This window comes from Orbicella faveolata, unplaced genomic scaffold (genome assembly GCF_042242905.1).
Source record: "Orbicella faveolata isolate gen_17 unplaced genomic scaffold, um_ofav_v1 contig_15, whole genome shotgun sequence".
Classification (NCBI taxonomy): domain Eukaryota; kingdom Metazoa; phylum Cnidaria; class Anthozoa; order Scleractinia; family Merulinidae; genus Orbicella; species Orbicella faveolata.
In genome coordinates, this window is record NW_028301542.1 from 3,858,732 (window position 1) to 3,929,400 (window position 70,669).

Below are 70,669 nucleotides of genomic sequence, written 5' to 3' on the forward strand. Positions count from 1 at the left end.
CGTTTTTCGCTACCGTCAATCAAATGTTCGGCTCCTCCCGGTTTCCGATTACTTCCGAGAGCGAGGTAATCAAATCGTTGAGCACAGTTCAGACAAAGAAACAGTGTTCGGCAGTAGTCGGAAGATGGGAGGAGCCGCCGAACATTTGATTGACGGTGGCGAAAAACGCATTTATTGGTTGAGCTTTGAATTTTAGAGTCCGCATGTTATTGAAAGGCGCAGTAATTTGGCAGCATTAAATTCGCCGTCTGAATCAAATACCGCATTTAAGTCGATCAAAATAGGAATTATTTAAATTCGACACATGTGGAATGCAACGTTTGAACGTTAACTGGGCCTAAAACAAACCTTCAGTATGTTTCGTTTTCCTATTTTACAGCTCAAAACAACTTTGAAAGAAGCAACGAGTTTTCCAGTAAGCTGAGATCGCAAAGGAAACCAAATTCCTTACTTCACAGGACTACTTCAAAATTCTACTTCCTAAGTTAGAAATCAAAACTGCGCAGCTATCTTTAATTATAGTCCCAAAATATCCTTCTACGTTGTTATTACTTTGAGCAGATAAAAGGTTACAGCTTGTACTGCGTTAGCAACGCTGATATAAATTAACATAAAATTAAAAAAAAAAGGAATTATGAATATCGAGCTGTAACTTTAAATGAATAATAAACGACTCGGGAACAAATGCAAGGAATAATGAATAAGCATGATCCAACTTTTCTACTTCCAATCTCAAAAAACAAGAGGCAGGATTTTATCGAATTTAAAATGATCCTTAAGAATCTAAACGGTAGTTCATGGCCTGTTTTTCTTGCATGCTAAAAAGTCACCTGCAGTGTCTTTATATCTAATAAAACACCGCGTGCTAATAAGGAGGTCTTATCGATATAAAGTCATTGACCGTGATGAATTATCGACCGTTTGAAAGGTAAGCGGGCTTATGAATTATTAATGAGTGTTTGAACAATATCTTTTGAGGCGAATCAAACAGACATATACAGTCGGTTTTCTTAGAATCCTGATTAAATTGTCCCCGTCTCAAAAAACTACTTGGTGTAGGCGCTCACGTAATGGTCCGGGTAGTGAAACTTACATTTAAACTCCAGTACAGTACTATAAATTTATATAGAGTTACCCTAACATACCAGTGAAAGCTAACCGCAAGCAAAATGCAGTGAAGCTAACCTCGAGCAAATTATAGACACTCACGTAATGGTCCGCGCAATTACCAAATATGATAAGTAGTGCCTACACCAAGTAGTGCCTACACCTTGTAGTTTTCCAAACGCGGAAATTCTTATCACACCTATATTTTGAACTGCCTTCCTCGGTAAAAATGTCCAAGTTAGGGCTTTTAAGCGCAGCATTCTCAGCAGTCCTTGGCAAAGAAGTGGTACTACAGGAAGGTGGGGCGACGTCTTCATCAATCCATGATATTTTTAAACAAACATACATGATGAAACCGCCGGGATTCAGACCGCCTTCCCCAAAACCTGTACATGAGACGTTTCCAATTTTTGTGAAAGGCTTCTTTGGATTTGATGATACACTCACTTTACAGGTGACAGAGGGGCATTCTGTGTTACAAATGAAACTTCAAATTCAGGACAAAGTACAGATAGCGCTGGGACAGTTTGACCTACTATTTGATAATAAGCGTCTTGATGACGATCGAACTGTCAAAGACTACGGATTACAGCCCAAAAGCACCATTTACTTGGCGCTTCGCCTTAAAGGGGGTGGAGGTCCGCTCACAGTAAGCACAGACGAGCTTGCTCCTGAGTTCGATTACGACTTCACTTATGTCAGAGATGATGGTAAACGATACGTGAGAGGGGTTTCGAGTACAAGCGACCGTACGGTTGGAAGCGATTTGCGGTCAGGGCTCATGGAAGGTACGAAAACGACGAATGGCTTGGCCCTGATGGCATCCGAACGCGCCAAGCAAGCGGAGAATGGCCTGTGTCTTATCACGGAACGGATATGAAAAGCGCAGAGAAGATCGTGGAGGAGGGCTATAAACCTGGGCCAAGAGCTAAGTTTGGTATTGGCATCTACACAAGTCCAAGCCTTGAAATGGTTGAAAGGTTGTATGCGAAGGAATTCTCTTACCAAGGGAAAACGTACAAAATTGCTTTTCAGAATCGAGTTAATCCTGATCCTAATGGTCACCTTAAAATCATCAGTGCTTCGCAAACTGGAGTAGGAGCTGATTATTGGCTGTCTCCAAAAGATAATGACGATGTGCGCGCATATGGAATTCTTATCCGACAACCAGACGACACATGCACCTTGCTGTGAGTGCACGCATGTAGTGGGAGAGAGAGCCAGGATAAGACTAAAATTTCCGCTTTTCATACAGTTTCAGATTTCAGATTTAGACTTTGCCCCTTCGAGAAACACCATAAAATTCCACCGCCATCTTTTAGCTATTTATGTACCTAAGCGCAATCTTAGTTTCCCAATGGATCAGAAATTGATCATTTCAGTCTATGATCTATATTGTTACGGTTATAGATCTCTCTCGGTATCTGCGCCAACTCTGTGGAACTCCTTAGCTTTCCGAAGAATATACGATTACGTGAGCCCTTAGATTGTTTTACAAATCAGTTGAAGACGCGACTTTTTTTCGAAAGGCGTACATTAATTTTGTATAGCTTTAAGACTTAATGTTGTAGTATTTTATTATGTAGAATTAGAATAGTCCAAATTTCTTCACATACTCCGACATTAGACTATTTTAAGAACAAGACGCTTTAGGAAGCGTAACTGGGTTGCATTTATGATAGTAAATATTTGAAAATTGGATAAAGGAAATGGTGAATTGTATATACTGCATGGAAACCTAGATATTGCAATGGTATATCTTAGGCCCAGTTCAGACGTCGTGCGTTTGCCGTACCGAACTAAATTGCAATTTGGTTCGACTGTAGCACGGCAAAGAAACAATTCTGATTCAGACGTCGTGCCAGAGTCGAACCAAATTCAGCATTTAGTAATGCCTCGTAGCAATTCTCCTCCTAACTCCCCGTGGGAACGCAATCTCGCCAAAATATATTACTATAATTTATGAATTTTGTTTAGCGTGGCAAAAGCACGACGTCTGAATCACTGCCGTGCCAGAGTCGTGTAGCACGGGAGAGCTTGTCGAACTTAATTGCTTGCCAAACTTAATGCAAAAGTTTGATTCAGACATCGTGCTTCTGCCGTGCTTTTGTCGAACTTAAATCCTGAATTTAGTTCGGCACGGCAGAAGCACGGGTCTGAACTGGGCCTTAGGTTCAGTTATATAATGTTATGCACAGTGAAATTCCTTCAAAATAGAAGACAGAAAAAGTATGAAAGAATCAAGGAAAAGCTGAAGGTTTTGTCAATGTTGATGTGTTAAACTCAAGCATCTACATTTCTCATTGATGTACTTGTTTTTTAGGCAAAATGACTGCCTCCATTGTAAATGTGGAATTTTAAGGCATATAACGATTTTACATAAGAGTCTGTATACGAGTCTAGCGGCCCATCAGGATTGTGGTTATATCTGGTTTACTTCTGTGGCATGGAGCAACCAGGAGCATTTCTACTCCCCTGCCGCCCTGGATGGGATGCTAGTCCGCAGTCTAAACTGTGGCTAAGTTGCTTCGCTGTTTAAGGATTAAGCGAAACAGTATTCAGCGTCAAATATTAAGTGTCACTGTCAGTAAGGACCAGGCAGGGTCCACGGATCGAGGTCGGCCGATTCCCTCCAAACTTTCAGCATTTTTCCTCTTTCAGATAAGATAACGACCGGTGGTATTTTTAGTAAAATAAAATAAATTCCGTAGAATTTAGACCACCCCCTAGTTTTTGGTGTTATTTTGGCCACGTGAGACGGGAAATTTGGGTAAACTTCCATGAATGATTTTACGTTTTTCGCATCAGCCTTTTCATTTATACGAACTGTACATACTTCCCAGCCTATAAACAGCTCATGTCTCCAATATAAACGAATTTGGTTAAAAATAACTCACTTTGGAGTGGTTCCAAATATCATCACTTAGAGGCTATAGTAAATAAGAAGAATTTTGGCAATTTTTAAAGCTGGTTTTCTCTAAAGTGCGGCAGTTTATTTCCAGATCAAAACTAGTTTTTATTAGTCTGTCTTTAAGTCTTTAAAAATACGCAAACTCTCATTTGGCAAGTTAAAATCCTGTCGCGTGAGCTTTCTCGCGACTTTAACCTAATTTCCCAATTTGCATAATTGTAGTTTTTCCGGGAAAAATTTCCTCTTAATTTGCGACATGTTAGAGCCGTTTATTGGCTTTTTTACTATGACTAAGAGAAAAATATAACTTTTTGAGATAAGTGGCTATACTTCAACCGCGTATTTTGTCATTTGGTGGGTCAAAATCCCCTCCCGTAAGCTTTCTTCAAATTTGACTAATTTGCATGTTGTCGATTTTTGCCCGGAAAACTTGGCGTATTTGTTGATATTACATACAAGCGATGATGACCCTACACCTAATGAAACAAATTTTCTTTAAGTTCTTGTTTTTGAAACTATTGTTGTTTCGATCTTGCAGACGTTGACAGTCCACAACGAACATGACAGTTCGCGAATCGAATTCTGTCATTTTAATAACCACGGATATGCAAATTAGTATGCCAGACAAACTCAAGATTGTGTTTTGTAAGTTAGTGAACAGTTTTGGAGACTACCAGAGTTATTTTTTTCACCACATGTGATGGAAGGCAAACAAGTTGCCGAAATGACAGTCAATTCGGTGGAAGAGGAAATGTAATTCGAACATTAAGTAACATGGCTGTGCAAATTATTGAGTCGAAACTTAATACACTGTTACGTAATAGATTCCTGGCTGGGAAAGTGACAAAACGTTGCTAAAGCTGATCAATCCGTGCTTATTGCTGCTGAAATCTTCCTCCTATTTCTTTAAGCGCAGCTTTTTCGTCGATGAAGAAACCCCAGATTGGTTTTATCCATGATAGCATTTAAGCATGGCAACGGACAGCTGGCGTTTAGCAATACGTAAAAATCCTTGCAGTTTTCGTTTTACTGTGTTTACCATAGCATTCATTCAGTTTTCAGTCTTATATTGTTTACAATTTTACAAGTATTTATAAACCCTGTAATGTAAGGGTCCCTGCACCTACCTAAAAGGCCCCAATAGAGAAGATGTGGGTAGAAGCAAAGAGATCCTCCCTACTAAAACCATGTGACTTTATTTTTGAAAACATGCGCAACTCTCAGAAAATTTTTCAATGGCCTCGAAGAAAGTCTTTTTCTTGACAGCGGTCCACTTGTCGCCAAGTGTAGCTGATTGCAGATTTCTTTCAGAACTGCCAGTTGACTGAGTGAGTCAAGGTTCTTGTTCTTTACAAGTTCGCAGATATTGCTAACACCCACGATGATTGGATGGCTTGGCTTACCCATATCATCCATCAACAAACTTCTAAGGGTGTCAAGGGCCATTTCCTACTCTGCGGCCTCGATGTCTTCCTCAGGGATTTCCTCCGCATCAATACCCCTATGACGCAGCGCCGCTGTCTGACGTGAAAACAGGCTACTGATTTGCTGCGCAGTCCTCCACTCTTCGGGCTTAAACGTGAGCTCTCCGTCTTCATTTCTGAGGGTCTTCATCTCCCTCGCTACCTGCAGAGGATCGGCCTAGTTTCCAGTTCTTGCACCCTCTTCAAATTTCTTCATCAAGAAGGCCTTGACGTTATCAGTCATTCTGGTGGGTCGTTTTGTTATCTTCAGAGCCCACCCCAATGGTCTAGGGTCATATCCTCTGACAGCGCTGCCACTATCCTCACCTTGCGATGAGGTTGATGGCACATCCGGAGTAAACGTCACCCCTGTCGTAATTCCCGCCCATTTCCTCCTAACGCGGTCATACATGGACTCGCAGTCCACCTCAAGACGGAGCTTGCCCGTATCCATATGGTTGTCTGCCTCTGCTTGGGTCTTGAACGTGAGGACGCATCCAGTCTCTTGGCAAGAGTAGATCTCGGACTGGTGCCTGACGCTCTCACCCACACTTCCCCTGTGTGTAGCTTGACCAAATGGCTTTATCACCCTTAGCCCAGTATCTCCTTGTGGTGTAACTCCAAGACCACTATAGGGGATGAGGCGTCCAGGGCCGATGTCGTACGCTTTCCACAGACGGATGCCACACTCCTCATACTGGAAATTGTTCAACACGCTAATACCTGGTATCTTGCTATCTTTGTTTCTCTCCCTGGTCGTGTGCACCTCGACCACCGCTGCTCTGCACCCTTTGACACCACCATGGGATTCTAGTGCTGTTTTCATATCCTCAGCAGTGACGACGTCGTGCCTCTCGTTAACCCAGCGCTGTATGTGTGCCTTCATAGCAGCAGTCTTCCTATCGCAGATGTCCTTACCAGCCTGCGGCTCTGAGAAATCATATCGCATTGGCCTGACACCGGTTCTCACCCCCACTTCTCTAAGACTTAGCAACAGATGCCCATTGTGGTAACATCCAGCGTTATCTGATCGGAGGTAGGCTGTTGGCACAACTGGATACTCTTGTTTGACTTTGTGCAGCAAGTCCTCTATGATTGAAAGAACGGCAAAGCCATTTTGGGAGCAGTTGTTGAAAATGTGTACAAAACACTCGACTTTATGCTTGCTTTCCACTGTTGCTCTAGTGATTACTGCGCTGATATGCCAGCTTCTTCCCCTCTTGCCAAAAAAATCAGTCAGCACAGGCAGAGACTTCATCGCCCAGTCCATTATGACAAGACACGAGTTCTCGTCTAACTTCTGGAGGATATGTTGCTTGGCTTCGTCCTGGTTACTTGACCGTAGCAAGTGAGCCTTCCAAGCCTGTATGTTGCGCACACACTCTGTGTACTCAAACGTCAGCCTACCCCTCACCTCTTCTGTCATGTCCGCTTTGTCTTGCATCCCTGCCACCTCTCTCAGTACTCCTCCCAGACTCTCACAGCGCTCACATTCGTAGCAGTGTTGGTGATCACATTCGCTCCTAAACTCCCATGCACTACTGTCACTTAGTGCATGGACCGTGCAGTGATCACCGCAATGTTCACCTCGTCCGATATGTGTCTTGAAATCATTCGTCAAGTACCTTTTTCCATCCTTTAGTAATTTCTGAGTGGCAGTCACGCTGATGCCCTGATCTGCTAAGCCCTCCAACATCAAAAATACCTGGTCAAATGCCTCTGTACCCTCTGCAGTGGTGTTGTCAAGTCCCTGAAGGGATTTCTGCATAGAGGCCGAACACACCTCAATCATTCGGTAGAGAGAACGCTGGCTCGCTGGCTCGAACTCTTGTTCTTTACAATAGTCTAAATATTGTCTGATGATGCGTGAAGGGATGACAGTCCTAATGACCGCCTGTATGATAATCTTCTCTCCCGAGTCAAGCTTGAAAGTTTTGGTCCCTAAAGCCACGTCCTGGACAAATTCTGGTCTTGAGATATATTCAATGAAATCATCCACCTTTTCGTGCTCAATTCTTGTACGGAAACTAGGAATCTCGGGGAGTGGTTGGCCTTTTCCGGCTTCTGTTGCATGCTGGTGAGCTTGATCAATGCGCCATTTGGAGAGCCCAGGGATCATCTCTTGAAGCTCAGCTCTTGAAAAGTCGTCTGCATAGAGGGAAAGGATCTGTCGCTTTGTTTGCCAATGACCTGCTTGCCCATAGGCCTTGACTAAAATGTCGACAAGACCAGAGTTGGGATCAAAACGCTTGCGCTTTCCTTGGTTGTCTCTGTTTGGATCCAAAAGTACCTCCGTTTGTAACGCCTTCCAAACCAGTTCTTCTTGGCCGGGAGTGATGACAGACAATGAGGTCGCTATAGTCTCTATAGCTTTGCGGATGTAATATCGCTGCTGGGTGTCAGAGACGTCGTCCCAGGTCGTGCTCAGGGTGGACATTACAGGGCTGTACCGGCCACCTGAGATGCTGTGGACAGCTTCGTTTAATTTCTGCCGTTTGCTGTTTTGTTCCTCCATCTCGTCAACCCATATGCTAATCTCTTCTTCTGGTATCGAGGCTTGGGACAAATGGGACTGCAAAGAGACTGTTTCTGACCCCTCACCAGTACTTGAGACCTCTGCACACACCGTGGCTGGCATTGTGCTCTCCTCACAAACAGTAATGACACAGAAAGTGGCGGAGTCAGACTCCTCGATATCGACTCCAATCCCCAAGGTGTCTGAGTAAGGATCCTGAAGCGTAATCAAATGGATTAGCAAATTATGAGCAAGATTATTAGCAATTCCACAAAGATCTCCAATACATGTAACTGTGGAAGCTCTGTATGTGTTTCCTAGCCGATGCCAAAGGGCGCCCTCGCATTTTTGTTCTTGTTGGTGTCTTCAAGCACTGGTCATTATTTAAGAGCGGTTGAATTTTAGTTAGGGCCGGGACCAAGTTGCCATTCAGAAACCGTTCTCGACGCGTGATCGGAAAACTCGGATAAACCGCTATCTTTATAACTAGGTCCACAGCCTCTCGGAAATCGACCACGCCTAAACGATTCAAAACGGACACCCATTGAAGAAAAGAAAGGAAAACCAACAAAGATACCTTTTATTCATGTTGCCAGTCGTTACAGATATCAGGGCACCTGTGGGGCGCATCAAAAAATCCTCTGAGTACTAAGCTATGAATGGGCAATGTGTAGTAGCTTACCTGCTCTCCAGACATGAAACAGCGAGCCTTACGGGATTTGTAGTGTGCTCCGTGGCAGTTGGAACACACAGCTGTCAATAAAAATGATAATGATAAATAGATTAACAATACTGACCACAATCACCATCACGATCACCATCAACGTGAGTCACCCTTACCGTCACCGTAACCATCGTCATCATGGTCATCGTCATCGTCATCGTACCCAGCTTAACTAAGGATGGCTGCCCAGTCTTATTAGCCCATTAAGGTTATTTCGGGCAGCCATGTACTCTTTTTATTTTAACTTAGTTTTGTTCATTTAATTTCTAGCTGAGTGCAAATAAAGTTGTTGTTGTTGTTGTCAATCTGGTTTGTGCACTTACGTAACACCAAATCAAAGTGCTGTAATTTCCTTTCATGACAGCCAAAGGAAGGAAGGCGCGTGAAATAATGGGCGGTGGGCGTCCCTTGCAGTCCCATCCACCTTCCCATTCCCTCCAGGCCCCCTCCTGGTTCCCCTCCTCCCCATTCTCTCCCATTTGAAGTCATTTTGCAGGCAGGGTGCCTGATTAGCAAATTACCACGTCAGTCCACCTCGAAGTACTACCATAACGCCCCACCCCCTCCCTCCCTTTTTTCCGAAAAAGTTATAAGGATATCAGACAATATAACAGAATCGAGCAATGCCTTTGTTTATTTAAAAGAGTCGACTAAAAGCTAAAAGCTCATTCAAACACAAAAAAACAATGGCATGGGTTACGTCTGGCTTCCTCCTCTTGGCATATTCCAATAAAAATTAAAATTTATGTACTGACCATATGAACAAGCGCAAATTAAAATACGCACCTTCGAAATAAAGTTTTCGTTTGTACTTACCAGTCAAGCCCACCCCGTAATTCTGAGGATTATGGCTGCGGTCTGGCTGCACTCAGTTTGAACTTACCCGAGCCGATGGGAACTGTGGCATGGTGAAATTGATAAATTTCTTCCGACAAGGTGGCGTTTACGCGGCGCGGTTTCATTATAGTTTTCCGCGGTCCTCGATGACTTGGATACGAGCATGTGTTGCTCTTTCTGCCGGCCCAGTCTGTAGTTTTTTTTTTTTTCCCTATGTCTCGGGCATATTGTCATTGATATTTTCTCGTTTTCGGTTGTAACAAAGTATCCAGCTCTATTCAGGATCAGGTCAACCTCATTAACGTTTTCGTCTCCGGTTTGCTGTTGCCTTGAGCTCACTCCCAGGCTTAGTAGATGTGCAGTAATGTCTAGCTTACATGCCAACAGGGGTACAATCTGCGACCCGTGCCCTCCAAACTACAGGCAGAATCAGGAGAACTGAACGAGCAAGTCAAAGTAACATTCATATTGCAAAGAGCAACATCAGCGAATTGGATCAGTGTAAAGAATCGACCACAGCTGTCTGCAGATGATAAGATAAGGAATGGAAAATTATCCTTCCTGACGGTGTACTTCTACCAAAAATCAGAACCGCTCAATATTTCAAAGAGTTTGACAAAATGCTCCGGTGCAGTATACTATGCAAAGCCACTGTACTAATCTGAAAAAGTAATGTGTTGCTCTTAGTCATAAATACGTGAAATGCGTCGCAAATTAGTCAAGCGTGAAATATTTCCGGGAAAAACTACAATTATGCAAATTGGGAAATTAGGTTAAAGTCGTGAGAAAGCTCACGCGACAGGATTTTAATTTGCCAAATGAGAGTTTGCGTATTTTTAAAGACTTTAGGACAGACTAATAAAAAATACTTTTGATCTGGAAATAAACTGCCGCACTTTGGAGAAAACCAGCTTTGAAAATTGCAAAAATTCTTCTTGCTCACGATAGCCACGAATAGATGATATTTGGAAGCGCTCCAAAGTAAGTTATTTTTAGCCAAATTCGTTTATATTGGAGACATGAGCTGTTTATTGGCTGGGAAGTATGTACCGTTCGTATAAATGAATAAGGCTAATGCGAAGTACGTAAAATCATTCATGGAAGCTTACCCAAATTTCCCGTCTCACGTGACCAAAATAGCACCAAAAACTAGGGGGTGGTCTAAATTCTATGAAATTTATTTTATTTTACTAAACATACCACCGGTCGTTATCTTATCTGATAGGGACAAAATGCTGAGAGTTTGGAGGGAATCGGCCGACCTCGATCCGTGGACCCTGCCTGGTCCCTAGTGACAATGACACTTAAAATACTGTTTAATGTTTCAAGCCTAAATGATAAGTTTTAGCTCCCAAAGTTTCATTGAGTCTTACATTAAGTTCCCGAAGTTACGTTCCATTAAGTCCTAAAGTTCTTGACTGAAACACCTGGAGAAAAAATTCTTATAGAGCCGCAGCCTAGAAAGGCCGCCAAGCTGCTCTGCTGCTTCAGGGATCAAGCCAAACAATATTTGTCATCTAAGGTTTAAATGAATGCTAGATCTTTAAGGCCTCAGTTTTAATTTAGTTTTAATTCCCAGTGAAATATCGAAAGAAAGCATATCTTCCATAACTGTCCAAATTATCTGGTCTTCGTTTATTCATGCAGTGATCATTGACCGTAATGATCATAATGATCTCTAATCATTAAGCGAACGTCGACTTCAAGGTGCGATTGCCTCAAGTCCGGTTCAAACTTCGCATTTCACATGTGCCGAATTTAATTCGAGCATCAAATACATGTGAAATACGACGTTTGAATCAGTTAAATTCGGCAGTTTCGAATTTGCCGAATCTGAGACTGAAACAGTCGAAGATTCAACTTAGGCTCCACATTTGATTCAGACGTCGCATTTCACATGTGCCAAATATAATGCTTAAATTATAGTAAATTGTTATGATTCATTTGTTACCCATTATTACACTGGGGATATTCTGGCGGCGAACAGAGTTCAATTTGGCAGCATTATATTCGACGTCTGAATCAAATATCGTATTTAAGTCGATCAAAATAAGAATTAAATTCGGCACATGTGAAATGCGACGTTTGAACTGGGCCTAAAACAAACAGGTGTCGTTTTCCTATTTTACAGCTCAAAACACCTTTGAAAGAAGCAACAAGTTTTCCAGTAAGCCGAGATCGCAAAGGAAACCATATTCCTTAATTCACAGGACTGCTTCACAATTCTACTTCCTAAGTTAAAAATCAAAACTGCGCAACTATCTTTAATTAGTATATACCACACAAGTGAATAGTACTTTTCGCGCACGCTGATTGGCTAGCTCGGGGGTGTGTAGCCAAGTACTACTCACCTCCGAGCAGCCGAAGAAAAACAAAATGGCTTTCCGTTTCAAATAAAGTTACTCTTAAACAAATAAGGTTACTCTTTGGTCCACTAGTTATTCAGCTTGTGTGGTATATACTAAAACAATTATTCACCTGAGTGTCGGTGAAAGTGGTGGATAATTGTTAATTATTTTTTTCTCAAGCATCTGAGCGGGCCGGATTCCTAAATCCTCGAATTTGATTGGCTAATCTTACGCACGTGACCGGTCCAGCTTTTTACGATACGGCCCACGGGCCGGATTTTTTTCCCGCTGCCTAAATTTTGCTTCTAAAAGTTAGCCGTAGTCGTCAATCTTTTGCCCTTTTTACACATCCATCGACGATTAGTCAACGCAAGTTTATCTCTGTTCACTTTAAAATGGCAAGGAAAGTCACTGTAAGAAAATTCAATTGAGTGTTTTGAAGTTGTGAGAGTTTGCTTTATAATTGTTTGTAGCTTGGCGCAGTAATGGCGCGTAATCCTGTGTTTCTCTCGCCGTAAGATTTGAGTCAATTTCAGTCGAGTTTACCTCTCTGATCGTTACTGTATTTAGAAGAATCTCTATGGAATACACTTAACGAATATGTGAATTTCTTCGCTTTCTGCTATTCAATTTACGGTAGAAAAGGGACGATGCGATTTTAAAAGCAACGACTGACAGAAATTGTTTTTGTAGTAACTTCGCACGAAATTTCACACCGCAAAAAAAACTTTGGAGAACTTAACTGGTGAAATAAATGCAACTAACACAAAGTAGTTCGAAAAAAATCTGTTTTTTAATACATCTTTCTTTTTCTACTATCTGAGTTACTCGCTCGTTGCCAAGATCTTTTTCAAATCGTTAGCAGACGGCGCGCAAGCCGATTCAATGACAAGAGTTGCGTAAACAAACCCATTTGTAATCTATAAAACCAATTTACTGCAGGAAAAAAAAATAAACATGTTATTTGCCAGCAAATTCCACAATTCCGTAAATTCCACAAAAATGGTCTAATCTCGTCAAAATTGCCTCATGGCAGCCGTCAATAACTCTTCTTCCCATTCGCTTTCTCCCAAGGTTCCAAAGTTTATCTTAACCGCCTGAGAATCGCTGGTTTTCCAGCTGTTGCTTTCCATTTCTGCTCCATCTCCATCCGTAACCGATTATATTGGGCACAGGATTTGAATTTCTAGCTTAACGACCTCGCCATCGTGACAAAGTTGCCTCCAACCGTCGGGAGGCACGGAGCATTGGTCAGTTACTCGTTGCCATCTCTCGCTGCAGTTAACAGTGCTTTTAGGCGCTAAATTCATCTGAACATTGTTTGCTTCTTGTACTTTTGCAGTTAACAGCAGTGCTTTTAGGCGCTAATTTTAGTTATACACCGCGGCACGGTGCAATTTGCATGATCAAAAAATGTCCCGTGCCTCTCGACGGATAGTAGTAACTTTGTCACGATGGTGCGGTCGCTAAGCTAGAAATTCAAATCCTGTGGCCAAGATAATCGGTTACCGATGGAGATGGAACAGAAATAGAAAACAAGAACTGGAAAACCAGCGATTCTCGGGCGGTTAAGATAAACTTTGGAACCTTGGGAGAAAGCGAATGGGAAGAAGAGTTACCGACGGCTGCCATGAGGCAATTTTGACGAGATTAGACCATTTTTGTGGAATTTACGGAGCTATGAGTGCGGGCCGCCGGGCCAGTGGGTTGCCCAGTGGGTCGCCCGCCTTTCGTTTCTCTTTAGGGGAAGCAAACCGCCAGAAAGTAAAACTCGCTTAAATGGCTCTAAACCACCTTCAGGAGCCTAGAGACATCAAAATAACGCAATGCAAACATAAGGTAAACTATTTTATTCAAATTGGTTTCTACACGTAGCATTTAGAGTAATTTTCGAAGAATTCTCGTACATTGTCTTACAAACGGCTAAAATTGTAACGCAATCGCCGACAGCATAATGTCACATATTAATCGTATTCAACGTCTCGGCCGCCTGTACTATGATATGGGGCAATTTTTCTATTTTAAGAACAAATTGCGCTATCCCGTGCGGCGTACGCGCGTACATGCTGCGAGGATTTTTGCGAATGTAGCGCGAAAAAATGGCGTCCGAAATTCCCGAAACGTTTGATACTTAAGGCCCACAACTCAATACGTTCATGTCTCTTGGAATTTTACTTCAGTATTTTCGTCGCAAGCTGCTCCAGTTTGAGTGAAGTAAGACAGTGTTTAATTTAGTTATGTGCCGCTTTATATCACTGACCAAGTTGTGTTCCGCTGCCTCTTTTAAAAGAGCTCCACATTACTCCACTCTAAGTTTCACCCATGTTGAAGATTAACCGCTTTTCCAAAACACAGCAAAAAACTAGTGGGATATATTTGAATATAGCAGCGTTTCAGGACTTCAAAGTTTCTCTCCTCTTGCCACACTCTTGCGAGGATTTCGCCAAAGTCTCGAAAAGTAAAAAAAATAATTGCAAGTTTTAGTTTCGCCTGAATTGTAAGCAACGCTTGATGTTTTATCAAGGCCCAATAAGTGACAATTAAGTTCCTGTCTGTAGATGCTGCTCAGTTTTGTTTGTGTAAAAATCCAATAAATTGTCTGTTGTCGATGAATATTGCGCCCGCCGATGCGTGTTTTGTACAGTCAGTAAAAAATGACAAATTGGACTTCCCCACTTTCGTGTGAAAACGTACATCGAACTCATTTAATATCTCTAGTTTTATATATGTTTAAGGTTGATAAATGTTTGAGAACATGTCAAAAGCTTAGCTAAAAATATGTGAATACAGCAGAACTAATCCGCAAAATTACGATGACGCTTTCTTTAATCAACTCGAATATCAAAACTTCTTGTCTATTTTATTTTCGCGGTGTAAAATTTCACTATGTTAAAGAAACACTCGTGATGTTAGTAGCCTTTTGGCGTTGGTTAAAATTGTTGCAGCATCTCGGCACCAAAGACAACGAAAGAAATCTTTGTCAAGATTTTTTGACAATTGAAAACACCGACTCGGATTTGAAACTGTACGCGCTGCACTATGCAAATGAGCTACTTAATGTACACGTCAGACTTTCCTCTCAAAAACTTTTGCAAACTCGCCAAACAAACAGAAACAATAAGAAACTATCAAAAACAGGGTTTGGTTAGGATTGTTTGGGAAACTCACAAATTAACCGGATACCAGAGTAAAACGTTTTCTTACATAACTTTTCTTTACAGAACAAACGCCGTAAAAGCTTACGCGTACAACTAGCGCGAGCAGATATTATTCATTCACAGCGCGATATTGAAGTCTTGTTTACGACCCTGAAAAACTCACATTTCCCATTAGCTAAGAGCATAAAACTACATATAAGAGCCCTGGTTCTTATTCCCTGCCTTATTCCCTGCCAGCGCTGCGAAAATCTGCAAGAGAATCTCGGATGGCGAGACATCAGGATGGCGCAATTTGTTCTAAAAATAGAAAAATTGTCCCATATCATAGGTGCGCGCGGATCCCAAGACTTACGGTCTCCGTTCCCGATTATGGCTCCTGATGTTTCCCACTTTTACCTTACCTGGTTTGCACATCGTATAAAAAATAGGTGTAAAAGAATGTGACTCGGCATATTTCAAAGAACTACACCAGAATTGCAAAGATTCATTTAATGAATAACAACATATAATAACACTCAAGATCTGTAGTGTCAACTAGCACTTGTAATAACAATAAAAGCACTCAAGCTCCTCACAGCGGGGAGTTTATTCTTTATAAGCGCGGTGGCCAATCGACTTTTTCACCTGTTTGAACTGAATTTGTTATTATTTAATATTAAGCTGCTGCAAAACTTTTATGTAATGTTTAAAAAACGAGAAGCAGGATTTTATCGGATTTTATCGGATTTTATCGGATTTTTATCTAATAAGGAGGAGGTTTTCTCGATATAAAGCCTTTGACCGTGATGAATTATCGACACTTTGATAAGTCAGAGGGCTTATGAATTATTAATGACTGTTTGAACAATATCTTCTGAGGCGAATAAAACAGACATATATAGTCGGTTTTCTTAGAATCCTAAATAAATTGTCCCCATCCCAAAAAGGTACTTGGTGTAGGCACTTACGTAATGGTCCGGGTAGTAAAAATTATATTTAAGCTACAGTAGAGTAATATAAATTAACATAGAGTTACCTTAACATACCAGGAAAGCTAACCGCAAGCAAAATGCAGTGAAGCTACCCTCAAGCAAAATATAGGCACCCACGTAATTGTCCGGGTAGTTACCAAATATGGTAAGTAGTGCCTACATCAAGAAGTGCCTACACAAAAGGAATTATGAATATCGAGCTGGAATTTTAAATGAATAATGAACGACTCGGAAACAAATGCAAGGAATAACGAATAAGCATGATCCAATTTTTCCACTTAATGTTTTCCACTTTTACCTCACCTGGTTTACACATTGTATAAAAAAATGTGTGAAAAAATGTGACTCGGCGTATTTCAAAGAACTACACCAAAATTGCAAAGATTTATTTTATGAATAACAACATATAATAACACTCAAGATCTGCAGCGTCAACTAGCACTTGCAATAACAATACTGAAAAGCACTCACGCTCCCCACAGCGGGGGAGTTTATTCTTTATGAGCGCGGTGACCCATCGAGTTTTTCACCTTTTTGAATTGAGTTTGTTATTGTTTAATATTCAGCTCTTGCAAAACTTTTATGTAATGTTTAAAAAACGAGGAGGATTTTATCGGATTTAAAACCACGAGGGGCAGCCGAGTGGTTTCAGACCTGATGAAACGTATTCTGCGAGTTTTTTGAACGGCTTCAAAAACACTCCACACAAAGCGTGATCCTTTACGAGTCTAAACGGTGGTTCATGGCCTGTTTTTCTTGCATGTTAATAAGTCACCTGCATGTCTTTATAACTGATAAAACACCGCATGCTAATAAGGAGGTCTTATCGCTATAAAGCCATTGACCATGATGAATTATCGACCGTTTGATAGGTCAGTGGGCTTATGAATTATTGAGTGTTTGAACAATATCTATTGAGGCGAATCAAACTGACATATATAGTCGGTTTTCTTAGAATCCTGAATAAATTGTCCTCATCCCAAAAAAGTACTTGGTGTAGGCGCTCACGTAATGGTCCGGGTAGTGAAACTTACATTTAAACTACAGTACAGTACTATAAATTTATATAGAGTTACCCTAACATACCAATCAAAGCTAACCGCAAGCAAAATGCAGTGAAGCTAACCTCTAGCAAACTATAGGCACTCACGTAATGGTCCGAGTAGTTACCAAATATGGTAAGTAGTGCCTACACCAAGTAGTGTCTACACCTTGTAGTTAACCAAACGCGGAGGTTCTTATCACAGCTTTTTTTTTGTACTGCCTTCCTCGGTGGAAATGTCCAAGTTAGGGCTTTTAAGCGCAGCATTCTCAGCAGTCCTTGGCAAAGAAGTGGTGCTACGGGAAGGTGGAGCGAGGCTTTCAATCCATGATGTTTTTAAACAAACATACGCAATGAAACCGCCGGGATTCAGACCGCCTTCCCCAAAACCTGTACATGAGACGTTTCTAATTTTTGTGAGAGCCTTGTGTAATTGTGAGATTGGCCTCATTGGAGCTGGTAATACCCTCACTTTACAGGTGACAGAGGGGCATTCTGTGTTGCAAATGAAACGTCAAATTCAGAAAAAAGTGGGGATAGCACCGGAACAGTTTGACCTACTATTTGGTAATAAGCGTCTTGATGACGATCGAACTGTCAAAGACTACGGATTACAGCCCGGAAGCACCATTTACCTCCGGTATTGCCTTGAGGGGGGTGGAGGTCCGCTCACAGTAAGCACAGACGAGCTTGCTCCTGAGTTCGATTACGACTTCACTGATGTCAAAGATGATGGTAAACAATACACGAGAGGGGGCTTCGAGTACAAGCGACCGTACGGTTGGAAGCGATTTGCGGTCAGGGCTCTTGGAAGGTACGAAAACGACGATTGGCTTGGCCCTGATGGCATCCGGACGAGCCAAGCAAGTGGAGAATGGCCTGTGTCTTATCACGGAACGGATATGGAAAGCGCAGAGAAGATCGTGGAGGAGGGCTATAAACCTGGGCCAACAGCTAGGTTTGGTATTGGCATCTACACAAGTCCAAGCCTTGAAATGGTTGAAAGGTTGTACGCGCAGGAATTCTCTTACGACGAAAAAAAGTTCAAAATTGCTTTTCAGAATCGAGTTAATCCTGATCCTAATGGTCACCTTAAAATCATCAGTGCTTCGCAAACTGAAGTAGGAGATGATTACTGGCTGTCTCCAAAACACGATGATGTGCGCCCATATGGAATTCTTCTACGTGAAGTCCGACAGACCGAGTCGCAGCTAGGGGTCCAATCCAATCCTATCCCTCCAACCCCAGCAGCCCAATCAGCACAGCCCAGCCCGCCAAAGCAAACAGACTATCCATGCTCCTTGCTGTGAGTGCACGCATGTAGCGGGAGAGAGAGCCAGGATAAGATTCAAATTTCCACTTTGCATACGGTTGCAGATTTCACATTTAGATGTTGCCCCTTCGAGAAACACCATAAAATTCTACCGCCAACTTTTAGCTATTTATGTACCTAAGCGCAATCTTAGTTTCCCAGTGGATCAGAAATTGATCATTTCACTCTATGATCTATGCTGTTGCGGTTATAGATCTCTCTCGGTATCCGCGCCAACTCTTTGGAACTCCTTAGCTTTCCGAAAAATATACGATTACGTAAGCCCTTAGCGACGCGACTTATTTTTAAAGGCGTACATTAATTTTGTATAGCTTTATACGTAATGTTGTAGTATTTTATTATGTACAATTAGAATAGTCAAAATTTCTTCAGAAACTCCGACATTAGACTATTTTAAGAACAAGACGCTTTAGGAAGCGTAATTGGGTTGCATTTATGATAGTGAATATTTCAGAAATGGCAAATTGTATATACTGCATGGAAAGCCAGATATTACAATGGTGTATCTTAATAGGTTCAGTTAAATAATGTTATACACAGTGAAATTTCTGCAAAATAGCAGATAGAAAAAATATGAAAGAATCAAGGAAAAGCTGAAGGTTTTGTCAATGTTGACGTGTTAAACTCAAGCAGTTACCTTTCTCATTGATGTACTTGTTGTTTAAGCAAAATGACTGCCTCCATTGTAAATGAGGAATTTTACGGCATATAATGGTTTTACATAAAAGAGTCTGCATACGAGTCAAGCAGCCCATCAGGACTGTGGTTATATCTGGTTTACTTCTGTAGCATAGAGCAACCAGGAGTATTTGTACTCCCCCCCACCCCTCCTGGATGGGATGCTAGTCCAACGTAGGGTTACTCCCAGCGGTAAATTTTGCACTTAAGCCGGCTAACAGTAACATATTTAGAAGAAATAAACTGATCATATCGAGATCTCAATTGCTTTTCTGATTATTTATTAATGTAACTTTCTTCAGCAAGAGACAACTGTGTACCTTTCCTCGCACTGTCGTCACTACTGACCATACAGTTACTCACTTCGAATGAAAGTTTCATGGGAACAGTTTGTACTGCGTTAGCAACGCTGATGTAAAATAAAATTTTAAAAAAAGGAATTACGAATATCGAGCTGGAATTTTAAATGAATAATGAACGACTCGGGAACAAATGCAAGGAATAATGAATAAGCATGATCCAATTTTTCCATATCCAACCCCGAAAAACCACGAGGCGCAACCGAGTGGTTTCAGACCCGATGAAACACATGCTGCGAGTTTTTTGAACGGCTTCAAAAACATTCCACACAAAGCGTGATCCTTTAGAGTCTAAACGGTGGTTCATGGCCTGTTTTTCTTGCATGCTAATAAGTCACATGCAGTGTCTTTATGTCTGATAAAACACCGCATGCTAATAAGGAGGTCTTATCGCTATAAAGCCATTGACCGTGATGAATTATCGACCGTTTGACAGGTGACCGGGCTTATGAATTATTAATGAGTGTTTGAACAATATCTATTGAGGCGAATCAAACAGACATATACAGTCGGTTTTCTTAGAATCCTGAATAAATTGTCCCCATCCCAAAAAGTACTTGGTGTAGGCGCTCACGTAATGGTCCGGGTAGTGAAACTTAAATTTAAACTACAGTACAGTACTATAAATTTATAAAGAGTTATCCTAACATACCAATAAAAGCTAACCGCAAGCAAAATGCAATGATTCTAACCGCGAACAAAATATAGGCACTCACGTAATGGTCCGGGTAGTTACCAAAAATGGGAAGTAGTGCCTACACCAAGTAGTGCCTACACCTTGTAGTTAACCAAACGCGGAAGTTCTTATCACAGCTCTTTTTTGAACTGCCTTCCTCCGTGGAAATGTCCAAGTTAGGGCTTTTAAGCGCAGCATTCTCAGCAGTCCTTGGCAAAGAAGTGGTACTACAGGAAGGTGGGGCGACGTCTTCATCAATCCATGATGTTTTTAAACAAACATACATGATGAAACCGCCGGGATTCAGACCGCCTTCCCCAAAACCTGTACATGAGACGTTTCCAATTTTTGTGAAAGGCTTCTTTGGATTTGATGATACACTCACTTTACAGGTGACAGAGGGGCATTCTGTGTTACAAATGAAACTTCAAATTCAGGACAAAGTACAGATAGCGCTGGGACAGTTTGACCTACTATTTGATAATAAGCGTCTTGATGACGATCGAACTGTCAAAGACTACGGATTACAGCCCAAAAGCACCATTTACTTGGCGCTTCGCCTTAAAGGGGGTGGAGGTCCGCTCACAGTAAGCACAGACGAGCTTGCTCCTGAGTTCGATTACGACTTCACTTATGTCAGAGATGATGGTAAACGATACGTGAGAGGGGGCTTCGAGTACAAGCGACCGTACGGTTGGAAGCGATTTGCGGTCAGGGCTCATGGAAGGTACGAAAACGACGAATGGCTTGGCCCTGATGGCATCCGAACGCGCCAAGCAAGCGGAGAATGGCCTGTGTCTTATCACGGAACGGATATGGAAAGCGCAGAGAAGATCGTGGAGGAGGGCTATAAACCTGGGCCAAGGGCTAAGTTTGGTATTGGCATCTACACAAGTCCAAGCCTTGAAATGGTTGAAAGGTTGTATGCGAAGGAATTCTCTTACCAAGGGAAAACGTACAAAATTGCTTTTCAGAATCGAGTTAATCCTGATCCTAATGGTCACCTTAAAATCATCAGTGCTTCGCAAACTGGAGTAGGAGCTGATTATTGGCTGTCTCCAAAAGATAATGACGATGTGCGCGCATATGGAATTCTTATCCGACAACCAGACGACACATGCACCTTGCTGTGAGTGCACGCATGTAGTGGGAGAGAGAGCCAGGATAAGACTAAAATTTCCGCTTTTCATACAGTTTCAGATTTCAGATTTAGACTTTGCCCCTTCGAGAAACACCATAAAATTCCACCGCCATCTTTTAGCTATTTATGTACCTAAGCGCAATCTTAGTTTCCCAATGGATCAGAAATTGATCATTTCAGTCTATGATCTATATTGTTACGGTTACAGATCTCTCTCGGTATCTGCGCCAACTCTTTGGAACTCCTTAGCTTTCCGAAGAATATACGATTACGTGAGCCCTTAGATTGTTTTACAAATCAGTTGAAGACGCGACTTTTTTTCGAAAGGCGTACATTAATTTTGTATAGCTTTAAGACTTAATGTTGTAGTATTTTATTATGTAGAATTAGAATAGTCCAAATTTCTTCACATACTCCGACATTAGACTATTTTAAGAACTAGACGCTTTAGGAAGCGTAACTGGGTTGCATTTATGATAGTAAATATTTGAAAATTGGATAAAGGAAATGGTGAATTGTATATACTGCATGGAAACCTAGATATTACAATGGTACATCTTAGGTTCAGTTAAATAATGTTATGCACAGTGAAATTTCTGCAAAATAGAACATAGAAAAACTATAAAAGAATCAAGGAAAAGCTGAAGATTTTGTCAATGTTGATGTGTTAAACTCAAGCATCTACCTTTCTCATTGATGTACTTGTTGTTTAGGCAAAATGACTGCCTCCATTGTAAATGTGGAATTTTAAGGCATATAACGATTTTACATAAGAGTCTGCATACGAGTCAAGCGGCCCATCAGGACTGTGGTTATATCTGGTTTACTTCTGTGGCATGTAACCACCAGGAGCATTTCTACTCCCCTCCCGCCCCTGGATGGAACGCTAGTCCGCAGCCTAAACTGAGCCTTAGTTGCTTCGCTGTTTAAGGATTAAGCGAAACAGTATTTAGCGTCAAACATTAAAATACTGTTTAATGCTTCAAACCTAAATTATAAGTTTTAGTTCCCAAAGTTCCATTAAGTCCTACATTAAGTTACCCAAGTTCCATTAAGTCCTAAAGTTCTTAACTGAAACACCTGGAGAAAAAAATTTTACAGAGCCGCAGCCCAGAAGGGCCGCCAAGCTGCTCTGCTGCTTCAGGGATCAATGCTCGATCTTTAAGGCGTCAGTTTTAATTTAGTTTTAATTCCTAATGAAATATCGAAAGCAAGCATATCTTCCATAACTATCCAAGTTATCTGGTCTTCTTTTACTCACGCAGTAATGATCCCTAATCAATATGCGAACGTCGACTTCAAGGTGCAACTGCGTTAAATCAAACCTTAAATATGATTAGTTTTCCTATTTTACAGCTCAAAACACCTTTGAAAGAAGCAACGAGTTTTCCAGTAAGCCGAGATCGCAAAGCAAACCATACTCCTTAATTCACAGGACTGCTTCAAAATTCGACTTCCTAAGCTAGAAATCAAAACTACGCAACTATCTTTAATTATAGTCCCAAAATATCCTTCTACGTTGTTATTACTTCAGCCAGTTAAAAGATTACAGCTTATACTGCGTTAGCATCGCTGATATAAATTGAGATAAAATTTAAAAAAAAAGGAATTGTGAATATCGAGCTGGAATTTAAAATGCATAATGAACGACTCGGGAACAAATGCAAGGAATAATTGAATAAGCATGATCCAATTTTTCCACTTCCAACCCCGATTTTTGTCAATGTTTTCTACTTTTACCTCACCTGGTTTGCACATTGCATAAAAAAATAGGTGTGAAAAAATGTGACTCGGCATATTTCAAAGAACTACACCAAAATTGCAAAGATTTATTTTATGAATAACAACATATAATAATACTCAAGATCTGCAGCGTCAACCAGCACTTCACTGGCAATAACAATAAAAGCACTCACGTTCCCCACAGCGGGGGAGTTTATTCTACTTTCATGTAATGTTTAAAAAACGAGAAGCAGGATTTTATCGGATTTAAAACCACGAGGCGCAGCCGAGGGGTTTCAGACACGATGAAACGTATGCTGCGAGTTTTTTGAACGGCTTCAAAAACACTCCACACAAAGGGTGATCCTTTAGAGTCTAAACGGTGGTTCAGGGCTTGTTTTTCTTGCATGCTAATAAGTCACCGCATGCCAATAAGGAGGAGGTTTTATCGATGTAAAGCCATTGACCGTGATGAATTATCGACCGTTTGATAGGTCAGTGAGCTTATGAATTATTGAGTGTTTGAACAATACCTACTGAGGCGAATCAAACAGACATATATAGTTGGTTTTCTTAGAATCCTGAATAAATTGTCCTCATCTCAAAAAACTACTTGGTGTAGGCGCTCACGTAATGGTCCGGGTACTGAAACTTACATTTAAACTCCAGTACAGTACTATAAATTTATATAGAGTTACCCTAACATACCAGTGAAAGCTAACCGCAAGCAAAATGCAGTGAAGCTGACCTCTAGCAAAATATAGGCACTCACGTAATGGTCCGCGCAATTACCAAATATGGTAAGTAGTGCCTACACCAAGTAGTGCCTACACCTTGTAGTTTTCCAAACGCGGAAATTCTTATCACACCTATATTTTGAACTGCCTTCCTCGGTGAAAATGTCCAAGTTAGGGCTTTTAAGCGCAGGATTCTCAGCAGCCCTTGGCATAGAAGTGGTACTACAGGAAGGTGGGGCGACGTCTTCATCAATCCATGATGTTTTTAAACAAACATACATGATGAAACCGCCGGGATTCAGACCGCCTTCCCCAAAACCTGTACATGAGACGTTTCCAATTTTTGTGAAAGGCTTCTTTGGATTTGATGATACACTCACTTTACAGGTGACAGAGGGGCATTCTGTGTTACAAATGAAACTTCAAATTCAGGACAAAGTACAGATAGCGCTGGGACAGTTTGACCTACTATTTGATAATAAGCGTCTTGATGACGATCGAACTGTCAAAGACTACGGATTACAGCCCAAAAGCACCATTTACTTGGCGCTTCGCCTTAAAGGGGGTGGAGGTCCGCTCACAGTAAGCACAGACGAGCTTGCTCCCGAGTTCGATTACGACTTTACTTATGTCAGAGATGATGGTAACCGATTCATGAGAGGGGGCTTCGAGTACAAGCGACCGTACGGTTGGAAGCGATTTGCGGTCAGGGCTCATGGACGGTACGAAAACGACGAATGGCTTGGCCCTGATGGCATCCGAACGCGCCAAGCAAGTGGAGAATGGCCTGTGTCTTATCACGGAACGGATATGGAAAGCGCAGAGAAGATCGTGGAGGAGGGCTATAAACCTGGGCCAAGAGAGCGGTTTGGAAAAGGAATCTACACAAGTCCAAGCATTGAAATGGTTGAAAGGTTGTACGCGCAGCCATTCACTTACGACGGAAAAAGGTACAAAATTGCTTTTCAGAATCGAGTTAATCCTGATCCTAATGGTCACCTTATAATCATCAGTGCTTCGCAAACTGGAAAAGGAGCTGATTACTGGCTGTCTCCAAAAGATAATGACGATGTGCGCCCATATGGAATTCTTCTACGTGAAGTCCGACAGACCGAGCCGCAGCTAGGGGTCGGGACCAATCCTATCTCACCAACCCCAGCAGCCCAATCAGCACAGCCCAGCCTGCAAAAGCAAACAGACGACACATGCGCCTTGCAGTGAGTGCACGCATGTAGTGGGAGAGAGAGCCAGGATAAGATTCAAATTTCCACTTTGCATACGGTTCCAGATTTCACATTTGGACTTTGCCCCTTCGAGAAACACCATAAAATTCCACTGCCATCTTTTAGCTAATTATGCACCTACGCGCAATCTTAGTTTCCCAGTGGATCAGAAATTGATCATTTCACTCTATGATCTATGTTGTTACGGTTATCAAGCGTTTTCGGTATCCGCGCCAACTCTTTGGAACTCCTTAGCTTTCCGAAGAATATACGATAACGTTAGCCCTTAGTTTGTTTTAAAAAACAGTCAAAGACGCAACTTTTTTCGAAAGGCGTACACTAATTTTGTATTGCTTTAATACTTATTGTTGTAGTATATTGTTATGTGGAATTAGAATATTCAAAATTTCTTCACATACTCTGACATTAGACTATTTTAAGAATTACCTTGTAAGAAAATTGTCATAGGTTTTACATTTAATTGTTATTAAGTGTACTTTGTAAAGTGCCTTTGGACATTTATGGAAAAGGCGCTATATAAATGAAATTATTATTATTATTATTATTATTATTATTATTATTATTATTTATATATATATAGATTTAGCCAAGCCTAAAAGCAGAGCTCCCGGGTTACTTATTCTTATTGTTTATGGGATAAAACAATTTTCAATTTTTCTTTATTTAACCTCGCTGGAAGTAATCAAATATAAAGAAAACCAAAACAAAACAAACAATTGATCAAAGTGAAACAACTACATTCTCAGTCTCTACTCAGTTCCAACCTCGCTGGAAGTAATCAAATATAAAGAAAACCAAAACAAAACAAACAATTGATCAAAGTGAAACAACTACATTATCAGTCTCTACTCAGTTCCAACAAGAGTTAATGAAAAAAACATTTAAGGTCAAATTATGCTGCAAAAAGGGGAATGCCATGTAGTTCTTGTTGTCTTGGCTACTTGCTGAAAGGTCAATGCCAAGAGAAAAATTTGGCTGGCCTTCTCAGTTACCGGTCTTCTCTAGTTTCTTCCATTTACTGCATCAACTGTGTAAAACTTTAACAAAAGGAACTCACACCTTTACTTAATGGAAATTTGCGCAGCTACATGTAAAATTAAACTGCCCATGTCAAGTTATTTAGGTACATTTTACAGCCATGTGTATATGGAGATTCATCATCGTTATTTCATCATTTTATCTAGTAATGCAGGTTACAAAGATTGGCAGCCAGGGAGGCTGATGTGGACCTACAATTAACTAATAAAATTTGAAATAATAAACTAAATAATTTATAAAATTACCCTATGCTATCTAAATATACAACTGACCATAATCAAATTCAGTATCAAATCAATAAAATGAAGTCCATAGGCTAATAAAAATTTCAAGCTGATCTAGAAACTTAGGTGCAATATAACACTTAAAAATAAACAAAATCTTGGTCTTTCATAGCTATCATGGGTGCTTTGAATGAGAAGCTATTTATGTTTTGTGAGAGCCTATGTAGAATAGTTTTAAAACTGTATATTTGAACGTCTGCATTGAAATTTACCAACCTATTAATAAAGTTCCAGATTATTGGACCTCTGTATTGTGCTGATTCCTTTCCCACTTTGTACTTCACCCTTGGGATTTCAATCTGTAAACCGCCCCTATGCAATGGTCTGTTGTTTAACCTCAAATTAAAAGAGGGATATAAGGCTTTATCATTCAAAACATCATGCATCAGGAGAAGGAGCCTTCTTTTATATATAAGAAATTGGCAGCCAATTTAGATTTGCAAGACTTTCATCCTGGTAGATAACTCATGCAGCTCTCGCTTGAACAGGGTTTAAAGAGTCCATAATAGAAGAACTGCAGTTTCCCCACACCACAATACCATAAGTTACCGCTGGTACAATGGATTTGAAGTAAATTTCCTCCAGCACTTTGGCGGGAAGCTTCTTCATTCTTTTTATTGTGCCCAGTTTCTGTGCAAAAGATTTCTTCTCATGGTCTTCATGCATTGCCCATGTAAGCCTATTGTCAATGACTACTTCCAAACATGTGGTGTGACTCACAACATTAATAAAATTATTTCCAAAGTAGATTGGAGGGACAGGACCAGTGAAGCCTGTTTTGCTAAGGATCATAACTTCAGACTTTATGGGATGAATACAGAGTTTGTTCATTGAACTCCAAAGCAGAAGTTGCTCAAGAACGTTATTACATGTAAATTGTAAGCAGACCTGATCAAAGTTCTTCCCCACACAGTATAATGTGGTATCATCTGCATACATGAGCACATCCCCAAGTGTAATAACATTAGGGAGGTCATTTATAGCATGATGGCTCAATAGGGATAATCTTGGACCAGCATGTGCACTAAGTTACATTGTTTTCTTGAAGGACATAATGTCTGAGAAAATAACAGTTATTGATCATCAACACACAAAAAATGTAGTCACTATATCGAAACTAAACCAGAAGTTTTGGTTGCCATGAAATGTTACATGTAGTCGGATTGGAGACTGTATCAGTCCCAATTTTGAGCCCTCTGAAAGTATTGTATTTGACAGTACATGAATGATTGCAGGAAATATTCTTAATGTAAAGTACAAGAGCGAATAAAGTTGTTGTTGTAATGCTCTATCAATTATCCATGAATCGAGAGTCATGAAAACTAAGGTAAAAAATAATTACCTACAATGTAAATTCAAAGAGCTACAGTAGTTGAGAGTGGTTTTGTTCAACCTGTGAATAATAGTTGCTGTTCTAAATAACCTTTATTTGCATAAAAAAGCCAAATTAAAAATAACCCTTAAAATTCTGCATAATTAAATAGAAATTCAAAAAGCCTAATGAAATAACACAACCAGACTTTTGAAACCTTATTAATTGCTAGTGGCAAATAAAAAGACCTTTATGGTGTAATGTGAACTTCTAATATAGCTCAAGAGCACCACCATGATCCTAAAAATGAAAAACAAGAAGAATATTGCTTTTTGATGTTTTTGTGCCCTGTAAGGCCCGTATTAAACGACGTACTAAAGTCGTGCTGAACGAAATTCAATTTGGCTTGACTGTAGCATGACATTGACCTGACTTGGTTTCAAACATCGAGTTTAATCCACTGGGCTTTTAAAATAGAGATGATTTCTAACCGGTGGTCTTATGGATAAATCCAAAATGGCGGACGGTGTTCCAGATGGTAGAATTTGACTAATGTTTGCGTACATTTATGATTTTTAAACAAGCTCAGGCTGCAAGGAGAATGAAGCGACTATTGCAACAGGCATTTTTAACCCATGCCATTGCTAGAGGAAGAAGATTAGTGATCCTGGTCTGTTGTTTGATCACTATGTTTTTCGTCTCCACCCAACGATTCGCTGTCTTCTTCAACTTCTGATTTTCCACCAAACTCAACAGGCGATGAATGGTTTGAGCCTATGTCTGTTCCTTCATCCAGATCCACTGAGCAAAAATCTTCTTCGGTCTCTGAAACATTCTCTGGCAGAACAGGTGGAAGGGTTCTCCTGAATACCGCCATTTTTTTACACTTGTTCCCAAGAACTTGTTCCCAAGAACCCACTCACAAGAAACCAGTTTGTCCACTTTTATCATGTAGTTATAATTTATTTATTTAGTTCGGCACAGCAATAGCACGCCATTTGAAACCATGCCCTGCTTAAGTCGGGTGGCATGACAGAGCTCGCCGTGCTACACGGCAGAGTCGAACTTAATTCTAAAATGGTTTCAAAAGCCGTGCTACAGCCATGCCAAAGTCGAGCTTAAATAAAGAATTGAGTTCGGCACGACATCAGCACGGTGTTTGAAACGGGCCTTAGCCTACTTGCCCAGTTGGTGTTAGGCAAGATATACTATTACTGCTATTAAGCAAACTAAAAGAGAGAGCTTACAATCATCAATTGTAATTAGTGTTTTTTAAACGAGGATGAACGTTCTTAAAATAACAGTTTTGGTGCACTGCTGTGTCCAATAAAGTTGCTTTCATTGTTCGTTAAAGTAGTGAACATTTGAAATTAGGATCAAGAAATCACATCAGCAAGACTTCGGGGTGCGTGTCAAAGCATCCAAATCTTCTGGAATCTTTGATGATCAAGACGTTTCCAGTATTTCAAATACTTCAACAACTAGTAAAAAAAATTAATTTACCTGTTGGAAAGCTGCAGGAACAAAAGCTTTCCGTAAACCTGCCAGATGTAAAAGAAGCCGCCTTCACAGTACACAGGGTTGTGCCTAAATCCTACCGCTCAGAAGAACAACCGAGGAGTACTAGGAGTGAGTTTCAGAGTCGAGCAGTTTTCGGAAATTGTCGGCTATTCCAATATGGCGGACTATACCAATCACATAAATATGCGAATTGCCAGTGGTAAAACTATGTTGATCAACAAGACAAGTACGTTTTTATTCACCTGACAAGTTAAGAATAATGTGTAGAGAGTAAAGCAGTGAGTTGTTCGGCCAATGCGGTATATTTCTTTAGATCTCTTCCCGTCTAGTTCGTAAACCGTAAATTTGTACGCCGGCTAACACATTACACTGTAGACGTCTTTGACTTATAATAGGCACAAACGTTTTTAAATACGTCGTTCCTTCAGGACTAATTTTTTTATTGATTCGGTGGATCCCCGAATTCAAACTTCCTTTGCCTTGTCCCTCTGGCCGGTAGGATCTTGGAAATACTACCGTCCAGAGGGACAGCTTGTGTATAAGGTAATTGGACTCAAGTCGATGCACAGTTTTATTTGTAGAATAGTTTGATACATTGCTCTTAAGTCTTACACTACACTAGACTATCTCTGTACAGTAATATTTTCAGTTTTCTGTGATCATGTCCCTCTAGCCGCTAGGATCTTGAAAATACTACTGGCCAGAGGGACAGCTGCTTGTGTATAAAGTAATTGGACTCAAGTCCATGCACAGTTTTATTTGTACAATAGCTTGATACACTGCTCTTTAGTCTTACACTACACTAGAATCACTCCAGAGTAATATTTTTAGTTTTCTGGGATCTTGTCCCTCTAGCCGGTAGGATCTTGAAAATACTACCGACCAGAGGGACAGCTTGTGTATAAGGTAATTGGACTTAATCCCATGCTCAGTTTTATTTGTAGAATGGTTTGATTGATTGCTTAGTCTTACACTACACTACAATCACTCTGCAGTAATATTTTCAGTTTTCTGTGATCTTGTTCCTCTGGCTGGTAGGATCTCAAAAATACTACTGACCAGAGGGACAGTTTGTGTATAAGGTAATTGCACTGAAGTTCATGGTGTCTGTAAAAGTCTATTCATGCTTTGTTGCCATTGTAATAATTCTCAATCAATGAACATGACAGTATCAGTATGGAATGTTACGTTGAACGATGGATTTAGAGTTTATTTAGTGAGGGAAACTGTTATATATATGTACAACTGATTAAGGAAATATGGAGATGAATCCTTTTCGGGCAAACTTAATATTTTACTATTGATGAGAACTTTTGAGTTGTTTTGAATGTACATTCCTTCAGTTTGGTAGCATTTGCTGTGAGATCTGCATTTTCATCACTTCATGGAGAGAGGGAATGTCATCCTGGAAAATAAGACAAACATAGTGAATTTCTGCAAGAAAGTGTTATGAATAGGAGATGTGTAGTTGGTATCCATGTTGTTTGGTTTAAATTGATTTTCCATTACTTTGTCATGCGATGAGAAGTGTTGATACTTGCTTTTGATCAAAATACCTGGTTGAAATTAGGTGTTTGTCCCCTGCTGAGATGCTCTAGAAACTAAACATAGATAATACCAATGAATTCAAAATGTATCACTAGCACAAGTGATCAGTTCAGGTAAAGATGAACACTTTGATTTGAATTAATTGAAGCCAAGCTGATTATTTAAAGAGACATGGTAATTGATAGAATATGGTATTTGCACAGCTTACCATACTGACAAAGACACCACAATCATAATCATTCTTTTGCTTAGGTGTATCCTATGTATAGGGATTCAATTAAAATGTGTAAAAAAATGTTCAGTCAAAAGAGCCCAAGCTTGTGTGGACTAAGTGCAGACAAAGAGCCTGGCACATTTATATTACCATAAATCTAACTAACTGGCATATATCTAACTGATGCCATCGCTGCCATGTTGGATGACCATTAACAAAAGAATTAGCTTAGTTTATTGTTCTTGTCATCCAACATGGTTGCCAGAGTCTTTGTCACTTGAGTTTTCTGCCTATTTTGTGCCATTCCATCACGTGCAATTTACATTGTCTGAGACTGGTTACTGGGGGTGGGAGATCATTAACTCTGTTACCTACACCATAAGGACCCCTATTTGTTCTATTTATAATAATTGTTTTGTGTGCTGACTAAAAAATTTAAGCGCATTCAATTAAGCTGTTGTTTAACAATTTTTTTTTTGGGGGGGGGGGGGAGGGGGGCTGAAAGGGGGTCAGAACCTCCCAGTTCTCCTGCTTCCTGTACCTTTATCTCGACTCCTGCCCTCCTCTGTTTTGCCCTGTCCCCTGTAAATAAGGACACTCAAAACACATACTTATCATTTAGCTGCGCAATCCTTTGGCGTTTCTTTTCCTTTGTTTTCAGCCTTGCTCCTCTAGCTCTTCACATCTTTTGACAGTTTAAATGACAACATTTTATGACCTATGATATAACCACTGTAAAAGGGTTTCCAATTTTACCAGAAGTTGGCCTCAGTTTTTCAGTCCAAGGGCAGATTTAATTTTTCCTTCAGTCCAGAAATCTCAAGATAAGCTAAATATAAGTCAAAAAACATTTGGGTTCTTGTTTTTGAAAGTATTTTAATGCTTAATAAATGATTCCCTCCTTCGTAGAACTCCCACTTCCCACCCTTTCCTCTCCTGCCTCCTGCCCCCTATTCTTCTGGGGCTCCCACCCCCCTGCCTCCCCCCCAATTTTACTCATGGGTGCACAAATATGCAAACTCAGCAAACTATTCAATCTGATTAATTTTTAGGGTAACTGGGGTTACACTTATTAACTATTTACACTTATTTACACTTGTTATTTAGAAAGCCTCAATTTAGAAGTGACTTTGTGGGATACAGGCTTAATAAACATGAGGGAAATAGACTAGAAATTTTGCAATGAGAGTGGCTTTCTGAGTATGTCAGGTCAGTGTTCTTTAAGTGATACGTTTTGATTAAATAAAGGATTTCCTTAAACCTATTTTGTTTAAAGGTAAACAACATTCACAAAAAAAAAGACAATAGAAGGCCATTTTCGTTACTTTAATTTGCATTTATTCCATAAACAGATAGTCTTACAATACTAAGGAACAGTATCCAACTCTTTAAGTTTAACAATCCTCCTGAAGAGATTCCTCTATCCTTACACAGAGTATGTAAGTCACAAAATAATATATTAAATATTGACGTGTACAACTTGAGCCCACTGGACATGTCAGAAATGTGTCCTAGTACTGCCTGGCACTCTGTTTCACTTGGAGTGAATGCAAAATAAGTTTTATTAAGGCATTGAAATCAAGTGTCTGATAACCTTCATATAAATGGGAATCCTCAATATTCTAGCCTGCTTTATGACTTAAGCAATAAGAACAATTGTCAAACTATTGTACAAATAAAACTGTGCATGGACTTGAGTCCAATTACCTTACACACAAACTGTCCCTCTGGCTGGTAGTATTTTCAAGATCCTAGCGGCCAGAGGGATAAGATCACAGAAAACTGAAAATATTTAACTGTAGAGTCATTCTAGTGTGGTATAAAACTTAAGAACAATGTTTCAAACTATTCTACAAATAAAAATGTGCATGCACTTAAGTCCAATTACCTTATACACAAGCTGTCCCTCTGGCCGGTAGTATTTTCAAGATCCTACCAGCCAGAGGGACAAGATCACAGAAAACTGAAAAGATTCAACTGTAGAGTGATTCTAGTCTAGTATAAAACTTAAGAGCAATGTATCAAGCTATTGTACAAATAAAACTGTGCATGAACTTAAGTCCAATAATCTTGTACACAAGCTGTCCCTCTGGCTGGTAGTATTTTCAAGATCCTACTGGTCAGAGGGACAAAATCACAGAAATCTGAAATGTTACTGTAGAGTGATAATCTAGTGTAGTGTAAGGCTAAAGAGGAATGTACCAAACTATTCTACAAATAAAAATGTGCATGGACTAAAGTCCAATTACCTTATACACAAGCTGTCCCTCTGGACGGTAGTATTTCCAAGATCCTACTGGCCAGAGGGACAAGGCAAAGGAAGTTTGAATTCGGGGATCCACCGAATCAATAAAAAAATTAGTCCTGAAGGAACAACGTATTTAGAAATGTTTGTGCCTATTATAAGTCAAAGACGTCTACAGTGTAATGTGTTAGCTGGCGTACAAATTTGGGCCATTCCATTTAATATCCGCACCCCCCCCCCCTTTTGAGGTTAGGGGAAATCCGAGGGGGAGGGGGGGGGGCATTGAATAAGGATGCCTGATATTTCATGTCACATTGTACAAAGGATTTTGACACATTCAGGTTAGATAGATTCTCTGAAATTGCTCAATTTCCTCTTACGCCCAAAGGATGTCATTACTCAGTGTTATCCAGTTACAGTTTTACAAGTTATTAGAAAAAGAAATGTTGAGTTTTGACATTTTGTCATGTAGTTCACACTTCTTCCACCTTCTTTGTTTGTATGTCAATGTATACTGTTTTCCTACTCATCATGCAAAATATCACACAGCAATGGGTATTTTCTCTTGTTTCCCCCAGCTCACTCACTCCATGCCATTAATCAATTCTCCCCTACGTTTGCCACATAAAACCCGGCCAGTGTAAATGGGAAGGAAATTATTTCAAATTTTAGAGATAGTAATTGTTATTACATGCATGATTTTCTTCAAGTGATAATAACTATTCTGTTAAGCTATCCTTCTTAGTTTGGGATAACTTGACATACCCTCTCATTACCCCCATTTAGTTCTGAGTAGTCATATTTCCTAGGTTTCTTTGTCTGAAAGTGACTGATTTTAATTAGTGTAGGAAGTAATGTTTTGTAAATAAGTTACGTGCCTTCTGTTTCTTCAGGGTTTCAGTGAAGAGTAGAATTTTGTGAAAAATCAATATGACAATATATATTTATATATAAAGACAGTGCAAAGCGATCCTTCAATGAATGAGTTGCCAGTAATCGGATACCTGTGTTTGCGCGAAGAACTCTGGGATCGTCAGTGGGCAAACATTGCTAGTCGCTAGAAGGAAATGTATGGCGAAAAGTTGTTTCGAGGTATAAGAAAACGATTTTTGAGACAGATCAACGCTTTTTCGCCGTCGTTTTTATCGCGAATGGATTTGGGCAATGTTGATATCTGGAATATGTAAGTTTTTGTTTGAATAACCGTGAAATATATGAGAACATCTACCGATAAACTCCGTTGCTTGCGTGAGATTTGTTGTGAAATTTACATCGCGTAATGGTCTGAAAATATTACAAAATTAATTAGGTATAAATCGAGAGGAAATAACCCAGTAAAGCCTTTTAAGTTGTGTACAGGCTACTTTTGGCTTATTTGAAAGCTGAGTCATACAAATAATACTGGAAATAAGCCCGGTGGCGATCATTGTACTGTCTGGGGTTGATTTAATGACAAACGAGTCCGCGCGACTCATGCTGTGCGGCTACTGTCTTGCTCAAAACCTTTGTTTTGCTTTTACAAGCACGTATTTCAGTGATTTTCCTTTTCTATAACAGATCAAGGGTGGCTCCTTGAATATATCTCTGAGTATTTGTATTTAAAAGCCATTTGTGCGTGATTATGCTTTCCAAAGTATGGTATTGACGGTTGAGTAAAATTGCCCGACACAAAAGGTAATAGTTCTTCTGCAATTTTCGATTTCTGTTTTAGAGCTTCTTTTCTGTCTTTATATTTAACTTCTCGGAGGGTCTTTTCTACCACTTGCTCCGGGTAGCCTCTCGAGATCAGGCGTGTATTGAAATTTTCAATATTCTCTTCAATGTATTTCACAATAAACCTCACGCAAGCAAAAGGGAGTTTATCGGTAAATTTTATCACTTATTTCAAACAAAAACTTACATTTTTCATGTACCAACATTGCCAAAATCCATTTGCGATAAAACAATGGCGAAAAAGCGTTGATCTCTCCCCAAAACCATGTTTTGCGGCGTCGAAACAACACTTCTCCACACAATTTCTTCTAGCGACTTGCAATGTTTGCCCCCTTACGATCCCAGAGTTCTTTGCGCAAACACGGGTATCCGATTACTGGCAACTCATTCATTTTGTATTGGCCATTTTCCCTAAAAAATGATATGCTGAAGACGTCTGAAGAGGTTTGTAAGTACGAAAATTAAAGTCGCAAAATTTCCGGGGGGGGGTGGCCAATTTATCTAAATCCAAAGGGGTACCCTCTCAAAAAATGATATCTGAGGGGGGGTTTCAAGTAATACCTCAATAGGGGGGGGGGGTGCGGATATTAAATGGAATGGCCCTTTACGGTTTACGAACTAGACGGGAAGAGATCTAAAGAAATATACCGCATTGGCCGAACAACTCACTGCTTTACTCTCTACACATTATTCTTAACTTGTCAGGTGAATAAAAACGTACTTGTCTCGTTGATCAACATAGTTTTACCACTGGCAATTCGCATATTTATGTGATTGGTATAGTCCGCCATATTGGAATAGCCGGCAATTTCCGAAAACTGTTCGACTCGGAAACTCGCTCCTAGTACTCCTCGGTTGTCCTTCTGAGCGGTAGGATTTAGGCACAACACAGGCTCTCATGTGGCTTGATTAATACTGTTTTGCCCATGAAAATGACCATAATAGCCGTTCTTTCCCACCTTTACAGGCATTTGACCCAGCTGGAATCACAAAAGACATTTTAAAACGATTTCTGACGACTTTCCAACGTAGAATAAGGCTTAAAAATGAGCAAAGCGCTCTGTTATCGAATCCCTCTTTGACCGATCTCTTTGACCGCCATTTTGATGGTTCCGTCCCATAATCCTTTGGAAAATATGATAAAGAAATACTTGTGACCAGCGGATAAGCACGAGCCGGTTCGTTTCCAGGAACGCAACGCAATGACGTAAATGGCGACAGTTTTATGGCAAGTGGGGTATGCAAGTTCAAATGAGGATCATGATTGTTCAGTGAAAGAAACTCATAGACACTTCCACCTCTCTTCAGGCTACGACGTCGCTCTGAATGATTTCCAACTATGGTACGCGGTAGTTCTGGACCAAAAATCTTTTTCTGGTAGACAACCATGGTAGTGGTATGGGTAGTATTTTTGCCATCTATCATTTCCAGAAATCGTTGTTATCGGCAGCAAATTGCGCAAAAGACCCCGGAGAGATGTTTGATGGGATGACTGTTCCATGTGTTTCTACCTTTGCCAATACTTCCGTTGCAAGACTTGTATCAACTGCTTGCAACTCATCGTATGAGGAACTGTGGCCCATTCGATTCAAAAGGCCAACTAACTGCTTAGATCCAGTCAGGTGACGAACCACCACTGCAAGTCCTATTTGCTTCGGGAGCTTCATGCGGGCTTTTGATGCGCAGTGAATGATATCTTGGGAAATACTAATAATACGCCTATCGTCCTCTATTTTGACACAGGGACACGGTTGGTCAAAGTCGTCAACTCCAGACTCTTCAGATGTAATCATCAAACGAACTAGCCAGTACAGACTAGGAGGAGTTATCCTTCTTGACGACTCGAGGGACACATCGTTCACGTTTGATTCCACTGCACTTGCGTAATTCCTCCTTAACCCGCCGAGCTGTGTTTACAATCTGCTGAGCGGCATTAAACGAAACATTGCTTACGGATCTGGCATTCTGGGCAGCTGAAGCATTTAGCACGTCTTGCAGAGATATGTTTCTCGAATAAATAACCTCATGCTTACTCCTGTCGGGATGCTGGTGGAACACGATCTCTTTTCCGAAGTGCTTTTGGAGTCGAAGTTTCAGGCGGCTGTTTGCTGTAACTTTCGGCCTTGATTCCCTTGTCCTCCAGGAGTTCGCGATATTTCGACAAAAGCGATGACATATGGTATTCCTTGGTAAATACCCTCACTAATTTCGGCCGCAACCTCTTTGAATGCTGTATCATAAGATCCTTCTCCTTCTATTTCTTTAAAGCCCTTAGTAGTAATGGACGCTTAAATGAGCGGTAACCAATCAGGAGCCGAGAAAGGCCATGGGCTATTGTTTGGAGAACAATGGATGCTATTGTCCTCTCGAGATTTCTATGAGACTGATAGTGTTCGATGGCTCAGCCAATCAGATTACAGCATTTGCTTTAGTCAGTACTAATAGAATTCTACTAAAACTCGATAGAAACATGGTACATGTTTTCTACTTCTTAAATAGATATAATAGACACACCTATTCAGTGACGTCATCCATGCATCTGTCCTTCAATTGATCGCAAGTATGAGCCAATCAAAATGCGAGAAGAATTCTACATATTATATAATTAGTCACACTTCACTAGTCACGCACTCCGTGGTGCTTTAAAATCTCTTGAGTAATGTTTGTATTCAGATTGCTTGGAGAGACGTAGAAACAGGGATAGCCGGATTGTAATTTGTCTTCTTTTTGCATGTAAACTAAAATTCCGCGAGTTCTAAGGTTTTTCGTCACTAACAGTTTTATATATGATATATACTTCTTGCATACTAGTGTATTGGGTATTTTCCTGTGATTTGGAATTATGCCGCATCTGCTGCTATTTCAAACGCTTCCTCGTAACTCGGTGGCGGGGTTTCCGGACCATTTTCTGTCCAAACGTCCGCGTCCACAGATAAATACACTTCATCAGGACTTTGAACAACAGTGAAATAATCCGGCAAATCGATCGAAGAAGTTTCAATAAACTGCTGATGATGAGGAACTTGATTATAATGCAGAATAGGGACGGCAGATTTTTCCAAATCTTCTAATGGAATCAAAGAGACGACGACTTGAGGAGTTGAGCTGTTTTTCCATCTCTTGCAGCAAACTATTGTTAATAACATCAGAAGTCCAAAAATACACAGTGCTAAAGAAACAGTCCCCAGAAGTGTAAAATACGAACGGCAGCCTGCGCACTGTTCAATAAACATAACCAAAACCGGCACAAGAATAGCTGCACTCGCTGCAATGCTGAGAAATCCACATGCAATAGCAGATGGATATAGTCTTTTCGTGCACTTTGAGGATGTCCACATATTCTCTGACATAATCATGTAGATTTAAGCTCCGTTTGTACAGATTCAAATGATGATGTTTTCTACCACAGTCCAGTGACTTGATCAGTGTTCCTTTAGTTTTCTGGGTGGTCGAGGCCAAGGCCTCCTTTAAAGAGCGGATATTGATGCAAGCGCTTGATTGTTGAGTGACCGATGACGTGATACCACTCATGCGTGACCCACGTCACATCTCTCCACTCCTTAATGGACACAAATCCCACCAAACAAAATCGTTTTGTAGAGGAAAGTAGTGACTGTGTTAACGTATGTAGTGGCCCCTGAAGAATTTTAACGCAGTGCAAATAACCATGTTTGCCGGCTTTATAGCATTAATAGTATTTTTGTTAGGACTGAGTGAAAGACGCGGAAGTTGAACATTCGGAAACGCCATGTGGCGCGTCACACAAAGAGCTTCCTGTCGTCTTTTGCATCTACGTGGGCAGAATTAAATGAATTCAACAAAATTCAAACTTGTTTCTCTTTCCCATTTTTCTAAGAAACGGTCTGTGCCTCAGTGAACACGCATTCATCAAGCCATATTTCTTTTTAATATACATTCTAGTCTTGCCTCATTAGAATGTCTATTTAACGGCGTAGCACAGATGGCGTGGCCTGTTTGATATCTAGCTGCATGGTAACGAATTATCATTGGCAAAGTTCAAATGAAGAAATAGAGCCGAGAACGTTATTTTGCCGTTTAATTTCAGTTGTTTGTAACTTCGGTATGTTAATTAATTCAAATTCGGAGCACTGAAAAGTTCTTCTGGGTGTCTGTTTGGAAGGGCATCTACGGGTTTTTCATTTAAAAATTCAAGGTTTTGCATATTCTTCTTGATTCTCTAACTAATTCAAATACTGCGTCTTATTCAAGTGCGCGAGTAGTAATACACTTCTGTTAGCCAAGTTATTTCTGGAACAAGTGACGGACGTTTTTCAGCGAAAGTGGCATTAGGAATATCGCCTGTATAACAGTTAAGTTTGGAAAGGATTAGAAGAAAACATTTCTAAACAGCACTATAACACAAGTAATAATATTCCTTAGTTATGCTTTCGCTACAGCATAATTAACAACTAAACACCTAAATTTCTTTTCATTTCAAAGTATTATTCATAGCTCAAGCTAACGAAGCATATAGTTTAAAAACATAACACATATTTCTATGACGTCATACTCCAGCAGTACAGTTCTGAATACATTAAAATTCGCTTGTTTCGGAGCACCAAACAGACTGAGTAAGGTAAGTTCTTCTAATATTTTCCCAAGAAGTGAAGAGACGTCGAACGATCACTGCAATATTTACACGTTTTCACACACAATTGATGAGGATGTCCTGGATGTCTGATATATAGTTTAACACTTAATCACAGTCTCGTGCTATTTGTGTTTCCTTGTTTGGAACTATACAAATCCAGTTCTCTTGTACGTAGTACCAGTTACCGCTGTCATTCAGTTCAAACTTTTGCTCGTAACACGGTAACAGAGTTTTAGGAAGATCTCTTGTCCAAACTCGCGCGTCCACCGGTAAGTTCTCTTCACGGATATTTTGATTAACAGCACAATAATCAGGCAGATTAATCGAAGAAGTTCCAATAGACGGCAGACAAGGAGGAACATGGTTATAAGGAAGTAGAAGAATGGTTGATTTTCCGAAACTTTCGTGGGAATCAAAGAGACGACGACCTGAGAAGTTACGTTGTTTTTTCTCAGTTCGTTTGCAGCAAGGCTATTGTTGATAATAACCGAAGTTCAGCAACAAAAAGTTCTATGGAAAGAATCCCATAAACGTAACGGCAGCTGACGAAGCTTTCAATAAAAGCAAAATAATAATGATAATAATAAAATAAAACGAGCACAAGAATAGCTGTACTCACTGCAATGCAAAGAAATGCCTAATTTTGTACCTGAAGAATATCGCCTTGTTATGCCTAGGTATTTTCTAACAAAGTCGTGATAGTTTTAGCTCCGTGAGTACCGATTCAAGCTGACGATGTTTTAGGCCACAGTTCAGAGATATATTTCGTGTTCCTTTGTGGCTAAGGCTTGTTTACAGAATGGGTGACGTAACCATGGTCAGGCACGCTAAGAGTGTGCATCTCATCCTCGTTCCCAGGTTCCTCTCTCTCCCTCAGAGGACCCTGGGAAGGAGGTTGATCGATCACTTGGATCATGGTGCAACAAAGGAACCGATGAATCCACTCTGGGCAAGGACTGATCGGTTCCTCTTACGCGCCATCATGGATCATGCAGCCTAGTCCAGATCGTCCTAAAGAAATGTATCACGTAAATTGTGTTTGTCTGGTTTCATTTCTCCCTCATTGAAGCCGATATCTCAGTACCAATCCAGTAACGGTGAAATGTCAGAGTCGTTTTGTGGAGAAGAGTGGTGTAAAAAATGATGGTCTCTGACAGGGCTGATAATTGTAATAATCATAATAATACCTTCGGCCACAGTTTTTTTTGACAGGAAGTAAGTTGGTAACTGATGCTTGCTTATAGGTCATCTTTGAGATGCGTTCAAATCAAATATGGAACTGCAATCCTGAGGAAACAAGAAATATCTTGTTTCTTTTGTTTTCATTTATAGAAAGGGGGAAGCCGGAAGTGCGCAATCATTTGGCCAGTTTGACAAAATTTGAACTGGGCTTCAACTTCCCGTTTTAATGAGAAAACGGTTGATGCGTAAAGTTCCTGTTCAATTTACATTCTGATGAACGTATTTTAAAATGTCTTTACACGACGTTTTTCTGATATTCTACTGAGCGTAATCGATAACTATAGTCATAAGAGATCGTATGGAAAACCACCCCGCTCACAAAAAGCCTTAATCTGCCGCTAAGATGCCTTCAACGCTGTAAAATCAATTGTAAGAAACGACAAGAATACAACTAGTACAGGTTAGTTTAAAGGAAAATTTTATTACCAATTTCGCACACTTTTAAGCGACAGCAGCGTTTTCCATATGATTTCTTACGACGAAGGTCATTTAACTACGCTCCGTATTGAACTCTTAAACTGTATGGTCGGGTTTTTACTGCGACGTGCGCACAAGCATAAGCATAACTGTTGCGAGGACGCCCACAAAAAAGGCATACCTCCTCGATACAGTAAAACAAGATGGCTGACTTACGCTTATCCTTATGCTTACGCTTATAGCAGTGCGTTCTCACTTGACATAAACATAAACATAAGCACAAGCACAAGCACAAGAAGATCAAAAACTTATGTCATAGAGAGAGCCAGGCTTGTGTCGCAGTTTCTTGAAGTGATTATAATCACGCACGCTCACATACTGACCTTGGACTACCTGTGATGGGACAATAAATATTTGATAACCAATGACCCAAGTCTAAGCCAACATGACGTCAGTAATATACACATTCCAAGTCGTGTTGACACTGATCCTGTTGAAACGTTAAAAGCATTTATAGCAACTTATGGAGACACAACTTTGAAACGGTATATTACTGATGTTTATCCTTGACTGCATTTTGTAAAAGCATTTTCTGTTTAACGAAAGCACAGTCTAGAAAGTTTCTTCATCTTCGCTTTTCCGTTCAAGAGACTTATCCTTTTAGCGTGACGAGTACGATGACGGAAAAACGTCTTGCTTAGGCTAAATATAAACGGCAAACAAACGAAACCTTAATTAAATGAAATAAAATCCAACTCTAGGATTATCGAACTTGCTGCAATGCTGGGAAATGCATTGCTTTGTCCACCTCGGTTGAGCTGAGTGCAGACCCGCTGACTCACGCGCGCACGCGAAACGAGGAAAAAAGATGTTACTTTGTTTTCTGATTGATGAATTTAGTTTCAAAATCTGATCTCCGTTCTGTTATTTTCCACAAAACTGAATCTTGTAAACTACCTGTCTCTTTTCTGTCGTGGATTGACGAGTGGCAAGGAACGAGAATCTCGCGAGGAACGACAATGGCGCGCGCTAAGTTCTCGAGACCGGAAACTAACGAGCTGACCAGACAGGCGTGTCTCCCGGCTTCGATTAAACAAAACGTGACCCAATTAAAATATGAGTTTTACAGTCTAGCATCTTTGGTATTTCCCTCTGTGGCAGTATCTTCGGTATATCCCTGTCTGGTAGCATCTGTATCCACCTCTAGTTACTTGCTTTATCAAATGATTTCATTTCAATGGCTTTTTCGTAACACGGTGGTGGAGTTTCGGGAACATCCTCTGTCCAAACGTCGTCGTCCGCAGAGGTATAAAATTCATGAACATTTTGAAGCACAGTAAAATAATCTGGCAAATCGATCGAGGAAGTATCATCAAACGGCTTGCCGTGAGGAAATTGATTATAAGACAGGAAAGACACAGGAGATTTTTCCAGATCCTCAGCGGGAATGAAAGAGATGACAACTTGACGAGTCACGTCGTTATGTCTTCTTTTGCCGCAAACTGTTGTTGCTAGGATCAGCAGTCCAGCAATGAACAGCAAAATGGCGAGTGCGCTCAAAATTCCCACCACGAAGGTACGACAGCCAAGGCAATTCTCCGCAAACAAAATAAAAACGAACACCAATAGAACGGCACTCGTTGTAATACAGAGAAATGAAGCGCATAAATAAAGCTTTCTCTGACACTTAAACGATCTGGAGTTGTCCTGTTCCGCAAGTGTAGTATTTTCAGTCATGGTAAAACACGTAGGTACTACAGATTCAAAATGATCTCTTTTCAGGCCACCCTTCTTTGTAGCTCGAGGACCGGTGCACGCTGCTCTCCTAAAAACACGTGTGCATTACAACCGGCTTTCTTGCTCTATTATATAAGACCGTTAAAATAAACGTGGCGAGGACCGGCTGCCGTGTGGCGTCAGCGAAAATCCTTAAAAGCCATAATCTGACCCGATTGTTGTTTTCTTCCGGTGAAATGTATTTCCTTATTTCTACAGTCACGCGATATCTCCAAATGAAGACTAACATTCACTGATGTCACTGGAGACTTATTCCCGGAAGATAGTTCCCTTTCATGAGAAATACGGGTCTGTTCGTCGCTATGCAATACTTTGCATACCACTTTCGTCTGAAATAGAGATTCTGTTCACTCTTACCGCCCCGGGGAGGGGTACTTGACCCATGTTTGGCTATAGGGGTACTGCCGACGGTTTGAAATCCTGACCCTGTTTAGGATAAAAATGCTTTAAAAGCCCTACTCTGTGTAGGACAAAGAAACACAAAGAAACAAGACCTACCAGTACGACCTATTCTGTTAATGCGCAGTTATAATCTGATAAGAGAAAATATTTGTTTTACCGATAACAATGGCATTCTTGTCGAGAAAATGATCTGACGTTGATTGATGACCTTGTAATGGCCGGTGAACGTCTCTCGGCTCGTAATACCATACCCTGTTAAGGACAGGCTCTGACGCTGCTTAGGACAGAGGCGAATTTAATTGTATACCCTGTTCAGGACAACGAGGCCGAAAAAACCATGCCCTGTCCAGCGGCACGTCCCCGTATAGCCCAAATAAGGGAGCACCCCCTCTTCAGTCTTGCCTCCAATGGTTCTTAGTTTGCAAATGCAATTAGATTGGAGAATTTAAACCAATTAGGTATTGATATATAGGTACACGATAAGTTGTTTTAATCTGTCTTGGTTAGCCGAGGTCGTGTATTTATGGAAAAGTATATTAATCTGAGAGTCCAGAGTGCGAGAGGGATCAATTTTGGAACAGAATCGGAAATAGTTTATTGAATAATAAATTATAAATCTGAAATAGGATGAAGGGTCCAAGAAAAATAAACCTTCGCCCCGATTAAAAGATTTCAGGGAGGACTGTTTGAGGGATTCTTTGGAAGAGCAGGTCTATGAATCATTCAACCGCACTAAAAAAATACGCTTGTTTTGGAAAAACAATCAGAAATAAAATATAAGTGATAAGTGGATATCAGACTGGTTCAAACTTACATAATGCTGGCCGCAGCTTTGAGGAAACTTATGCCAGCGTGCCTGCTGAATGACGAAGTCATTGCAATTTTCAAATGCCAAAGAATGAACCCCCTATTTCTGAGAACGTGAGAAACGGATCTTGAAATTCTTGTGGTTAGTTCTCATTTTTCAGAGAAAAACGTGACGCAAAATTCTACAAAAATTTCCGATTCTTAGAGGAAACGGTCAAAACATGTGCTGCGACGATGGCTTGAAAAGCGTACGATAATGCTTAGTACCTACTCCAAATTTATCTCTCTTTTAATTTAAGAGTTAAAAATGAACTTAACGAAGAACCCTCGAAATAAAAAGTTGTACTACTATAAACAATTTCGGCTAGGAAACCATTCTTGACGAACACAAAACCGAAGCATATTTTACCCAGAAAACTCCAGAAGACCTATAGAATCTTTTCATTCTGTTATTTAAATGAGATAGGAAATGAACATCACTCCCCTTTTTTCCATATTCTTCACGAAAAATCACATGAGAGTATCTCAGACTTTATACCTCGGTCAAGGTTAGGTAATGCCACGTCTGTTTTATAAATGGAAATAGTAAGTCATTAAATTATTCCTGTTGCAACACGCACCCTTTAGCTATACGTGCAGTTCTGTATAATGCTTAATCACGCATAAAAATTACATAAGATTATGATTAACAGAAAATTAAATACCATTGCCAAAATATTAGTACATCCTTTGGACAATGAATAAAACTGGACTGCTTTCTTCAATTAATGGATGTCAATATAGCTTTTTAAAATAGACAGTGTCAAAATACTGTTCCGGTGTCCGGTTTTCTTCAGATAGAAAATTCTGTCTGTGAATCTGGTGCGTGATGTCACGCACGTGCAAAGTGCTTAGGAAACCGGTTGAAATAATACATGTAAATTTTCCATCGGATTTCTAGATAACTAGCTACCTGATCCACTTGCCTTGCTAGCAAAATTTACGGATGTGAGCCTCGGTTTTGCATTTGCGTGGAAAAACCGGTGACAATTTCCGTCCAACTGGAATGAGACGGGATCGGATTTGACACACGACATTTGAAAACCTTCCAGTGAAAAGGACTGTTGCATTTTATTTCCCATCGAAACAAGTGCGGATTTCTCGTATTTCATTAAAAGAGCTCGGTCGCAGTATTTTGATGTTATAATGGCCACGTACAAAATTATTAAATTGAAGGAAACCGGAAAATAAAAATTTAACAAGATAGAAAAACACCAAAGAATTATTGATAAACCATAAAGGAACGAGGGTGGTTAAGGATGGAGAAGATTAACACGGATTTCAAACGACCAACTTGAAAAATTTAGGCTAAACTTTTCAAGATGTGTGATATCGATGTGAAAAATTTCCAGTGGAAAGACGCGTTACATTTACTTTCCCACCAAAAAAACCGATTTTACCATACCAAAGGAAAACGCCCCTCGGTTCCCCCCTACACCGCTGGTTTAGACATGATGATGGATGCGAATGCAATCATAACACTACTGGAAAAAAGACCTGAAAAAATTTTCAGGCTTTGAACGGGATTCGAACCCACGACCTTCGCGATACCGGTGGAATTCTCTCCCAACTGAGCTACCTGAAATTTTTTCAGTTCTTTTTACCAGAAGTGTTATGACTGCATTCGCATCTATTATCATGTCTACATTTAATTGCTACTGTTGGACATCTATCACTGCTGGTTCAGTAGTATCCGATTTAACGAACCTCTTTTTAACGGAGTCCCAATCTCGTTCCCAGAGTCTTCGTTCCCCTTGAGCAGCGGTCAGAAAACGAGAGCTCTGGGAGCAACCATTTTAGGGGTGCGCCATAGATGCAGACTGTGCACTGAAACCAGATGGGCAGAATTCGGTTATTTCAAAATGGTTGCTCCGAGAGCTCTCGTTTTCCGACCGCTGGTCAAGGGGAACGAAGACTCTGGGAACGAGATTGACGGAGTCCTCGATATAACGAACAATTTTCTTAACTCCATTAATTGTCAAATATATGGAAAAGAGCTTCGATACAAAGAAACCTCGTTATAGAGAACACATTTTGCAACTCCCTTCATTTGGCCCTTCGTTATATCGAGGTTCCACTGTAATCTGCTTTTCTCTCGAAATCAGGCAAAGGTAAAGCCCTGGGATAGGGGAGACCTTTGGGACTAGAAGAGACTAGGACTAGACATGGGGTTTGCGACATGACAATCACGAAAAATGAAACAGACTGTGGACTCTTCTGATGCGCTGTGAGGACATTTTGAGACACCAACATGGCCGCCGTTTCATTGGTGTGGGACACCAAAATGGCTGCCGTGACGTCACGTGGAAACACTCTGTTTTCATCACTGCGAGCTGTATCTCTTTTGCTCGAAAATCTGCGAGGAAGAATTTAAATGAACAGAGGCGAGCAGCGAAGGTGCACGCTACTGGCGGCTCGCGGTTTCGCCGCTTGCATGTGCTCCTGGTTTGTGTTCTCCCCTCGCCGATCTTCGCTTTACAGAGACATCAAAGTGTGCCACTGTGTGCAAAGTTTAGTTTTATTAGTGAAGTTGCTGCATGGCACGTGTAGCTCGTGCAAAAAAAGGAAAAAGCCTTAACCTGTAGTTTGAAAAGTACAATGGAATTTTTTGGGAAAGGCATATATATATAGAGCGTTTTCACACAACATTACAGCAACCATATTGGTGTTCCAAAGCAATGAAAAGTCGGCCATGTTGGTGAACCAAACCAATCCTGTGGGAGCCGAAGTCTTATGTAAACACTTTCTTTTGTTTCAATAAATTTCCATGTGAGTTGGCCACGTGAGTGAAAACGATTTGTATATTTAGGTTTATGAATTATACCACCGTTTTCTCTCACACGAATCTTCCTGTTTCAACTGTCACTGGTGGCTGCATGTATTATATAACTTCACGGGAAACAAAAATTAATGAGAGTTAAATTTCTTTTTCCCAGTTCACCTAACTAATCGTTTATATTTTTAGGTTTTAAAAAATTATACAACAGTTTTTCCTCACACAAATCATAACATTTCGACTGTTACGTAACTCACTGTATACAGAATCCCAGGACTTTCACAAGAAACTCAAAGCGACATTCTTAAATGAGATAAATGTACTTTTATTGAATACTCGCCCATATTTACACAATATATTTATGAATTGTACAATAATTTTTCCCACACAAATCCTTACATTTTGACTGTTACGTAACGTCAACATGTATTATATACAGACGGTTAGGAACTTCGCCGATCGACACACCTAATGTGAAGTAAATTTTATGTCATTCAATACTCGTTCATATTTACAGGCAAACACATGTACAATTGTTTTCTTCTACACAAATCTTTTTTTTTTTTTTACTGTTTTGTAACGTTCCAGACGCCTAAGAACGGACAATTCCTTATACACTCTTTTTATTATATAAGAATAAATCATTTTATAAGAATATCGAGGTTGAAAGTTTGCCAAATTTAAGAATAAACCCAACACTGAGTTTTTGAAAAGAATATATCATTTTGTGTGCTGAAAATTTGTAAATACAACACAATCACGTGTTTTAACTAAACCGTATGAAATTCTTCCTTTCTCTAAAAGACTAGCCGCACAGCAGCAGCCGTATGTTCGATGCTAATAAAATTTCTAAAGAAGTTATGTGTGTCATTTGAGGCTGTATTGCCTGCAGTCTGACTCCAAAATAACGTCAACATCATCTGGACACGAAACACTGGAAACTGATACCCCAATACATTTCAAAATAGAACTTTCATACACTATAATCTTAGGATATTTACAAGAATATTTTCAGCATAAAATCGGCAGAAAAATAAGAGTATTCAGACTGGGCCGGCAAAACAGTATTCTTATTAAAAAGAGTGTATTTTCATATCCTTACACTGTGATGTAACTGTACTGCACGGTACAGCCTCTCATATGACGAGCTTGGGTGACCTGTGTCATAGGTTGCCTCTTACACTAGCTTTAATTAAATCGCAGAATACCAGGGCAAAGCCATCGCTCGACGTCCGTTGTGGCGATTTCTCAAGTTCGTTATGCAGAATCTTCGCTTTGTACCTCCTCTTCAACTTCAACTGCAACAGCAGTTAATGTCATTTCAAGCGCTTTTGCGTAACACGGCGGAGGAGTTTCAGGTATTTCAGGAACATCAACGGTCCAAATGTCCTCATCCGCATCCACAACTGAATAAAATTTATCAAAATTTTGAACAACGGTGTAGTAATCGGGTAAATCTAAGGAGGGTACTTTTTTCTCAAAGGCTGCAACACGGGGGATGTAATTGTAAGGCAGTACAGGAGCGGGCGATTTTTCCAAATCTTCGGCAGGAATGAAAGAGATGACCGCTTCAGGAATGTCATCATAAGCGTTGTTTTGACCTTTTTTCCACGAAAACGCCATCAATATGCTGCCTCCGAGAACAAAAAGTAACGTGCCAACACATCCCAAGATCGTCACAAAGTAGGATTCATTCATGGCAAGTAGACTCTTCTCGCAGCTGGGACAGCCTTTAAACCAGATTACAACGATCATAACAATTATCACGAAGATCGACAGACTCCCGGCGATGGACAGAAATGCGAGGGACAAATAAAATCTTTGCAGGCACTTTGGCGAACAGTCTGATTCTTCGCGTTCTCCTATCATGATTAAATCGGCTTATCTGACACCGGGTCACTGTGAAAGACTGCAATGCTTTAGGCTTATTTCTACTCATAACCGGATGAATTCACTAGTTATAAATGGTTGACACGAGTGAAACTCGCGCCGTAGTCACGAGGTAATTTGCGAGTCACGTTTGGGACAACCTTAATTTTGTGCTTACCATTTTGTCCTCATGGGCCAACTTCGAACACGTGCTGAGACCAGTGAAGCTGTTACGTGAACTCGGGGCAACTTCAAGTCAAGTTCAAGGCAGCCTTCTAAGGTTATCTCACTTCTCATTTTAACACTGCAATGTAATTTAAGTTTTATTTACTCGAGCTTTTTTTTTTTTTTTTTTTTTTTGCACAAGATGCAATTCTTGTCTTCACAACCTGGGAGATCTTGGCAAGCATGTAGAGGTGGAAACAAGAGAAGTAAAATATGTCTGTACGAAAACTGAGCGGATCAAAGTACGGTAGTTCTATTGATGCAGTTGACGTTCAAACAACGATTTCACTGTCAGAGCCGTTTGCGCGTTCAGTTTCAGTCAAGCAGTTATCATAAAACTGACAGCGAGCTGGTACGAATCATATCATTAAAAAGAATTTAACAGCGAGGGCGGACACGCGTAGCAACGATACAAGCTCGTATGCTCGTCGGTTCACCTCGTTGATATATTTATTGGCGAAAAGCGTCTTTAATGATTAAATTGGCTGGTGTTGAAAGCAGCCCTATGAGTGAGGAACGTTTGTCTTCCAAGGCAATTCTTCATATGAAGAAGCGTAAGGATTGTGGTTTGAGAATCTGCACGTCTGAATTAAGGGGAGAGTTCTGGCCTTTCCCTTCGGTGCGTACTCAACAAAAAATGTACGCTGAGTTGAGGCGAGTGATGTTCGTTACCAATTGAGTTGTAGTATTTTTTTTTTCTTGTATTGCTTCCCACGACAGCTTGGATGGGTCACAATTTTTCACTATATAAAGGTTAGGTTTCTCGCATTTTGTTACGATATGCTTAATTGGAAATTGGACCCAAGGCGTGTCTCAAACATGTCGTGCGTAACACGTTTTCGAACCTTTCGGCACGCTTCGCGGGCTTCACATCACGCGAGTGTGGTTTTGCATTAGTTCGCCATGTTCTTATTTAGGAGCCTGAAATACCCGCAGCGAGACCAAATGCGTTTAATGTGCTGCCTAAGCGTACCAAGAAAGGTACGATTTAGTGATTAACGTGCTCAAATTATGCCCTACATCCGACCATATCAGGTCAGTGACTTGATATCCCAGGATCGCAGACACGGCTTTTTATGGGCTTATTATGAATCTTGTTACAATTAACAGAGTAAGCAGATCTTGCCATTTGTTTCAAATGGGCCTTCTATTGCGCTAAAGGTTGGCCGACTTTGGAATTACTCACTCAGTCAGCCAAGACAAGCTGGTCACCAAGCTGTGTAACTCAACAGACATTTTGACAGTTGCCAACATCCAACTTATATAACTCGAGTTTAGAGTTGTCCTCAATTGGACTTTGCACTATTCAGCATCCAGCCTGAACTATCAACACTGAACTATTGACTACACAAACGCTCACATCCAGGTTACGTCCGGGGGAGGTACTTCCAAAGTCCAAAGTACTTACAAAGTTTTGGGTAGGGGTGTGCGGCCCAAACCTTGAAACCGGACCAAAATCTATGATTCTATACTCTCTTTCAGACCTGAGCTAAGAATCAATACCCCATATCAGACCTCTACGAATTAGTGCACGGTTCCAATATACGACCGAAGCTAACTAGACATGGCGTCGATTTGCGAGAAAATTTGACAAATACTACAAATTTGCCAATGTTGATGCGGAAAAAAAATCAGTTTCTTGTAAAAGAAAAATAGCCTTTGCCAAGCCAGAGTGGAAAACATACCCTATTTCAGACAAAAATGGTCAAAATCTATGCTCTTTTTCAGACCATAACTGCTCAAAAACCATACCCTTTGGGGCCGCACATACCGCACATACCCATGTGGCCCATATAAGAGGGTAGCCCCCCAGAAAGTTATGTAACGTTACAACAGTACAGTTGAAACTGATCGTCGAACTTTGTGTCTCGACATTCAACTTTACACTACATGTCTCCCGAGCTCGAAAAATGAGCGTACAAAATTGGCCACGTACAAAACTACCTTTAAATTGAAGGAAACCAGAAAATATAAAAGTTTACTAAGATAGAAAAACACCAAAGCGATAATAACAAACCATAAAGGAACAAAGATGGTTAAGGATGGAAAAGATTAAAATGGATTGCAAACGACAAACTTGAAAAAATTAGGCTAAACTTTTCAAGAGGCGCAAAAAGTAACTAGCTCCTTCAAGCACAAAGCCTCAGGTGTGTGGTTCATTATTCCGTGGAGGAACTGAAAAGGCAGTGGTACTAAAAGCTACCGAAATAACCATAAATTAGCCTCGAAAGCTCACTATAAATAAAGAAACATACACCTGAAGCGAGGTGGATTTTTTTTTATTAAATATTCGTCCATATATTTTAGGTTTTACGAATAAAACCGTTTTTCCCATACAAATCCTTTTAACGACTGTTGCGTAACCGTCTATACTATGCTACTCGCGGACGCTCCATTTTTCGAACTTGGCTACTTGTGTCAATTAATCATGAGTCTGAATTATCATCAATGGACTTTTTAGACCTTTATAACTCATCATTGACCAACGGCTATATCAACATGGGACTTTTAACCACAGTTAAAATAAGGGAACGGTTATCAATCCAAACAAAGCCTATATGTTATATGTTTTTGTAAGGCTATTTTTTGTCCTTGACCGTGTACAAAACACAATATTTGTTTTCATTTGTCTCAGCGGAACCTAAAAGATAGAAATTTAAAAAAGTGAGTTTTTAGTTACGTGATTCATACATTGTGTATTAGCGCTAAACTAAATGATTGCGTACGGTCGTGGACTTTCCATCATTAATATTGTCAAAGGTGAATTGGTCAACATGACACGAGCGAGGAACAAACAAAAAATCTGAGTCCCGGACAGGAATCGAACCCGTGACCTCCCGAACACCAGGCGGGAGCTCTATCCACTGAACTACGAGAAATTATGTTAAACATTGCCATTTTTGTTTGTTCCTTTGAAGTCCACTAGGCGTGACAACTGTTTCTCTTTATTAACTATATTTCAAGTCATCATCCAACTTTATAGCAATAGAGCCTTTCACAGTTTCTGACACCAACTTTTTTGGGGGGAAGGTGGGGGGTCAAACACGGCAAAAATTACAGCTAATGTATGAGGAAAATGAAGAACCTAATACCTAATTCACAACTCACGGAAAATTTGAGTTCTGAAGTATTTATGAATAAAAACCAGAGATACTAGATAACTGAATTTACTGATCGCATTTGAGATAAATGGCCTCGCTAGAAAAGCCACAACTAAGGTTTTCATTTTTCCATACATTTGTCTGTAAGACCGAGTCGCAATTCGCGGGGGAAAATTTAGAGACATTTGTATGAAAAATTAAAAGTGCAATTCTTCGCCTCACAACAAATCTTTGTTCTTGAAATTTGACAAAAAAAGCCTTCTGCTGGGTATTGTTCCTTTGAAACTCTTAAAATACTCAGAGAGTCAGTCACTCTCAAATTATTGGACATCAAACATTTAGCATTTCTTATACATTTACTGCAATTTTTGCTGTGTTTGCCCCCAAACAAGATGGCGTCAGAAACCTTGGACTTGGTTACTAAACTAAACCAAATTTTGAGTTCTTCACGTGCGTAATTCACTGTCTGATAACACAGTCATGTCGACCTTAATAGGGACCTTACGCATCTACGACGGCGACGGCGAGGACGACGCCTAGTAAAATATGTGTTTCTATTTTACTTTGGATTTTCGCATTTATTTGGAACTTTCCAGTGTGTCTGTCGGTATTAAAACTTGCCGCTGCTGAATATGCTGCGAAGGCGTTCAGTTCCAAATAGAAACACGAAAAATTAGCCGTTGTGGTTCACGTTCTCCAGACAACGCAGAATTTGGTCATTTCACGTTGTTGTTTTGCAGAGGTGCGTGATACGTGTCTGAGCTGTCACATGTGCGTCACAATGGTCAAATAACAAGTATGTAGTTACCGGAATGACGTCACTTAACCAAAAGTTGCTTAAAACGATTCAAGTTAAATCAATCTCTATTTGTTTAAAAGGAAAGACAGTTTTCAGGTTATAAATATAACCTCGGTCTCCGGTTTTGTTCAGACAGGATGTTGCCTTGACCCTCATGTGACGTCACGCAGAGTCCAACTTCCGCTTTCTGGCTCCTTTTAAAATCGCAGGAGACTGGGCAAACCCTGTCGATCGATCTTTGCCCGTGATATTTCTTAAGATTTCAGTCGCTTTTTCATATCAGACTGTATGAACTATAGATGGGTTAAAAAAATGACTTTGTAAATTATACTCTTGTACCTTCGGTATTTCCTCGTTGTGAAATATGTGTGTCGGTTACGTTTACAGTAACAGCTAATGTTTTCATTTTAAGAGCTTCCTCGTAACACGGTGGCGGAGTTTCAGGGACATCTTTCGCGTTCACAGACGAATAAACTTCATCAATATTTTTGACAACTGTAGAATAACCAGGCACATCCTGCGAACAGGTTTTCATAACAATTGGCTGATGGCGAGGAATGTGATTATAAGGCAGTATAGGAGCGGGTGACTTTTCCAAATCTTCGTCAGGAATCAAAGAGATGGCAACTTGAGGTACAGCTTCAGATGTGCTGTTTTGTCCTCTTCTCCAACACGCTGTCAATATGCTACCTCCAAGGAAGAACAGTAACGTGGCAACAGTCCCCAAAATTGTCACTATATACGACTCGTTTTTGTCGCGAAAACGCTCCTGGCAGTGCGGGCAATATTCAAACAAAAATACAACTATCAGGAAGATGATCACACTCACTGTTAAGCTGGAAAACGCGAGTGTTAAACAAATTCTTCTGGTGCACTTTGTCGACGGGCTTGATGATTCTTCATCTACCATACTTAAATTTTTAGTGGTATCTTTCACCAAACGATAACGATGCCTCAAGCTTCCTTACTTCAATGTACGTGCTGGCTTGAACATGTCATTATGAAACGGATGTGTGATCGATATTTTTTTCAGTCCCTTTAGCCACGCGGAAACATGTAAAATTGATCCTCTCAGTATTTTGGACGGCTCTGCTGGTACAGTGACATTTTTAGGAAACGCTGAGACAACAAGATATCTCAAAATTTATAGAAACAGGCCAATTTAAAGCGAAATTATTTGCTGGCGGAGCAGACAGTTTTCATAATTAATTGTTGTCAGCCCGGCCCTTCATTTAGAGCGGAAGTTGTCGCAGTACTTATATGATAAGCCCTCACTTCCATCAGGGCTGAAGTTAAAATCGACAAAAAGGAATTGAATTTCATATCCCAAATTACTTGATACAGCATAATAAAAAGTGCCACATGAAAGCAATGCTTAATAGCTTTCATTTGAATGGTCACACACTAGGGTTTCATCCACAGAATTAAAAAGTTACAACAATCTTGTACAGCATAATAAACAGTACCAGATGAAAGTACTGTTCAATAGCTTTCATTTGCAAGGTCACGTACTAAGGTTTTTTCCACACTAGTTAACAATTAGATTATGAGCTCGAGATTTCTATGAGGTCATAGTTGGCGCCGAATCAACTGTCACCTCATAGAAATCGCGAGCAAATAATCTAATTGTTTAAGTAGAATTCTTACTGAAATAAATGCAAATTACAGTTTCCAATCCTTTTTCTACGTGTTATTAAACTTCACGCTTTAACAAAGTCACGCGGACTGAATTGTGACTGGAAATTTGCAGTTGTTTACGCGCGCCCACTCGTTTTTTCAATAATTTCAAGTTTTTAAAGTCAAAACAGCGTTAATGACTCTCGTTTAGTCTTCTCAGGTATTACATTATCCATTTGCATCTAAATGTTCCTCCAAAATTTCGGGAAGACGAAAAACAGTCGCCATTTCGAAGACGAGCGACAGCCATTGCACTCTAATTAAACAATAGAGTGTTTCTGTCGAGGAACTATCGGTTGATAGTTGCCCCGCGGAAATTTGATGTTCTTAAAACAAATATTTGCCCGAGAAGCGAAGCTTCGAGGGCAAATATGCTAGTTTTAAGAACGTCAAATTTCCAAGGGACAACTATCAGACCGATAGTTCCGAGACATAAACACTCTATTCTCTTTATCGTTCACCACTAAATTTTCTTACGCGCGCCAGTTCAAAATTCATTGTGAATTATTTTCAACTTTTTTAGATGAAAGCCGTGAAAGATCGTTAAAGCCAAATGTAAAATTTGAAAAGGAAAACAGACAAAAACCCACTTAATACATTTCAATTGTTTACTTTCTGTAAGTCCGCTTCTTTACAGAAACATTTACACGGACGAGTACTATCCATCCGGGTATTTTCCTCGGACGGGCACTATGGGCTGATAGTGTGTCTCCACGGATGAACACTATCGCGTCACGTGATCAGTTTAAACCAATAAGAATCGGAGAAAATTTAGTGGTGAACTATAATCGCTGATAGTGTACGAGTAGCTCAGCCAATCAGATTGCAACATTTGCATTAGTATACTAGTAGAATTCTACTAATCAAATATAGTGATCGCCATCAGTGGCGGATCTTGGGGAGGGGCCGGGGGCCCCGGTCCCCCCTCTTTATTTTGGTTAAAAAAAGAAGAAATTACAGAAGGAAGAAAAGCCGGCAGGACAAGCAAAACAAAACCGCCTCCCCCCACCCCTTAGCTCAAGGTCTGGATCCGCCACTGGCCATAAATTCTCGGGGAGAGCAATCCATGAGTGAAATAATGTCGAGGAACTGGTCGATTAGTAATGGTAATAGGACTGAGTGGAGTCCAATTCAGTCTGTAATCATGCGAGTGATAAACAAAATCGGACGACCGCGAAGCGGGAGTCCGATTTGTTAAACACGAGTATGATTACAGACTGAATTGGACGACACGATGTCCTGTTACCAATTAATCAAAACTATGACAAAATTCGAGAAACGAACAAACCATCGATTGAGCGCTGAACGATTAAACGTCGTTATGAATGCTGAAAAACACAGCAGTTTACTCAACAAAGTGCACCGCAACAGCGCACGCAAAATGACGCGTACTGTCCAATTACAAGCATGACGCGTACACACTCTCCAATTAATGCTCAAATCGGGCTGCTGATAGCCAATCACGTTCGAGAATATTGTTATAGTTTGTATTACATGTAAAACATCACGTTGCTGAAGACATTTTTTTTTTTGTTTAAAAAAAAATAATTGTCTTGTGTACACGAATTTGTTCCGTTAGTTTATATACAGTATAAATTGTTTTGGTGGTATTTCGTTATTGTAATCGTGGGTGACAAACTACTTTTGTTTTATTTCGTTGGCGCGAAATTTCAGCGTTTTAAATTTGTGATTTCCCATGTGAGATAGGAAATTGCCATGGCAACGTTTGGCGCGAAATTTCTCGACACAATCAGTATTAATAAAAACAAGTAAAAAATACCCACGATTGTAAGTATAATTTGTCACCCTTGATATTACATCTGTAAAGGTTAATCAAATGGTATACTCGTTCAAAATTTCCATCACTAAAGGCTCAGGAAATAATATAATAAGAATATCGAGAAAAGACACGTGAAATTATTTCCTACTTTCACCGTACTAATCATAACTATTTTTGATACGACATAACGATAGCTTAACATTTCAGAACTGAATCGTTCCGTCAGGTTAAATGTGAACGTGCGTTGAAAATAAAATAAATAAATAAATAAATAAATATTCATTTATATAGCGCCATTTTCCACTAATTGTCCATGGCGCTTTACAATACTTTAAAATTAAAATCCTAATTCTATATAACGTACCGGAAATTGTTTTTTTACAGTTCATGCAATTATGTTACTCTGACGACACCTGCTTTACATGCAACTGTCACACATCATTTATCGTCACTTTTCTCGCATGGCCTCACGTGTGATAACAAACAGCACGTTCGAGTTTCTCCAAATCTTGTTTGTTTGTAGAATCTACTGCGAAAATAACACGAAAATGTTCCCGGTAAATTACCTTTACAAGACGGCAAAAACAGTGCCCAGTGACTGCTCGTAACATAAAATTATAAAATAGTTTAAAATAGCGGAGCTCCCACACGCCGAGCCCTATATAAATTCAAACTATCGAGCTAGAAAAGTTCTGGTTCGCTGCACGGACACTAGTGATATTTGCACCATAGCTTGCGCGATTTTCCACGTTAGTGCGTAAATTTGAGAGGAGAAGCTGCGAGGGGATTGGTGTAGAGTCGAGTTCGAATATTCAGCTTCATCTGCAACTAAGCAAAAGGCGATGTCGCAACTTCTCAGTTGATTACTATACAGGTCGTCTGAGATAAACAGATACATATTCATTCGCCCCGTAGACCTTCTAATCTATCGTCTTCGTTATCTCCTTGCTTGGACTCATCATCACAGTTCTCATGTCAGCTCCACTCCACTTGAAGGTGAATCTAATGTTGCGACCATTTCAAGAGCTTGTTCGTAAGACGGTGGACGTCCAATTTCAGGGTCCCCTTCTGTCCAAACGTCTGCATCCACAGATACGTCAACTTCGCCGATTTTACGAACAGCAGTAAAATAATCAGGCAAATCTATCGTGGAACCTTCATTAAACGGCTCGCCATGAGACACGTGATTGTAAGGCAGAATAGGAGCTCGCGATTTTTCTAAATCTCCAACGCCATGAATCGAAGAGCTGATAACTTGTGGCGTTCGGGTTAAACTGTGTGCTTGTCTTAAACACAGCGACGTCAGTATGCTAACTCCGAGAAAAAGTAGAAAAGTGGCCAGAATTATTAACATCGGGAGCAATATCGGTGAAAACTGCGTACAGTCAGGGCAATCTTCTTTGCGCAAGACCGCAATGGCGACAAGTAAAGCCACACTGATATTAATACAGACGAATGCGAAAAATAAACCAAGCCATTTAGCATTCTTTGACAATCTCGGCACTTCTTGTTCTGCAGTTACTTGTTCTCCTGCCATAGTCAAGCATTTATCATGGTATCGGATTCAATTTGATCACCGATCGGTTCGTCTGGCAGTTATAACACGATGTACGTGCTTGCTAAAGCCAGCGTCATAATTGATATCGGAGCAACACAGCCATGTGGTCACGTTTTCATGGCCTTTCAGGTAAACCTGAGTAAACAAATATCATGAAAATTAATTAATCTGAAGTTTACGAAAATGTGCTGCCGACAGTTACGGATCAAAATTTAAAGAAACGACACGGTTTAGCGTATTTTTTCTTTCTTTCAACCGGAAACCCACAAAACGACTGTTTTGACTCAGTTCAAGTCAGCGACATTCGAACATGATTCAGAGCGGAAGTTAAATGACAAGTCTGTGACACTTCATAAACATCCATCAAGGTAAATATGGATATAAAACTGATGTATTATCTGACCACATAATATATACTACGACGTCTTCTAAGGTTGAGCTAGTCCAGTCGATGGGCAAAAATCTCACCAGAAGTTGATAATAGAACAGAGCGAAATACCGAACAAAAAACGAAAAATAAAAATACCGCGACAAATAGGTGTACGTGAGCAGAAAGATTCCTTATTTGGCTGTGGGTTTTTTTCGCTGGCTCTCGTGCTTTGTGGCACGAGCAAGCGAGAGACGACGGTCGGCGAGCGAAGCTTCCTCGGCTCGCTTCGTTCGGCGACTCGTTTTTCGCAGCTTCGCCTTTGCCATTGCCTCAGCGTGCGAGAGCCTGCTCTCAGGATACAAGAAGTAACGCGTGTAAGAAACTATATCATATGTAACTAAAACGTTTTGGTGGTTAAATGTTATTGGAAATTTGGTCGTATTGCTCTGACGTTTTATGTACCAACCGATTTGCTGCAGTATGTCTCAGTTACATTAATAAAACAAACCAAGAGAAAACGAGATCTCTTGAACAAACCTAATAGTAGCAATAGTTCACGGGAGATTTTTACGTGACAAATCTTTGACATGACACACTGACACAATATGGTCACGCTACAGTGTAGATCGTTTTTCACGTGACGTCAGCATTTTCTAAAATTCAAAACCAAAGAGCCACCAAAGTTTTTATCCCCATCAGGCATAAGAGGGGGTAAGTTTATATCTCTTTACAATTTTACAGCTGAATAGTGTGCTTCGTTTGGAAAACAGCGTATTTTGAATTTCAGAGTTATGGCGGTGCGTGACACAAAGCGACGATCGCACCAAAAAACATATACTTATCTCATCAGTCATGATTTTTAGCTTTTTTAGAAGTTAGAGCATGAGGAAAAGTGCTTATGTAAATGTTTGTTTGTTCAGTACAGATAATCAGTCGCCTAGATAGATCTAGATAGCCAAAGTAAGTTCCAGATGTTTACACTATCTTCCGGCCGCCATATTGGTGCACCGCAGAGGTGCACCAACATGGCGTTTTCATACTGGGCTCTGTAAATTTTTAATTTATTTTTTTTTGTTGCGTGACAGTGAAAACGAGCTATTGAACTGAGCGACAAGTAATTTTATCCCGGCCAACCATGCGATTTGTTTTACGTTACGACTTCTTTTTGAACTAAACATTAACCAGGGATAGCATAACATATGTCACTCAGATACGATTTTAAATATCACAAACAGCTTTTACAAACCTTGTATTTACATAATACAGCTTTATGGATTGGAATCCGGCAGACAAACTTCACGGGTTATAAACGTCACTCTATACGCATTTTGCCCTTCCCCTCCCCTGTGCAGTTGTCAAAACACTTTCATCTAGTACAAGTTTACATTTAAACCATTTTCGAACATTAAAACGGGGGGGGGGGAGGGGGGAGGGGGCGGATAGGCGTGCTTACACTTATTCTGTAGGTATTACATATTTTCCAACAATTTATTTTGGTCCAATTTGTCCATATAGTTGTTGCTCTCTAGCACTGAACATTGAACCAATGTGGTCATTTCAAACGAAGTTTTACTGCGCAGTACTTTCTGTCCAAACTACGTTTTCTGTCGGTCCACAACTGAATATAAACTATTATGAATATTAGTAAAATTATCATGGAAGCTCTGTTTAAGTATGAACATGCCAGCGAAGATCAAGCTAACCTTGTTTCTAACATTTTAAACGCAGGTGAAAGTAGTAATAGAAGCTTTAAAGAAGAGATTCAGAAAGAAGTCCCTGTAGAAGAAGAGGCTGATGACAAACGTGGATAATTTTCAAAGGCGCTGTTAATGTCAGGTGAATGTTTATTGTAAATAAGTTGAAAAAAGAAAAATAAAGATACATCTGGCTGATAAATATTCAAATATTCAAGTTGTAAATGTTCATGCATATTTTAATCAAGTGGTATATAACACTCTCACTGTACGTCTACTACCACAGACTACGTCTCGACCCTTCCCCAGTCATGTCTCATGTCAGGGCGGAAAAAGGCCATGTCGCGCGCGAAGGGTAAATCCGTCAAACACACTCGTGAGGGGGAGAGAGGGGAGTTCTGAAAGACAGGAGCGACGGCTGGATCGAGCAAGTCAAGGTCTTGGGTATCCGGTCAGCGGGTTTAAAATCCTGTCCAAAGTTAATGATCCACATAAACCCGGAAAATATCAGTACGTGAGTGGAAAAACCATCAATGCACTGAATAAAACAAATTAAGGATCATGTTTACAATGATAAGTCGAGGTTTATTTACCTTCGCTTGGTGACAGGGCATTTACTGCTGCTGCACCATCACTTTGGAACAAATTGCCGTGTGCAATAACAGAGGAGGACAATTTTAACCATTTACGTCCAAACTGAAGACATTTTTATTTAGAAAAGCGTTTGAATAGCTCTTGATGTTTTCTATACATTTTTACTAGATCCCTTGTTTTTAATATTTTAATTTTTAGCTCGTTACCTTAGCCTAATGTACATAATTATTGTAAATCATTAGTTTTAAATTTATCACACTATTCATAGCATATCGTTTAATTTATATTACTCATGTGGTTTGTTAGGCGCATTTGATCATATTCACATGTTAATTTGCGCCTTAGAAATATTAAATATTATTATTATTATTATTATTATTATTATTATTATTATTATCAAACATCATGCAGCTTCGTGATCCCATTGTATTTTTGTAAGAAGTTGACATGGACTGTTTGTCTTATGTGCAATATCTGATCTCTCTAAAGGAAAACTCATGCAACGAAGCCTTGTGTTTAATATAAACTGAAGTTTTAAGTTCTAGTTATTACAATGTTGTATCTTCAATTTTTTCCTTCTCAGTAAGCAAACACGTTTTCTTCCATTTCAGCAGAACCTAATGTCATTTCAAGCGCTTCTTCGTAACACGGTGGTGGAGTCCCAGGAACATCCTCTGTCCAAACGTCCGCGTTCAAAGATGAATCGAAAGTGGCTTCATCAAACTTTTGATTAGCAGTAAAATAATCTGGCAAACCCGTTGAACACGCTTTTACGACAAACGGCAGACGGTAAGGGACATGACTATAAGGCAGTATAGGAGCGGGTGATTTGTCCAAATCTTCGTCTGGAATCGAAGAGATGACAACTTGAGTTGGGCTGTGAAGTCTTCTTCTCAAGAAGATTATTATCAGACAGACTCCAAATAAAAACAATACTGTAGCAACAATCCCTAAAATCACTACCAGTATGTTGGGAAAATTTGTGTTCAGCAAACCTTGTCGAAACATGAAGAGCGCCACACTTGCTGTTATGCAGAAAAATGCGAGCAGTAAATGAAGCTTCGTTCTCTCGCTCATTGTGGCAGATTTTCAACAGGAGCTTCTCGCTCTCCTGTAATAAACAAACATTTAGTGGTGTCGCTTCATAACGGTTAGAATGTTTTAAGGCAAGCTATATATTCAAATTTATCTCAGTTACTACGTGCGACCCCCGTGGCCTCAGTGACGCGTGCGCAAATGAAAACAATCACTTTCTGACGGCCCGGAAATCAGACCAGATTTAAGTCCTCAGTTCCGCACACGTCTACGATTCAGTTGAGGGCATTCGCAACAGAGACGCTAGGGAGTTTGAGAAAACCACGACGGCAACAAGGGGTATTTTGGGAGATTAATTTGAGGGAACAAGAGGTGTCTCTTCTTTTAAAGGGAACTTTGACTGAAAACTTTAGGGAACAATGGAATTAGGAAGCGGGGGAGAAAAAGTGAAATTTCAAGAGATCAAGAGGAATATACTACCCAACTGGGAGGCCCTCTCTTATGTTGTATATTATGCATGATGGATCGCTGATACCTAAATGAAAAAAAATAAAATTCAAAAAACTGAGTAAGGCTTCAAGTTTAGGACGATATTTACGTCTTAGGTTTAGCTTTTTGATTGCACCGAAGACAGTTAAGATGATAAATTATTAACATCGGTAGCAATATCGGCGAAAACTGCGTACAGTCAGGGCAATCTTCTTTGCGCAAGACCGCAATGGCGACAAGTAAAGCCACACTGATATTAATACAGACGAATACGAAAAATAAACCAAACCGTTTAGCATTCTTTGACAATCTCGGCGCTTCTTGTTCTGCAGTTACTTGTTCTCCTGCCATAGTCAAGCATTTATCATGGTATCGGATTCAATTTGATCACCGATCGGTTCGTCTGGCAGTTACAACACGATGTACGTGCTTGGTAAAGCCAGCGTCATAATTGATATCGGAGCAACACAGCCATGTGGTCGCGTTTTCATGGCCTTTCAGGTAAACCTGAGTAAACAAATATCATCAAAATTAATTAATCTGAAGTTTACGAAAATGTGCTGCCGACAGTTACGGATCAAAATTTAAAGAAACGACACGGTTTAGCGTATTTTTTCTTTCTTTGAACCGGAAATCCACAAAACGACTGTTTTGACTCAGTTCAAGTCAGCGACATTCGAACATGATTCAGAGCGGAAGTTAAATGACAAGTCTGTGACACTTCATAAACATCCGTCAAGGCAAATACGGATATAAAACTGATGTATTATCTGACCACATAATATATACTACGACGTCTTCTAAGGTTGATTCTAGTCGATGGGCAAAAATCTCACCAGAAGTTGATAATAGAACAGAGCGAAATACCGAGCAAAAAACGAAAAATAAAAAATACCGCGACAAATAGGTGTACGTGAACAGAAAAATTCCTTATTTGGCTGTGGGTTTTTTTCGCTGGCTCTCGTGCTTTGTGGCACGAGCAAGCGAGAGACGACGGTCGGCGAGCGAAGCTTCCTCGGCTCGCTTCGTTCGGCGACTCGTTTCTCGCAGCTTCGCCTTTGCCATTGCCTCAGCGTGCGAGAGCCTGCTCTCAGGATACAAGAAGTAACGCGTGTAAGAAACTATATCATATGTAACTAAAACGTTTTGGTGGTTAAATGTTATTGGAAATTTGGTCGTATTTCTCTGACGTTTTATGTACCAACCGATTTGCTGCAGTATGTCTCAGTTACATTAATGAAACAAACCAAGAGAAAACGAGATTTCTTGAACAAACCCAATAGTAGTAATAGTTCACGGGAGATTTTTTACGTGACAAATCTTTGACATGACGCACTGACACAATATGGTCACGCTACAGTGTAGATCGTTTTTCACGTGACGTCAGCATTTTCTAAAATTCAAAACCAAAGAGCCACCAAAGTTTTTATCCCCATCAGGCATAAGAGGGGGTAAGTTTATATCTCTTTACAATTTTACAGCTGAATAGTGTGCTTCGTTTGGAAAACAGCGTATTTTGAATTTCAGAGTTATGGCGGTGCGTGACACAAAGCGACGATCGCACCAAAAAACATATACTTATCTCATCAGTCATGATTTTTAGCTTTTCATGATTTTTAGCTTTTTTAGAAGTTAGAGCATGAGGAAAAGTGCTTATGTAAATGTTTGTTTGTTCAGTACAGATAATCAGTCGCCTAGATAGATCTAGATAGCCAAAGTAAGTTCCAGATGTTTACACTATCTTCCGGCCGCCATATTGGTGCACCGCAGAGGTGCACCAACATGGCGTTTTCATACTGGGCTCTGTAAATTTTTAATTTATTATTTTTTTTATTGCGTGACAGTGAAAACGAGCTATTGAACTGAGCGACAAGTAATTTTATCCCGGCCAACCAAGCGATTTGTTTTACGTTACGACTTCTTTTTGAACTAAACATTAACCAGGGATAGCATAAGATATGTCACTCAGATACGATTTTAAATATCACAAACAGCTTTTACAAACCTTGCATTTACATAATGCAGCTTTATGGATTGGAATCCGGCAGACAAACTTCACGGGTTATAAACGTCACTCTATACGTATTTTGTCCTTCCCCTCCCCTGTGCAATTGTCAAAACACTTTCATCTAGTACAAGTTTACATTTAAACCATTTTCGAACATTAAAACCGGGGGGGGAGGGGGGGAGGGGGCGGATAGGCGTGCTTACACTTATTCTGTAGGTATGACATATTTTCCAACAATTTATTTTGGTCCAATTTGTCCATATAGTTGTTGCTCTCTAGCACTGGGCATTGAACCAATGTGGTCATTTCAAACGAAGTTTTACTGCGCAGTACTTTCTGTCCAAACTACGTTTTCTGTCGGTCCACAACTGAATATAAACTATTATGAATATTAGTAAAATTATCATGCAAATTTGCTAAGGAAGCTCTCGAATAAACGTGGACATTTTTTAAATCTTAGCTTGACTTGGGAACGGAATCCTTAGAAAGAATTGTAGTTCGACTGACTGCTTGTCTTGAGAGCCTGAGTAAAGTCGATTGCTTTGTATTGATTACTATCAGTGATTGCTAAAGCATCGACAAGCAGTTAAGGATTTTGCACGAATTCATCAGTTACCGACAGCGAGGCTTGCAATCTTTTTGTCTTCGGTAGCACTTTTATATGCTGTCATTGCGACCGCTTCTTCGTAACACGGCGGCTGAATTTCAAGAATATCCTCTGGCCATGCTGTCGCGTGCAAAGATGAATAAACTTCACTAGTATTTTGAATAGCAGTGAAATAATTGGGCAAATCCATTGGAGAGGTCTTCACAACAAACGCCGGCTGCCGATGCGGGACATGATAATAAGGCAGTGTAGGAGCTGGAGACTTTTCCAAATCTTCGGCGGGGATGGAAGAGATGGCAACTCGAGGAGTCCGTGTTGAGCTGCTTTTCCTTCTTCTACAAAACGCCGTCAATATACTGATTCCAAGAAACAACAGTAAAGTGCCAAGTATTGCCATCATTGAAACTAACATCGGTGAACCCTGTTTACAGTCAGGGCAACCTCTAAGCGAGATTGCAACGGCGGCAAATAAAACCACACTGGCAATAATGCAGAAAAGCACGAATGATAAACCAAGCCTCTTTGCATTCTTTGACAATCTCGGCGCCTCTTGTTCCTCGAAAACTTGGTCTTCCGCCATTATCAAGCATTCAATGGAATAAAACTTCTTACACTTCTGTTTCTAGCTGTTTGGATTCGGCAAATTGATCATGTTGCCTTAGGCTACTATAACATTCGTGCCAGCTGTCGGGCATTCGTTCAGAACGAATAATTGATCTGAGAATATCCACCCAAGCATTCACAGGAAAGCCTTTATTCTCTCATTACATGTAATGTTTTATAACTTTAGGTCACGCTATCAAGCTCAGTTAACGTATTACTGAAGCGTGAATCATAATCGTCATAATCCAATGATGCATGTTCATGGCGAGAGCAAAATGTATTTTCTATAGGACGTAATTACGGAACGTCAGTGTTTACACCTTCTTCGCCATCTCATTTTCATATGTATTATTGTTACTTATTATGGCTTGTGTTTGTGGAAACAGTGAATATTTATCAGCCAGATGTATCTTTATTTTTCGTTTTTCAGCTTATTTCCAAAAACATTCACCTGACACAGAAGCCACATATGGCTCCTGCCTGACATTAACACCGCCTTTGAAAATTCTTCACGTTTGTCATCAGCCCCTTCTTCTACAGGGACGTCTTGCTGAATCTCTTCTTTAAAGCTTCTATTACTACTTTCACCTGCGTTTAAAATGTTAGAAACAAGTTTAGCTTGATCTTCGCTGGCATGTTCATACTTAAACAGAGCTTTAGAAACATGTACGTTCTGTAATAAGTTTCTCGCCTACTCTGCTCTGGAATAACCACGAAGCACATGTAACTATAAAACGATGGACTGTTTTCTTTTTTGCCCCAACTGTGCGTGAAAGGGTTAAAAAATTCATGCCCATTCAAGCCCCCTTCCCCCCCCCCCCCCAATGACCCATTTGCGGTCTTATCACCCGAGAGGGGGGGGGGGGGGTATAGCACTTGTAACTGCTTATTAACCAAGAGTGAGGTCTTTACGGAAAAATCCCAAACCGAGACCTTACCGTATTGACCGAGCGATAGCGAGGTCAATACAGCAAGGACTCGGTTTGAGATTTTTCCGTAAAGACCTCACTCTTGGTAAATAAGGCCGCAAAGAAACTTATTAGAGAAATTTATTACAGAGCGTACATGTTTCTAAAGCTCTGTTTAAGTATGAACATGCCAGCGAAGATCAAGCTAACCTTGTTTCTAACATTTTAAACGCAGGTGAAAGTAGTAATAGAAGCTTTAAAGAAGAGATTCAGAAAGAAGTCCCTATAGAAGAAGAGGCTGATGACAAACGTGGATAATTTTCAAAGGCGCTGTTAATGTCAGGTGAATGTTTATTGTAAATAAGCTGAAAAAAGAAAAATAAAGATAAATCTGGCTGATAAATATTCAAATATTCAAGTTGTAAATGTTCATGCATATTTTAATCAAGTGGTATATAACACTCTCACTGTACGTCTACTACCACAGACTACGTCTCGACCCTTCCCCAGTCATGTCTCATGTCAGGGCGGAAGAGATTCAGAAAGAAGTCCCTATAGAAGAAGAGGCTGATGACAAACGTGGATAATTTTCAAAGGCGCTGTTAATGTCAGGTGAATGTTTATTGTAAATAAGCTGAAAAAAGAAAAATAAAGATAAATCTGGCTGATAAATATTCAAATATTCAAGTTGTAAATGTTCATGCATATTTTAATCAAGTGGTATATAACACTCTCACTGTACGTCTACTACCACAGACTACGTCTCGACCCTTCCCCAGTCATGTCTCATGTCAGGGCGGAAAAAGGCCATGTCGCGCGCGAAGGGTAAATCCGTCAAACACACTCGTGAGGGGGAGAGAGGGGAGTTCTGAAAGACAGGAGCGACGGCTGGATCGAGCAAGTCAAGGTCTTGGGTATGCGGTCAGCGGGTTTAAAATCCTGTCCAAAGTTAATGATCCACATAAACCCGGAAAATATCAGTACGTAAGTGGAAAAACCATCAATGCACTGAATAAAACAAATTAAGGATCATGTTTACAATGATAAGTCGAGGTTTATTTACCTTCGCTTGGTGACAGGGCATTTACTGCTGCTGCACCATCACTTTGGAACAAATTGCCGTGTGCAATAACAGAGGAGGACAATTTTAACCATTTTAAGTCCAAACTGAAGACATTTTTATTTAGAAAAGCGTTTGAATAGCTCTTGATGTTTTCTATACATTTTTACTAGATCCCTTGTTTTTAATATTTTAATTTTTAGCTCGTTACCTTAGCCTAATGTACATAATTATTGTAAATAATCAGTTTTAAATTAATCACACTATTCATAGCATATCGTTTAATTTATATTACTCATATGGTTTGTCAGGCGCATTTGATCATATTCACATGTTAATTTGCGCCTTAGAAATATTAAATATTATTATTATTATTATTATTATTATCAAACATCATGCAGCTTCGTGATTCCATTGTATTTTTGTAAGAAGTTGACATGGACTGTTTGTCTTATGTGCGATATCTGATCTCTCTAAAGGAAAACTCATGCAACGAAGCCTTGTGTTTAATATAAACTGAAGTTTTAAGTTCTAGTTATTACAATGTTGTATCTTCAATTTTTTCCTTCTCAGTAAGCAAACACGTTTTCTTCCATTTCAGCAGAACCTAATGTCATTTCAAGCGCTTCTTCGTAACACGGTGGTGGAGTCCCAGGAACATCCTCTGTCCAAACGTCCGCGTTCAAAGATGAATCGAAAGTGGCTTCATCAAACTTTTGATTAGCAGTAAAATAATCTGGCAAACCCGTTGAACACGCTTTTACGACAAACGGCAGACGGTGAGGGACATGACTATAAGGTAGTATAGGAGCGGGTGATTTGTCCAAATCTTCGTCTGGAATCGAAGAGATGACAACTTGAGTTGGGCTGTGAAGTCTTCTTCTCAAGAAGATTATTATCAGACAGACTCCAAATAAAAACAATACTGTAGCAACAATCCCTAAAATCACTACCAGTATGTTGGAAAAGTTTGTGTTCAGCAAACCTTGTCGAAACATGAAGAGCGCCACACTTGCTGTTATGCAGAAAAATGCGAGCAGTAAATGAAGCTTCGTTCTCTCGCTCATTGTGGCAGATTTTCAACAGGAGCTTCTCGCTCTCCTGTAATAAACAAACATTTAGTGGTGTCGCTTCATAACGGTTAGAATGTTTTAAGGCAAGCTATATATTCAAATTTATCTCAGTTACTACGTGCGACCCCCGTGGCCTCAGTGACGCGTGCGCAAATGAAAACAATCACTTTCTGACGGCCCGGAAATCAGACCAGATTTAAGTCCTCAGTTCCGCACACGTCTACGATTCAGTTGAGGGCATTCGCAACCGAGACGCTAGGGAGTTTGAGAAAACCACGACGGCAGCAAGGGGTATTTTGGGAGATTAATTTGAGGGAACAAGAGGTGTCTCTACTTTTAAAGGGAACTTTGACTGAAAACTTTAGGGAACAATGGAATTAGGAAGCGGGGGAGAAAAAGTGAAATTTCAAGGGATCAAGAGGAATATACTACCCAACTGGGAGGCCCTCTCTTATGTTGTATATTATGCATGATGGATCGCTGATACCTAAATGAAAAAAAATAAAATTCAAAAAACTGAGTAAGGCTTCAAGTTTAGGACGATATTTACGTCTTAGGTTTAGCTTTTTGATTGCACCGAAGACAGTTTAGATGATAAATCAAGAACAGGACGCTTAAAAGGAATCAAAAGAACTCGACCGTTATTGGGAAAGGAATAGTTTAGAAGTAAATAAGTGGGGAAAACTTTGCACAAAAATTGTGACATAAGAAGACTATTGCCGCCGAGATGGCACGCACAAAACAGAACTGATAGAAAAATGACACTTTGGTACCCATTTGGCCTTTCCGTCAGCCGGTGGTATGGAGATGACTGTCACGCTACCTTAATAAGAAGGTCTAGATGGTCTTTCAATGGTGACCGAGAATTGGTCGAAATTTTAGCTATCAACTGAGAAATTACTCGTTATTTATGTCTCATAGCAGAGATCTGAGATCTTCAAAATTTACTGATAGCTCGGAAATTGGCTGAAATTCTGGCTGAAAGTTGAGATTCCACCACCATCTCTATCTTCTACTGACGAGTATTTTACTGACTATTTGTAATAAAATTACTGTATTGCTATGAAGACGAAAGAAGAACTCTGAGATAAAATCAGATTCGGAAATTCTTTCAAAATTGTTTGCTGTACACGTACGTGTTAAAAAGTGATAGACAAACAGATTGATCATACAACATCCCAAATATGTAAGCAGTACTAGGCTACAATTGCAATAACAAAAACAGTTATAATAGAAATAGCCAATACGTCTTCTAATTAGAAACAACGAATCAAAATAGAAGTTATAGCAACATAAATTAAACAAACAAACAAACAAACAAACAAATAAAGTATGAATAATTCCTAATCAGTTTTATCATCAAAATTCGATTTCTTTCAAGTTGAAATTGCAACAAGTTGAGACACTCAACTTAATTGTTACTGAAATCGCTTGACTCTTGTGAAATATGAGTTCAATGCTTTATATTGTCTTGCATATTGTAAAGTTATGAAAATATATAGGTTATGGACACTGTATAGCCATGGTCTTTGTCTTTTCCTTGTTTAGAAGCTCGTGTACCCGTCTTGATTACTTGCATGCCGCTGCAGAAGGTAACCTGTATGGGACAAGTAAATCGAGTTAGACGAATAGCTCGTCAGATTTGTCCATCGTTTCTTGAATAAAAGCATACTGTTCAGAAGAATAGGTATTCACTTCGTTTGCAGCACCGGTTAACCGCGCTAATATTTCAATCGCTTCTTCGTAACGCGGTGGCGGAGTTTCAGGAACATCCCCTGACGAGTCTTCCGCGCTCACAGATGGATTATCTTCATCAATATTTTGAACAACAGAAAAATAATCGGGCAAGTTCAGCGATGTCGGATGCGTGGATGAGGCTTGGCCAAGTTGGCTGGCGCTATAGTGTAGTATGGGAGCGGGCGCTCTTTCCAAATCCTCAGCAGGGATCGAAGAGATAGCAACATGAGAAGTTGTGCTGTGTTGGAGTCTTTTGTAGTGAACTAACAATGCCAGTGTCATCACTCCAAGAAGAAACAACAAAACAGTAGTTCCCCAGTATATATCGACTACAGATGAATTAGTCACTGAGCTACAGCCACGACAAAGAAAAGTGATAATAATGACCAGGCCAACTGCACTAGCTGCAATGCAGAAAAAAGCCAATCCAGCCAAGACTGATACGAAAAGCTTTTCGGCACACTTTGAAGATCTGGAGGCTTCACGGGTTGACGTCTCTGCCATAATCAATTCGATTGGATTTGATTGTGTTTTTTTGACTAAGAAGTC

At 40.1% G+C, this 70,669-nt stretch overlaps 9 protein-coding genes, 2 long non-coding RNA genes and 3 pseudogenes across 11 annotated transcripts; 5 read left to right on the plus strand and 9 right to left on the minus strand.

The window, feature by feature from the left end:
• The first annotated feature begins 1,265 nt into the window (after positions 1–1,265).
• Positions 1,266–3,188, plus strand: LOC149113180 (uncharacterized; annotated as a pseudogene).
• A 2,025-nt stretch (positions 3,189–5,213) lies between these two features.
• LOC149113181 (uncharacterized) lies at positions 5,214–7,799 on the minus strand (annotated as a pseudogene).
• A 9,109-nt stretch (positions 7,800–16,908) lies between these two features.
• On the plus strand, positions 16,909–19,351 carry LOC149113182 (uncharacterized). The gene has a single exon (XM_089288013.1). It carries the CDS (start codon positions 17,313–17,315, stop codon positions 18,384–18,386), a length of 1,074 nt encoding a protein of 357 aa, XP_089144139.1. The 5' UTR covers positions 16,909–17,312; the 3' UTR covers positions 18,387–19,351.
• Positions 19,352–20,259: 908 nt separating this feature from the next.
• LOC110064848 (uncharacterized) lies at positions 20,260–22,845 on the plus strand. Its single transcript, XM_020771952.2, has one exon. It carries the CDS (start codon positions 20,290–20,292, stop codon positions 21,253–21,255), a length of 966 nt encoding a protein of 321 aa, XP_020627611.2. The 5' UTR covers positions 20,260–20,289; the 3' UTR covers positions 21,256–22,845.
• Positions 22,846–23,749: 904 nt separating this feature from the next.
• Positions 23,750–26,531, plus strand: LOC149113183 (uncharacterized). Its single transcript, XM_089288014.1, has one exon. The coding sequence runs from the start codon at positions 23,885–23,887 to the stop codon at positions 24,941–24,943; it is 1,059 nt and encodes a 352-aa protein (XP_089144140.1). The 5' UTR covers positions 23,750–23,884; the 3' UTR covers positions 24,944–26,531.
• Positions 26,532–28,165: 1,634 nt separating this feature from the next.
• Positions 28,166–29,821, minus strand: LOC149113184 (uncharacterized). The gene is made up of 2 exons (XR_016206698.1): positions 29,104–29,821; positions 28,166–28,437 (listed from the first exon to the last, which is right to left on the minus strand). It is a non-coding gene; the product is annotated as an uncharacterized LOC149113184 (long non-coding RNA).
• Positions 29,822–32,193: 2,372 nt separating this feature from the next.
• On the minus strand, positions 32,194–37,372 carry LOC149113185 (uncharacterized; annotated as a pseudogene).
• Positions 37,179–43,326, minus strand: LOC110064857 (uncharacterized). Its single transcript, XM_089288015.1, has one exon. It carries the CDS (start codon positions 38,195–38,197, stop codon positions 37,682–37,684), a length of 516 nt encoding a protein of 171 aa, XP_089144141.1. The 5' UTR covers positions 38,198–43,326; the 3' UTR covers positions 37,179–37,681.
• Positions 43,327–47,242: 3,916 nt separating this feature from the next.
• On the minus strand, positions 47,243–48,948 carry LOC110064842 (uncharacterized). The gene has a single exon (XM_020771944.2). The coding sequence runs from the start codon at positions 48,800–48,802 to the stop codon at positions 48,191–48,193; it is 612 nt and encodes a 203-aa protein (XP_020627603.2). The 5' UTR covers positions 48,803–48,948; the 3' UTR covers positions 47,243–48,190.
• A 2,342-nt stretch (positions 48,949–51,290) lies between these two features.
• Positions 51,291–54,146, minus strand: LOC149113186 (uncharacterized). Its single transcript, XM_089288016.1, has one exon. The coding sequence runs from the start codon at positions 53,835–53,837 to the stop codon at positions 53,253–53,255; it is 585 nt and encodes a 194-aa protein (XP_089144142.1). The 5' UTR covers positions 53,838–54,146; the 3' UTR covers positions 51,291–53,252.
• Positions 54,147–60,769: 6,623 nt separating this feature from the next.
• Positions 60,770–62,745, minus strand: LOC110064897 (uncharacterized). Its single transcript, XM_020772002.2, has 2 exons — positions 61,596–62,745; positions 60,770–61,445 (listed from the first exon to the last, which is right to left on the minus strand). Exons 1-2 carry the CDS (start codon positions 61,675–61,677, stop codon positions 61,180–61,182), a joined length of 348 nt encoding a protein of 115 aa, XP_020627661.2. The 5' UTR covers positions 61,678–62,745; the 3' UTR covers positions 60,770–61,179.
• An 802-nt stretch (positions 62,746–63,547) lies between these two features.
• On the minus strand, positions 63,548–65,624 carry LOC149113187 (uncharacterized). Its single transcript, XM_089288018.1, has one exon. It carries the CDS (start codon positions 65,317–65,319, stop codon positions 64,741–64,743), a length of 579 nt encoding a protein of 192 aa, XP_089144144.1. The 5' UTR covers positions 65,320–65,624; the 3' UTR covers positions 63,548–64,740.
• A 580-nt stretch (positions 65,625–66,204) lies between these two features.
• On the plus strand, positions 66,205–67,297 carry LOC149113188 (uncharacterized). Its single transcript, XR_016206699.1, has 2 exons — positions 66,205–66,593; positions 66,738–67,297. It is a non-coding gene; the product is annotated as an uncharacterized LOC149113188 (long non-coding RNA).
• A 107-nt stretch (positions 67,298–67,404) lies between these two features.
• Positions 67,405–68,955, minus strand: LOC149113189 (uncharacterized). The gene is made up of 2 exons (XM_089288019.1): positions 68,296–68,955; positions 67,405–68,145 (listed from the first exon to the last, which is right to left on the minus strand). Exons 1-2 carry the CDS (start codon positions 68,375–68,377, stop codon positions 67,880–67,882), a joined length of 348 nt encoding a protein of 115 aa, XP_089144145.1. The 5' UTR covers positions 68,378–68,955; the 3' UTR covers positions 67,405–67,879.
• Positions 68,956–70,669: the final 1,714 nt, after the last annotated feature.

Excerpts from the sequence above, each read along its gene's own strand:
- LOC149113182 (XM_089288013.1), top strand. The coding sequence starts at position 17,313 with ATGTCCAAGTTAGGGCTTTTAAGCGCAGCATTCTCAGCAGTCCTTGGC.
- LOC110064848 (XM_020771952.2), top strand. The coding sequence starts at position 20,290 with ATGTCCAAGTTAGGGCTTTTAAGCGCAGCATTCTCAGCAGTCCTTGGC.
- LOC149113183 (XM_089288014.1), top strand. The coding sequence starts at position 23,885 with ATGTCCAAGTTAGGGCTTTTAAGCGCAGGATTCTCAGCAGCCCTTGGC.
- LOC110064857 (XM_089288015.1), bottom strand. The coding sequence starts at position 38,197 with ATGATTATGTCAGAGAATATGTGGACATCCTCAAAGTGCACGAAAAGA.
- LOC110064842 (XM_020771944.2), bottom strand. The coding sequence starts at position 48,802 with ATGATAGGAGAACGCGAAGAATCAGACTGTTCGCCAAAGTGCCTGCAA.
- LOC149113186 (XM_089288016.1), bottom strand. The coding sequence starts at position 53,837 with ATGGTAGATGAAGAATCATCAAGCCCGTCGACAAAGTGCACCAGAAGA.
- LOC110064897 (XM_020772002.2), bottom strand. The coding sequence starts at position 61,677 with ATGAGCGAGAGAACGAAGCTTCATTTACTGCTCGCATTTTTCTGCATA. Across the intron at positions 61,446-61,595 it reads GCTCTTCATGTTTCGACAAG|ACGAAGATTTGGACAAATCA; the intron begins GTTTGCTGAACA and ends CTTCGATTCCAG.
- LOC149113187 (XM_089288018.1), bottom strand. The coding sequence starts at position 65,319 with ATGGCGGAAGACCAAGTTTTCGAGGAACAAGAGGCGCCGAGATTGTCA.
- LOC149113189 (XM_089288019.1), bottom strand. The coding sequence starts at position 68,377 with ATGAGCGAGAGAACGAAGCTTCATTTACTGCTCGCATTTTTCTGCATA. Across the intron at positions 68,146-68,295 it reads GCTCTTCATGTTTCGACAAG|ACGAAGATTTGGACAAATCA; the intron begins GTTTGCTGAACA and ends CTTCGATTCCAG.